We start from the raw sequence: 72089 nt of genomic DNA on the forward strand, positions 1-72089 counted from the left end.
TTACCGCTAACAACACCCCACAAGAGCAGTTGCTGTTGTTGTTCGTCGCTCAGTTATGTCCGACTCTTTGTAAATCCATGGGTTGCAGCTCTCCAGGCTTTCCTGTCCTTCAGAATCTCCCAGAATTTGCTCAGACTCATGTTCATTGAGTCGGTGATGCTATCCAACCATCTCATTCTCTGCCATCCCCTTCTCCTCCTGCCTTCAATCTTTCCCCAGCATGAAGGTCTTTTCCAATGAGTTGACCAAAGTACTTGAGCTTCAGCTTCAGCATCAGTCCTTCCAATGAATATTCAGGGTTGATTTCCTTTAGAATGATTGGTTTGATCTCTTTGCTGGCCAAGGGACTCTCAAGAGTCTTCAGCACCACAGTTCGAAAGCATCAGTTCTTCAGCACTCAGCTTTTTATATTGTCCAGCTCTCACATCCATACATGACTACAGGAAAAACCACAGCTTTGACTATATAGGCTTTTGTCAGCAAAGTATGTCTCTGCTTTTTAATATGTTGTCTGGTTTTGTCATTGCTTTTCCTTCAAGGAGCAAGCATCTTTTAATTTCATGGCTGCAGTCACCATCTGCAGTGACTTTGGAGCCAAAGAAAATAAAGCATAAGAGCACAGAGACCTTTAAAATGAAATCAGAATTGAAAGAGACTCGTGTACCCCAATGTTCATTGCAGCACTGTTTATAATAGCCTGGACATGGAAGCAACCTAGATGTCCCTCAGCAGATGAGTGGATAAGAAAGATGTGGTACATATACACAATGGAGTATTACTCAGCCATTAAAAATACATTTGAATCAGTTCTAATGAGGTAGATGAAACTGGAGCCTATTATACAGAGTGAAGTAAGGCAGAAAGAAAAATACTAATACAGTATACTAAAGTATATATATGGAATTTAGAAAGATGGTAACAATAACCCTGTATACGAGACAGCAAAAGAGACACTGATGTATAGAACAGTCTTTTGGACTCTGTGGGAGAGGGAGAGGGTGGGATGATTTGGGAGAATGGCATTGAGACATGTATAATATCATATATGAAATGAGTCGCCAGTCCAGGTTTGATGCATGATACTGGATGCTTGGTGCTGGTGCACTGGGACCACCCAGAGGAATGGTACGGGGAGGGAGGAGGGAGGAGTGTTTAGGATGGGGAACACATGTATACCTGTGGCAGATTCATGTTGATATATGGCAAAACCAATACAATATTGTAAAGTTAAAAAATAAAAATAAATAAATAAAAACTGCTAAAAAAAGAAAAGAAAAAGAAAGGCCTACAGAAAAGCTCTAAAGGAAATCAACCCTGAATATTTACTGGAATGGCTGATGCTGAAGCTCAAACTCCAATAATTTGGCCACCTGATGCAAAAAGCCAACTCACTGGAAAAGATCCTGATACTGGGAAACTTTGAGGGCAGGATGAGAAAGGGACAACAGAGGATTAGGTGCTTGGATGGCATTATTAACTCAATGGATATGAGTTTGAGCAAACTCAGGGAGATAGGGAAGGACAGGGAAGCCTGGTATGTTGCAATTCATGGGGTCAAAAGGAGTCAGATGAAGTTTAGTCATTGAATAACAACAAAAACAGAAAAGCAACCAAATCACATGATCATTTTTGGAAACATTTCTAAAGGAAACCTAGAGGACAGAGCAGGGCTCTGTACACCCAATTTCTCCTCCCAAATTTATAAGTTAGGCAAGTTTCTTTTGCAGGAGTGCCTGGGTAACAAAGGGGTGGTAAGTAGGATAGTGAAGAGCGAGAAGTATTATATTAATGAATATTATTCATGCAAGGAAACATGAGGAATAGAAAAGAAACATCTCTCCCTAACAAACTAAAGCAATAACATCATTGTTTAAAGGAGTTTTACTATATATATAGGATGAAATATCAAAATTGCATTAAAATAAAATTTAGTCACACTCACAGGAGATAAACAAATGTTCAACAGATCAAGTTAAAAAGGCAGGGTATACTCCATCACTCTCTAATGCTTTTCATTTTGTTTCTTTATAGTCCTTGTCACTAACTGTTTTGCTCTAAGTGTCATTCAAGAAGGATCCACAAGGATATATTTTGGAGTATCTTGTTCACCTGAGACTGTCTAACTGTTGTGCAAGCATAGTCATTAAACAAGAGTAAAAATTGAAGAGACAAAAATAGCCAAGAACTATGTGAAGTCAAGTGGGCCTTAGAAAACATCACTATGAACAAAGCTAGTGGAGGTGATGGAATTCCAGTTGAGCTATTCCAAATCCTGAAAGACGATGCTGTGAAAGTGCTGTAATCAATATGCCAGCAAATTTGGAAAACTCAGCAGTGGCCACAGGACTGGAAAAGGTCAGTTTTCATTCCAATCTCAAAGAAAGGCAATGCCAAAGAATGCTAAAACTACTGCACAATTGCACTCATCTCACACGCTAGTAAAGTAATGCTCAAAATTCTCCAAGCCAGGCTTCAGCAACACATGAACTGTGAACTTCCTGATGTTCAAGCTGGTTTTAGAAAAGGCAGAGGAACCAGAGATCAAATTGCCAACATCTGCTGGATCATGGAAAAAGCAAGAGAGTTCCAGAAAAACATCTATTTCTGCTTTATTGACTATGCCAAAGCCTTTGACTGTGTGGATCACAATAAACTGTGGAAAATTCTGAGAGAGATGAGAATACCAGACCACCTGACCTGCCTCTTGAGAAACCTATATGCAGGTCAGGAAGCAACAGTTAGAACTGGACATGGAACAACAGACTGGTTCCAAATAGGAAAAGGAGTACGTCAAGGCTGTATATTGTCACCCTGCTTATTTAACTTATATGCAGAGTACATCATGAGAAATGCTGAACTGGAAGAAACACAAGCTGGAATCAAGATTGCCGGGAGAAATATCAATCACCTCAGATATGCAGATGACACCACCCTTATGGCAGAAAGTGAAGAGGAACTCAAAAGCCTCCTGATGAAAGTGAAAGTGGAGAGTGAAAAAGTTGGCTTAAAGTTCAACGTTCAGAAAACCAAGATCATGGCATCCAGTCCCACCACTTCATGGGAAATAGATGGGGAAACGGTGGAAACAGTGTCAGACTTTATTTTTCTGGGCTCCAAAATCACTGCAGATGGTGACTGCAGCCATGAAATTAAAAGACGCTTACTCCTTGGAAGGAAAGTTATGTCCAACCTAGATAGCATATTCAAAAGCAGAGACATTACTTTGCCAGCAAAGGTTCGTCTCGTCAAGGCTATGGTTTTTCCTGTGGTCATGTATGGATGTGAGAGTTGGACTGTGAAGAAGGCTGAGCGCCGAAGAATTGATGCTTTTGAAGTGTGGAATTGAACTGTGGTATCCCTTGGAGTGCAAGGAGATCTAGCCAGTCCATTCTGAAGGAGATCAGCCCTGGGATTTCTTTGGAAGGAATGATGCTGAAGCTGAAACTCCAGTACTTTGGCCACCTCATTCGAAGAGCTGACTCATTGGAAAAGACTCTGATGCTGCGAGGGACTGGGGGCAGGAGGAGAAGGGGACGACAGAGGATGAGATGGCTGGATGGCATCACTGACTTGATGGACGTGAGTCTGAGTGAACTCCGGGAGTTGGTGATGGACAGGGAAGCCTGGCGTGCTGCAATTCATGGGGTCGAAAAGAGTCGGGCACGACTGAGTGACTGATCTGATCTGATCTGATCTTTAAGAATAGTGAAGATAAAATTGTAAAGCAAAAGAAATAAAACACAAATGTTCAGATCAAAGGAACCAATGAAGGCTGAACTGGTGGATAAAAGACCTTCACACACAGTCACATGATACTTAGAATATCAAAGACAAATGATCCTAAAAGCTTTTACCAAAACCAAAACAGATTACCTCAGGAGAATAAGGACTGGTTTAACCAAATTTCTAATCAACACCACCACATACTAGACAACAAAGGAGGAACAGCTTTTACATTTTGTTGAATGATGACCTGAACCAAGTCTCCCCAAGGCGCCAAACCCTGTTATAAAAGCCCTAAGTATACAACTTATTTAATCCTGTGTGTTAGATGCCATTAAAACTCCATCTCTCAGATGAGGAATTGGAAGCACAGAGAAGAAAGGTAATTTTATCAAAGTTGCAGACTGTTGGTTCTGGTATTTGACCACGAGACTTCTGGTTCACAGTTCTGGTTTCTAATTTATTTTCTGCTGTGCTGTTGCTGTTCAGTTACTAAAGTCGTGCCCAACTCTTTGTGGACCCAGGGACTGCAGCACTCCGGGTCCTCCTGTCCTTCCCTGTCTCCCAGAGTTTTCTCATACCCGTGTCCACTGAGTCATTGCACTGCATATCAAGTATGAGAGCAAAACAGAGACATCTTCATTATTGAAGAACTCAGACTTTACTTCTTACATACTCATCTTTTGGGAAAAAAGTGAATAGTCGAATCAATTAACCAATCAGCCAGACAGAAACAATAAAAACTCTAAAAATAAAGACATAAGTTCTTGGAAACAGTATGTTCAATTTAAAAGAGTATGAAGAAAAGTTCCATAATTTTAGCTGTGGAAACTGGCTTAGAGATCAAATGGGCTAGATTAGAGCTTGAGAACAAGACTTCAGGAAGGACAATTCAGAAATAAAGCAGATGTAATGAAATGTGTGATACATATAAGAGAAAAAGTAATCGTATATCTATGATAAAGGTATTTGCTATATAAAAAGAAGAAAGAAAAGAAAGGTAAAAACAAACTCCAGGAGAAATAAAGATAACCTAAAAAAATCAGGATACAAATATCAAGCTAAATTATCCTATAATTTAGAATAATTGATAAAAAGACAAATTCATCACTCTTGTAATGTCATTCTTTAAATGACACCAACTAGAAACATAAATTAACATTGCTTTCTATAGGTTCAGTTATAACTCTTTGTTCTTAATGAACCATAGTTTTTAAATTATAGTAGCATAAATACTATTGTTTTAATAATTTGTAATGAATAGATATGCAAATTGAATATTTCAAAGACCTAAAAAATAACAACACTTGAATAAAAGTTTAGGTGATTTCAAAGCAAATTGACTAAATCAACAATTTAACTACTACAAATACTACACACAGTTTTTTTTACAAATACTACAAATTTCCAAATTTGTTAGCATATTGTGTGCAGCACTTTCACAGCATCATCTTTTAGGATTTGAAATAGCTCAACTGGAGTTCCATCACCTCCACTAGCTTTGTTTGTAGTGATGCTTCCTAAGGCCTACTTGACTTCACATTCCAGAATGTCTAGCTCTAGGTGAGTGATCAAATCATCATGATTATCTGGGTCATAAAGATCTTTTTTGTATAGTTCTTCTGTGCATTCTTGCCACCTCTTCTTAATATCTTCTGCTTCTCTTATACTATTGTTTGTAGTATTTGTTAAAAAAAAACTGTGTGTAATATTTGTAGTAGTTAAATTGTTGATTTAGTCAATTTGCTTTAAAATCACCTGAACTTTTATTCAAGTGTTAAGTTATTTTTTAGGTCTTTGAAATATTCAATTTGCATTTCTACTCATTACAAATTATTAAAATATGAGTAGCCTATTTAGGTATTCCTATAAATGGAGAACAGGCATTTAAACTTAAATATCTTTAAGAAGTCTATTTTAACATTATTTTACTAAAAATTCACACTTCAAACAAGCAGCATCTGTAGATTTGACAAGCACTGAGTGCAGAAGCTGACAAATGGATGTAATTCTGGAAAGCAAAGCAATGTGTTACCTGTTATACTGAACTAAAATTAAGCAAAATATGAAGCAACCCTACTGGTTGCTGAATAGCAAAAGAATGTGAATTGGTTATTTCAATGATGCATGGATTCATCTAAGTATAAGAAGTAAGAATATTGGCCATTTTTAAGTGATAGAGATGATTTAGCAAGTGCTTGCAAATTGCTACTAGAATTCACAGTAGAACATTGAATAGCTCCACTTCAGTGACAAATGTGAAATTAATTTAGCCTTGCAAAGAATTGTATAAAACTGTTAAACCATCAAATTTCTTTCCACCATGTATTTGGACTGAATAGACTCATGATTCGGAGGAGGCAATGGCACCCCACTCCAGCACTCTTGCCTGGAAAATCCCACACATGGAGGAGCCTGGTGGGCTGCAGTCCATGTGGTCGCTAAGAGTCGGACACGACTGAGCGACTTCACTTTCACTTTTCACTTTCATGCATTGGAGAAGGAAATAGCAACCCACTCCAGTGTTCTTACCTGGAGAATCCCAGGGACGGGAGCCTGGTGGGCTGCCGTCTATGGGGTCACACAGAGTCGGACACGACTGAAGTGACTTAGCAGCAGACTCATAATTAATTATATCACTGCTTTCTCCTCTTGCTTGCTACATTATCAATAATAATATCTACTTATAACAAATAAACCCTTCTTAGACCACAGCCTTGTTGTGGTGAAGGGGCTTGCATAACTTGATGAAGCTATCGGCCATGAGGAAGACCCTGATTCTCAGAAAGATTGAAGGCAAAAGGACATGAGGGCAGCAGAGAATAAGATGGTTAGATAGTATCACCAACTCAATGGACACGAATTTGAGCAAACTTTGGGAGACAGGGAAGGATAGGGGAGCCTGGTATGCTGTGATCCATGGGGTTGCAAAGAGTCGGACACTACATAACAACTGAACAACAACAAATGACAAAGGCATGGGAAATTCATGAAGAAACAAAGGAAAGATACACAACTTTTTTTATTTTTATTTTTATTTTTTTTAAGATTGCAACATATAGGTTTTATTTAAATAAGCACATCTTATTTTAGTAACTTAAACCTCAAGAAAAAAAAATTTTTAAGTCATTGAATATTTTTTTTTTTAAAGTATCTTTGGGGTATGGTATTTTATTTATTTATTTATTTTTATTTTAAATTAATTTTATTTTATTTTTAAACTTTACATAATTGTATTAGTTTTGCCAAATATCAAAATGAATCTGCCACAGGTATACATGTGTTCCCCATCCTGAACCCTCCTCCCTCCTCCCTCCCCACACCATCCCTCTGGGTCGTCCCAGTGCACCAGCCCCAAGCATCCAGTATCGTGCATCGAACCTGGACTGGCATCTCGTTTCATACATGATATTTTACATGTTTCAATGCCATTCTCCCAAATCTTCCCACCCTCTCCCTCTCCCACAGAGTCCATAAGACTGATCTATACATCAGTGTCTCTTTTGCTGTCTCGTATACAGGGTTATTGTTACCATCTTTCTAAATTCCATATATATGCATTAGTATACTGTATTGGTGTTTTTCCTTCTGGCTTACTTCAATCTGTATAATAGGCTCCAGTTTCATCCACCTCATTAGAACTGATTCAAATGTATTCTTTTTAATGGCTGAGTAATACTCCATTGTGTATATGTACCACAGCTTTCTTATCCATTCATCTGCTGATGGACATCTAGGTTGCTTCCATGTCCTGGCTATTATAAACAGTGCTGTGATGAACATTGGGGTACACGTGTCTCTTTCCCTTCTGGTTTCCTCAGTGACACAACTTTTTTTAAACTTTCACTTTGCACTTGTTTTCTCATTTGTATAATATAATGAAGGATGGGTAACACTGATGTTACCTCTTTTACAGGACTATTTTGTAGATTGAATTAATTTGTATATACCAATCATTTAGAAAAGAGGCTCTCACACAGAGCAAGCACTGTGTAATTGTTAGCATTGAACAATTCATCAAAATCTCTTCTTTTAAACTTTTTAATCATAACAGCCTCTTGACTATTATTTCCAGTAGAAGTTCATAAATAAGTACCAAGATAAAGAAATCAAAGTGTATTGATCTTAAGACATAACGTTGGAGATTATTTTTGTTTTGGCTAAATTTCTAATGCAAGTTTATTATCAAATGATTTCTTCTTTTCCTCACTTGTATTCTACTCCATCACCTTCATCCCATCAATATAAACAAACAAAATTTTATTACTGAAGACTTTGTTGGTGTAGGATATGGTTAATGATGTTTTAGGAGTATTTAGTCCTTCTGATTTTTTCTTCTCTTTTTTCATCATATCATATAAGTCGCTCAGTCGTATCTGACTCTTTGAGACCCCATGAACTGCAGCACGCCAGGCATGCCTGTCCATCACCAACTCCTGGAGTTCACTCAGACTCACGTCCATCGAGTCAGTGATGCCATCCAGCCATCTCATCCTCTGTCGTCCCCTTCTCCTCCTGCCCCCAATCCCTCCCAGCATCAGAGTCCTTTCCAATGAGTCAACTCTTCGCATGAGGTGGCCAAAGTACTGGAGTTTCAGCTTTAGCATCATTCCTTCCAAAGAAATCCCAGGGCTGATCTCCTTCAGAATGGACTGGTTGGATCTCTTTGCAGTCCAAGGGACTCTCAAGAGTCTTCTCCAACACCACAGTTCAAAAGCATCAATTCTTCGGTGCTCAGCTTTCTTCACAGTCCAACTCTCACATCCATACATGACCACAAGAAAAATCATAGCCTTGACTAGAGGGGCCTTTGTTGGCAAAGTAATGTCTCTGCTTTTGAATATGCTATCTAGGTTGGTCATAACTTTCCTTCCAAGGAGCAAGCGTCTTTTAATTTCATGGCTGCAGTCACCATCTGCAGTGATTTTGGAGCCCAGAAAAATAAAGTCTGACACTGTTTCCACTGTTTACCCATCTATTTCCCATGAAGTGATGGGACTGGATGCCATAATCTTCGTTTTCTGAATGTTGAGCTTTAAGCCAACTTTTTTACTCTCCACTTTCACTTTCATCAGGAGGCTTTTGAGTTCCTCTTCACTTTCTGCCATAAGGGTGGTGTCATCTGCATATCTGAGGTGATTGATATTTCTCCCAGCAATCTTGATTCCAGCTTGTGCTTCTTCCAGCCCAGAGTTTCTCATGATGTACTCTGCATAGAAGTTAAATAAGCAGGGTGACAATATACAGCCTTGACGTACTCCTTTTCCTATTTGGAACCAGTCTGTTGTTCCATGTCCAGTTCTAACTGTTGCTTCCTGACCTACATACAAATTTCTCAAGAGGCAGATCAGATGGTCTGGTATTCCCATCTCTTTCAAAATTTTCTACAGTTTATTGTGATCCACACAGTCAAAGGCTTTGGCATAGTCAATAAAGCAGAAATAGATGTTTTTCTGGAACTCTCTTGCTTTTTCCATGATCCAGTGGATGTTGGCAATTTGACCTCTGGTTCCTCTGCCTTTTCTAAAACTAGCTTGAACATCAGGAAGTTCATGGTTCACATAGACCTAGAGGAGCTATCCCACGTTGAAGGTCAGGAAGGGCAGCGGTGAGGAGATACCCCTCATCCAAGGTAAGGAGCAATGGCTGCGCTTTGCTGGAGCAGCCATGAAGAGATACCCCACGCCCAAGGTAAGAGAAACCCAGGTAAGACAGTAGGTGTTGCAAGAGAGCATCAGAGGGCAAACACACTGAAACCATACTCACAGAAAACTAGTAAATCTAATCACACTAAGACCGCAGCCTTTTCTAACTCAATGAAACTAAGCCAGGCCTGTCGGGCAACCCAAGATGGGCGGGTCATGGTGGAGAGGTCTGACAGAATGTTGTCCACTGGAGAAGGGAATGGCAAACCACTTCAGTATTCTTGCCTTGAGAACCCCATGAACAGTATGAAAAGGCAAAATGATAGGATACTGAAAGAGAAACTCCCCAGGTCAGTAGGTGCCCAATATGCTACTAGAGATCAATGGAGAAATAACTCCAGAAAGAATGAAGGGATGGAGCCAAAGCAAAAAGAATACCCAGCTGTGGATGTGACTGGTGATAGAAGCAAGGCCCGATGCTGTAAAGAGCAATATTGCATAGGAACCTGGAATGTCAGGTCCATGAATCAAGGCAATTTGGAAGTGGTCAAACAAGAGATGGCAAGAGTGAATGTCGACATTCTAGGAATCAGCGAACTAAAATGGACTGGAATGGGTGAATTTAACTCAGATGACCATTATATCTACTACTGCAGGCAGGAATCCCTCAGAAGAAATGGGGTAGCCATCATGGTCAACAAAAGAGTCCAAAATGCAGTACTTGGATGCAATCTCAAAAACGACAGAATGACCTCTGTTCATTTCCAAGGCAAACCATTCAATATCACAGTGATCCAAGTCTATGCCCCAACCAGTAATGCTGAAGAAGCTGAAGTTGAATGGTTCTGTGAAGACCTACAAGACCTTTTAAACTAACACACAAAAAAGATGTCCTTTTCATCATAGGGGACTGGAATGCAAAAGTAGGAAGTCAAGAAACACCTGGAGTAACAGGAAAATTTGGCCTTGGAATACGGAATGAAGCAAGGCAAAGACAGAGTTTTGCCAAGAAAATGCACTGGTCATAACAAACACCCTCTTCCAACAACACAAGAGAAGACTCTATACATGGACATCACCAGATGGTCAACACCGAAATCAGATTGATTATATTCTTTGCAGCCAAAGATGGAGAAGCTCTATACAGTCAACAAAAACAAGACCAGGAGCTAACTGTGGCTCAGACCATGAACTCCTTATTGCCAAATTCAGACTGAAATTGAAGAAAGTAGAGAAAAGCACTAGACCATTCAGGTATGACCTAAATCAAATCCCTTATGATTATACAGTGGAAGTGAGAAATAGATTTAAGGGCCTAGATCTGATAGATAGAGTGCCTGATGAACTATGGAATGAGGTTCGTGACATTGTACAGGAGACAGGGCTCAAGACCATCCCCATGGAAAAGAAATGCAAAAAAGCAAAATGGCTGTCTGGGAAGGCCTCACAAATAGCTGTGAAAAAGAAGAGAAGTGAAAAGCAAAAGAGAAAAGGAAAGATATAAACATCTGAATGCAGAGTTATAAAGAATAGCAAGAAGAGATAAGAAAGCCTTCTTCAGCCATCAATGCAAAGAAATAGAGGAAAACAACCGAATGGAAAGGACTAGAGATCTCTTCAAGAAAATCAGAGATACCAAAGGAACATTTCATGCAAAGATGGGCTCGATAAAGGACAGAAATGGTATGGACCTAACAGAAGCAGAAGATATTAAGAAGAGGTGGCAAGAATACACAGAAGAACTGTACAAAAAAGATCTTCACGACCCAGATAATCACGATGGTGTGATCACTGACCTAGAGCCAGACATCCTGGAATGTGAAGTCAAGCGGGCCTTAGAAAGCATCACTATGAACAAAGCTAGTGGAGGTGATAGAATTCCAGTTGAGCTATTCCAAATCCTGAAAGATGATGCTGTGAAAGTGCTGCACTCAATATGCCAGCAAATTTGGAAAACTCAGCAGTGGCCACAGGACTGGAAAAGGTCAGTTTTCATTCCAATCCCAAAGAAAGGCAATGCCAAAGAATGCTCAAACTACCACACAATTGCACTCTCTTTCTTAGCATAGTTTTTTTACTCAACAAGTCTAATAAAACTTTTTTAAAATTTTTTTCTTAAAGTAATCAACTTAACAGATTTTCCCTGGGACAGGATTCATTCAAAAGTAATATGGTTTCTAAAATAATATTATTTGATCTTGCTTCTTACTAAACACAGTATAGTCAGTACAGTCAAGATAGATGTATTAAACACAGTATAGTCAGTACAGTCAAGATAGATGTATTAAGTTGTGCAATATTTTTCATGGAGATTTCTCTCAATCTGAATTCATAGCCTTGTTGTCTGTTCATTTTTGTTAATAATTAAAAATGCCATGTCCTATATTGGAGATTGCAGTTTCAAAACCTTACTAGATAAATTATAATGTGTATGCATAGGTTATTCTCAATTAGGTAACTTCTGGATGCATTCACACAGTCCTTTATGTTTTTATATTATCAAGAGTATCTAGAAGAGTGCTTAGGTGAAAGGTGAAGATAATGTTTCAACTGGATTTTCACATTTTTCCAATCTACCTTAACAATTCATTTTTAAGGCCTAATCCTAGTAACATCTCCATTTCTCAAGTTGTTTCAAAATAGCTATGTGTTATTGACATAATTTTCTGAGTGAGAAAAAAAAATTAATTGGAGATTTTCAACTTTGCTATACAACTCAGATACCTCCAAACTATTCCCAAAGGAGGAGTGTTGATTGAAAGCTCAGTTGCTAGTGAAGTTAAAAAAAATCTCTCTTTTGAAAAAAATTTAATCTTATTTCATTACTTATTTTAAAATAAACCACAAATGATTTATTCTTTTTCATGTGTTTTTAAATTATTTATTTCTACATTGTAAACATAATCTCTATTTTACCTGTATTAATTTTGCATTTGAAAACAAAAAATTCATTTAACTGTAATAGGAATTAATTATTTACAAAGCTTGAATTACTGTAATCCCTAATAGAGATAAGGTCCTTTTCCTAACAACACCTGTAGATCTTTGCACAAAGGCTTTATTTTTTCAAAACACTATGGAATCCCTAGGTATTTTATACCAGAAATATAAGCAAAAGGCTTAAAAGAGAATGTATAGATAAGTTGTGATAAAATGTTTATGCTGATAATATATCATAGGGCTTTATCTTAAAAAGAAAAAAAAATGTATAGGAAGACACTACATTTACAGCTACCACTCATTTTGGACTAAAATCCTGCTGATATGAAGGTGAACACAAATCAGACTACAACAAATGGTATATATGTGATATTTCCATAAAACCAAAGTACTACAAGAATACTTAAAATATTTTATCTGAAACCACTTCCATGCATATTAAAATAAAAACATATTCAAGGCCAAAATTTATATTTATTTTTATATATAACTTTTCATATAAAATGTTCTCAGTTTGAGTTTCTTAACAACAGAGTCTCTGCCACATTCATCTTTGTTCCCTAAGTATGTCTTATGGGGAGAATAAATCATAGCACATCAAAGTAGTCACTGTCTTTTATGGTTAGAAACAGAGTTAGAGATAAAATGTTCATGATCTCTAGTCTCTATTGTCATTTTTAAAAACATTTTTTTCATCTTTTTCTCTTCTTTAGCATAGATAAGCACAGGTCCCTTGCAACTTACTTCTCTAGTATCTGATTGACTTTGAACCTTTGGACTGCTTGTGCCACTGACAAGTTCAAGGAACATGCCATTGAATAAAATATTCAGGAAAGATATGATTTTGAATTACCCTGTCTTTTTTTTTAATCCATTCATGTTAATATTCTCATTTGGGATTTGAGACTGTTTACTCTCAGTTTCTTTTGATCCCCAGATAATCTCTGCAAATACACGTGAACCTAATACATATTCAACAAATAACTGAATCTCCAAACACTTCAGTTTGATAATCTCATAAAACTTTCTTTATCTGGTAAAATTTCTCACCTTTAAAGTAGATAAACAGTTCACGTTAGCATAAAAGTGTACACTTGTTCCCAGAGCATCAATTGCCTGCATGTTATTCTGCCAGGGTGATGCTTGCATTTTCCTTCTATGACATAGGATGGCTTCCTTTGGGAAAATATAGAACTGCAACTGTGATGGAATCAAAGAAGCCTTTCATGTGAGTGACAACACAAGACAACTAAGCACAGAACAAGGCAGCCAAGTCAGTTCCGGAACTGGAGTTGTTCACTTCAGTTCAGTTCAGTTCAGTCGCTCAGTAGTGTCCGACTCTTTGCGAGCCCATGAATCGCAGCACGCCAGGCCTCCCTGTCCATCACAAACTCCCGGAGTTCACTCAGACTCATGTCCATCGAGTCAGTGATGCCATCCAGTCATCTCATCCTCTGTCGTCCCCTTCTCCTCCTGCCCCCAATCCCTCCCAGCATCAGAGTCTTTTCCAATGAGTCAACTCTTGGCATGAGGTGGCCAAAGTACTGGAGTTTCAGCTTTAGCATCATTCCTTCCAAAGAAATCCCAGGGCTGATCTCCTTCAGAATGGACTGGTTGGATCTCTTTGCAGTCCAAGGGACTCTCAAGAGTCTTCTCCAACACCACAGTTCAAAAGCATCAATTCTTCGGCGCTCAGCCTTCTTCACAGTCCAACTCTCACATCCATACATGACCACAGGAAAAACCATAGCCTTGACTAGACGAATCTTTGTTGGCAAAGTAATGTCTCTGCTTTTGAATATGCTATCTAGGTTGGTCATAACTTTCCTTCCAAGGAGTAAGCATCTTTTAATTTCATGGCTGCAGTCACCATCTGCAGTGATTTTGGAGCCCCCAAAAATAAAGTCTGACACTGTTTCCACTCTTTCCCCATCTATTTCCCATGAAGTGATGGGACCGGATGCCATGATCTTCGTTTTCTGAATGTTGAGCTTTAAGCCAACTTTTTCACTTTCCATTTTGTCTTTCATCAAGAGGCTTTTTAGTTCGTCTTCACTTTCTGCCATAAGGGTGGTGTCATCTGAATATCTGAGGTTATTGATATTTCTCCTGGCAATCTTGATTCCAGCTTGTGCTTCTTCCAGCCCAGCGTTTCTCATGATGTACTCTGCATATAAGTTAAATAAGCAGGGTGACAACATACAGCCTTGACATACTCCTTTTCCTATTTGGAACCAGTTGGTTGTTCCATGTCCAGTTCTAACTGTTGCTTCCAGTTGTTCACTTGGGGCAGCACAAACCTGAAACAGAAGCAAGAGAAAACTGAGAAGTGGAATAAAGGTGTAGGATCTAGAAGAGAGAAGTTTCTCCTCTTTCCTTCTATCACCTGCTCATTTTAAGTTTTCTTCTCACAACATTGCTTACATCAGACCTGAGACTTGCAAAAAGCTTCTAGACAATTATGTGACAATAAGGTCAAAGTACTCAGCACAGCATTTTATGATCTTGATATTCTGGCCCTAGCCTGTCTTCCTGCTAGAACATCAAGCACTCAGCAACACCTTGAGTATTATTATTAGATAGCATAAGCTGTTATTTCCCATGTTAACATGGGAAAGGTGCTTTGTTTAGTCATATGGAAGAATCTTTCTATTGTGATCTGTGACTATTCAATGCCCTTCTGAAATACTTCTTGATCATCAATAGTTACTTAACTCAGATTGCTAAAACCAAACAGTAACTTCAGTATAAAAATGCAAATATGTAAATAAGCTTTTAATTTTTAATGAAAAAACAACAAATTTTAAATTTAGAACCTATGGAAATTTTAAAAAGAATTTCTTTAGGATACTAAGAGAATAGGATATTTAGAAAACATTATAATTAATTCTATAAATATTTACTAAACTCTTACTATGTATTAAAGACTAAAGTGTTAGTCGCTCAGTCATGCCTGACTCTGTGCGACCCCATAGACTGTAGCCCATCAGGCTCTTCTGTCCACAGGGATTCTCCAAGTAGGAATACTGGAGTAGGTTGCCATTTCCTTCTCCATCAGATTTTCCTGACCCCGGGATAGAACCTGCATCTCTCATGTCTCCTGCATTGGCAGGTGGGTTCTTTACCGCTAGCACCACCTGGGTAGTCTTATTGTGTATTGAAGACTATGACAAATCAACTAATCCTCATGATCAGTGAATTAGATGACAGCGTAGTGAAAATCACACAAGTGGAATAGAAAAAAAAATTAAATGAAGACAGTTTAAGATACCTATGAAACAATATCCAGTGTACTAACATTTACATTATGTGGGTCCCAGAAGAAGAAAAGGAGAGAAAGGTTCAGAGAAGAAATCTGAATACATAATAGCTGAGAACCTCCCAACCTAAGAAAGGACACAGACATCCAAGTCCAGAATCGCAGAGATTCCCAAATAAGATCATCCCAAAGAGGACCACACAGAGAAACATAATTAAATGGTGAAAATTAAAGATAAAGAGAAACTATTAAAAGCAGCAAGGAAGAAGCAACAAATTACAAGCAGAAGAACTCCTATAAGACTATCAGTTGACTTTTCAGTAGAAACTGTGCAGGCCAGAAGGTCAAATATATTTAAAGTGGTGAAAAGGAAAAAGCTACAACCAAGAATACTTACTCTATCTAGCAAGCCTTTCATTCAGCTTTGAAGGAGTTTTATAGACAAGCAAAATTAAGAGTTCAGCATCTCCAAACTAGCTTTATAAGAAATGTTAAAGGGACTTCTGTAAACAGAAAAAATATCAGAAATGGAAATATGAAAATTATAAAAGCAAACACTTACAAAGCTATTAGGAAGGTTAAAAGAAAAAAGCTGAATTGCCATTAAAACTAGGGGAGCCATCATATTTAGTTAGTGCCTGTTCTGTTAAATGTGAAAAAAGTAACAATTTTTAAAAATGTATTCTCATGAAAACCTTTGAAATGAGCTATAAATCATTTTTCTCATGTAGGAGAAATTTGAAAGAGAAAATGCTAAGTGCTAATCCATAATAGTTTAGTAATGGAACTGGAATTCAAACTGACATTATTGTTCCATTGCATTCCCTCTAAAATTCATAAGCTAAAGTCTTGATCCGAGCATCACAGGATGGAGCTTAATTCGGAAATAGGGTCCTTGCAGATGTAATTAGTTAAGTTGATGTTATACTGGAGCAAAGTGAGTCCCTAATTCAACATGGCTTACATCGTTATAAAAAGAGGAGATTTGAACACAGAACAGAGACCAAAGAAACATGCATGTAGAAGAGATGATGTGAAGAGGCACAGAATGCCATGGAAACATGCCAAGATGCCAGTGATTTCTAGCAAACCATGAGAAGCCAGGAGAGACCTACAGATCAGGATGCCCCTATGAATTTTAGAGACTAATTCTGCCAACTGGGCCCCCCAGGTGGTGCTAGTGGTAAAGAACTCCCCCTGCCAATGCAGGAGACATAGAAGACACAGGTTTGATCCCTGGATCAGAAAGGTGCCCTAGAGGATGACATGGCAATCCACTCCAGTATTCTTGTCTGGGGAATCCCATGGACAGAGGAGCCTGGTGAGCTACAGTCTATAGGGGTTGCAAAAGAGTCATACACAACTGAAGTGATTTAGCACTCATGCACTCAACTCTTCCAGCATCTTGATCTGGGTCTTCTAACCACCAGAACTGTGAGAAAATAAATTTCTGTTATTTAAGCCACCTAAGCTATGATATTCTGTCACAACCGCCCTAGCAAACTACCACAGCCATGTCTCTAAAATGTATATTTTCCACATGTCTAATTATTTTCTCTCAAGCCACTTCCCTTTTAAACTTCATTTATACCACAAATATTTTCACAGAATAGAATTCAATAGACAGTGTGACTGTATCCTAAACATCTCTAGTTTCACAGAAAATGAGCCAATGAATACTTATTATTGAAAGAATTCTAGAAAAGAGACTTTTTAAGCAAAGGTACCTAAAAAGTCCTCATCCTTAATACTAAGGAAGGGTGCGAGCTCATATTTTCTGCACTCTTGGTCATCACTGTCTTTTAAGAGTTGTTCTTTGTACAAAGGGTCTAGAAACCCTGGAGCTAGATTCTCCAGAATTCACCGACACATGATTCTAGTACCAATAACAGGGACTCTCAGATCTGGAAAGTTAAAAGGAAAGCAGGAACTTTCCTGCCATAGAAATTACAGACCACCCTAGATTTTACCAGACCTGGCATGTTGCATTAACTTCTGGGCCCTGCCCCATGAATCTCACCTTTTTTCAGATCTGTATGTCTGTCCAATACTTTGGCCACCTGATGCGAAGAGCTGACTCATTTGAAAAGACCCTGATTCTGGGAAAGACTGAGAGCAGGAGGAGAAGGGGATGGCAGAGGATGAGATGATTGGATGGCATCACCAACTCAATGGACATGGGTTTGGGTGGACTCCGGGAGTTGGTGATGGACAGGGAGGCCTGGCGTGCTGCAGTTCATGGAGTTGCAAAGAGTTGGATACGACTGAGCGACTGAACTGAACTGAACTGATGTCTGTCTGAAATACTCCTACGTGACCTGTTAGGAAGGAGTGACATTTAGATCCTATTACTGTGACTAACAGTTACTGGTGCTCATTCTGACTGTTCAAGTAGACTTTCCAAAGAAGAAAAATGAAATTGTTATTTGCTCAGTCACGTCTGACTCCTTGCAACCCCATAGAGTATAGCCCATCAGGCTCTTCTGTCCATGGAATTCTCCAGTCAAAAATACTGGAGTGGGTAGCCATTCGCTTTCCCAAAGGAGTTCCTGTGATAAATCCACTTAAACATTCGAGAGTGGTTTCCACTTTCTTGACTGAATCCTGTCTGTTAAGGTGACAAGAGACGTGCAGAATAATTTTTTTTTTCCTGGTGAGCTTCCACTTTGAGAACCTTATCACTGTGAAAGCAGAAATAAGATGTAATTTCAAGAGATAGAAATACATATTTTTCTTATACTCAGCAGGCATTTTAACTGAGAAAGACTACACTTTGGCATCTAGAAGTAAGTCTCAAACTCACTTCCTACCTGAGGTATTAAAAAACAGAAAGAAAAAACTCCAACCACAGTGACCTTATAGAAGTACGTGTGTCCAGACAATCCATTCTAGCCTCTGTATCAGTTTCTTACATGTAACACCTGGCTCTTTCCTCTCATGGGAGCAAATATAGGTTGCTTGAATTCACATGACCTTTCTTTAAATTGCCTTGTAAATGAATACACGTGATTTTTAATTAAATTTTCATCTTTTTTCTCTTCCCAATCCCAAATTATCTGTTGTCAATTAACTGTAGACATTTTTCCAATCAATATGATAAAGCATATGTTCCAAGGGGAGGATAAATATTCATTAAACACCCAGCTTAAAAAAAAATCCAAACTTAGTTACTGCCATATTAAAGTAACTTAAATGATTTTTGAGTTTGCCTCTGAGAAAGACACATGTAGTAAGATCGATACATGAACAAAAGAAAAAGGACCTACTTCATCACTAATATTCAAATAGGGCCGCTTTATTTACAAGGGTGTGATCTAGGCAGACCTTTGAAATGAATCATTTCTTCATTATGGATGTTCTAAAATAAAATAGATCATTAATGTTCCTAATAGACAATCTACAGACCTCAGTATTATTTTAAAAGTATAGTGTTTGACATAGCAGTTGTTGTTGCTGTTTTTGAAAGTCATTAGTGTTATTTCCTTGCAGTTACCAATTACTATTCTTTACTTTTAACCTCAAAAAGAGTTTTTGAATGCAATCCCTATCAAGCTACCAACAGTATTCTTCACAGAGCTAGAACAAATAATTTCACAATTTGTATGGAAATACAAAAAACCTTGAATAGCCAAAGCGATCTTGAGAAAGAAGAATGGAACTGGAGGAATCAACCTACCTGACTTCAGGCTCTACTACAAAGCCACAGTTATCAAGACAGTATGGTACTGGCACAAAGACAGAAATATTGATCAATGGAACAAAATAGAAAGCCCAGAGATAAATCCACGCACATATGGACACCTTATCTTTGACAAAGGAAGCAAGAATATACAATGGATTAAAGACAATCTCTTTAACAAGTGGTGCTGGGAAAACTGGTCAACCACTTGTAAAAGAATGAAACTAGAACACTTTCTAACATCATACACAAAAATAAACTCAAAATGGATTAAAGATCTAAACGTAAGACCAGAAACTATAAAACTCCTAGAGGAGAACATAGGCAAAACACTCTCTGACATACATCACAGCAAGATCCTCTATGACCCACCTCCCAGAATATTGGAAATAAAAGCAAAAATAAACAAATCGGACCTAATTAACCTTAAAAGCTTCTGCACATCAAAGGAAACTATCATCAAGGTGAAAAGACAGCCTTCAGAATGGGAGAAAATAATAGCAAATGAAGCAACTGACAAACAACTAATCTCAAAAATATACAAGCAACTCCTACAGCTCAACTCTAGAAAAATAAATGACCTAATCAAAAAATGGGCCAAAGAACTAAATAGACATTACTCCAAAGAAGACATACAGATGGCTAACAAACACATGAAAAGATGCTCAACATCACTCATTATCAGAGAAATGCAAATCAAGACCACTATGAGGTACCATTTCACACCAGTCAGAATGGCTGCAATCCAAAAGTCTACAAATAATAAATGTTGGAGAGGGTGTGGAGAAAAGGGAACCCTCTTACACTGCTGGTGGGAATGCAAACTAGTACAGCCACTCTGGAGAACAGTGTGGAGATTCCTTAAAAACTGGAAATAGAACTGCCTTATGATCCAGCAATCCCACTGCTGGGCATACACACTGAGGAAACCAGAAGGGAAAGAGACATGTGTACCCCAATGTTCATCGCAGCACTGTTTATAATAGCCAAGACATGGAAGCAACCTAGATGTCCATCAGCAGATGAATGGATAAGAAAGCTGTGGTACATATACACAATGGAGTATTACTCAGCCATTAAAAAGAATTCATTTGAATCAGTTCTAATGAGGTGGATGAAACTGGAGCCTATTATACAGAGTGAAGTAAGCCAGAAGGAAAAACACCAATACAGTATACTAACGCATATATATGGAATTTAGAAAGATGGTAACAATAACCCTGTGTGCAAGACAGCAAAAGAGACACTGATGTATGGAACAGTCTTATGGACTCTGTGGGAGAGGGAGAGGGTGGGAAGATTTGGGAGAATGGCATTGAAACATGTAAAATATCATGTATGAAACGAGATGCCAGTCCAGGTTCAATGCACAATACTGGATGCTTGGGGCTAGTGCACTGGGACGACCCAGAGGGATGGTATGGGGGAGGAGGAGGAGGAGGGTTCAGGATAGGGAGCACATGTATACCTGTGATGGATTCATTTTGATATTTGGCAAAACTAATACAATTATGTAAAGTTTAAAAATAAAATAAAATTAAAATAATAATAATAATAAAAAAAGAAAGTCGGTACCAGAAAAAAAAAAAAGAGTTTTTATATTATAATATACTTCATTTTGTGATTTATTGAAATCTAATTCATTAGATCATTTTCTCTCTTTGAAATAATTCATTTAAATGCCTGATTTATTCTCATTTCCCTTCACTTTCTTGAAAAAACAGTCTGGAATTGAGAAAATGAAGTATAATAATATCTATAACTTAAAAAATAAAACCATTTTGTTTAGAAGAATTTTGATAGATTTTTCTCTGTATTCAAATAAATTCAGATAGTTAATGAAACTGATTTAATATGAATAGAGTGGGGGAAATACAGAAATTTTGAAATATTGGTGGTATGGGGGTGAACATCTAAAATTTATTTATCTTCACATAAGGAAATGACAATTAAAAATATTTCCTTTAAGTCTTACAAAAAGGGTTTTGTTATAAGTAGAACAAAGGCATAATCTACTTGATTTTTTTTTTAGATTACAATACTTATGTGACTAGAGCTCATTTTTTTTGTCTAAGTCCAACATAAATACCATCACAGATATAAGGAAATCAGCGAATTTCTCTGATTTAAATTTTATTAAGTTACTAAGTATATTATCTTCTTTAAATATCTTTGTTCACTAGGCTATACACTTTTAAAATGACACAAAAGGTACTCTAAGTCTGGGGCACACTTTTGGCTTGCCAACTTCAATAAGGGAATAACTGAACCAAAACTTCTTCCTTTATCCTGCTTTTTTATTTTACCTGTGGAGTTGAAGTTATAAAAAATTAGATCAGGAATTTGAGTTAATTCCAGGAGATATATAGTAATTATTTTTAAGAAATGCAAATAAAATGATGAAAAGGAAATTTTGTTTAAGAAATACAGAACCAGTTTTCTATTCACAGAAATAAAAATTTAAATTATTTTTCTGACATCACTATGAAAATAAGTACTGATATAATAAATGTGGCCCTTTGCTTTTAGATACCTTAGTATTTTTCTGTTATCTGTTGTACTCATAACTTCCCAAAGAGGAAATTGCTTGTCTAACCACTGCACTGAAGTTTAGTTAAATAAGACCTGATTCGTAGGAAAGATGAGACAAAAAGACATAATTTGACTTGTGAAAATTACTGATTAATTATAACCCTAGACTAAATACAATTCCTTCTAATTCAAAACCTTTAAAGAATATTATTATCCAATTCCTGATTTAGTATTTTTGTACTTGAGAAGGCGTATATTTGCTGATCATTCTGTAACTCTTTTTCTGTTCCATGATCCATCTTTATGCTAATATGTAATGTTAGTTTTTTCATTGTCATTTACTAAAATAAAAAAAAATAAAATAATGGTTAATTAAATATTTAGTCAGATAAGCCTGGTTTTAAATTCTGGTTTCCCCATTTGCTTAACTGTAAAATGTTGGAAAAGTTACTTACTTTCTTTGAGACTTAATTTCTTTGCAATTAAAATGGGATAATTAAATAGATGAGAAGTAAGTTCGAAAAATAAATGAGATAAATGGAAAAGTCTCGGCTTCGGGCTTGGTACTTACAAATGTTCCATAAAGGAAAAGAAAATAAATTGCAGGAAAAGTTGTTGGCTCTATATTCTCTTCAATCTTATTTAAAGTGATGTTTCAAATAATTTAATGTGTATAATTTGCTACGTTTAGCAGCTAAGTATTCTTACCCTTTGTAAACTTGATTTCAAAGTGATTATCCAGAATTCCCTAGTTACATGTATCTTTCTTCTTCCCCTCCTCTTTTCTATCTTTCCTTTCTCCTTTCTTTCTTCCTCTTCTATGCATTTCATATATATATATATATATATATATATATATACACACACACATATGCACACATATATATGTGTGTGTTTGTGTGTGTGTGTATGTATATAATAAGCCACTTGCCTCAGGAGGTATCCCAGCCAGCAGCGGCAAATGACCTTGCCAGAACACTGTAGGTTGCAAACTGAGCTATGACAATGTTTCCCAATCTTGCAACATATTAGGCTTACCTAGAGAAGGCAATGGCACCCAACTCCAGTACTCTTGCCTGGAAACTCCCATGGACCTTAAGAGCCTGGTAGGCTGCAGTCCATGGGGTCGCGACCAGTCGGACACGACTAAGTGACTTCCCTTTCACTTTTCACTTTCATGCATTGGAGAAGGAAATGGCAACCCACTCCAGTGTTCTTGCCTGGAGAATCCCAGGGACGCAGGAGCCTGGTGGGCTACCGTCTCTGGGGTCGCACAGAGTCGGACACAACTGAAGTGACTTAGCAGCAGAAGCAGCAGCAGCAAGAGTGAACTTTAAGTGAAATTCACATAACTTGGCCCAACTTATGTCTAATAAATTCAAATGTTAGTGAATGTAATTCATGAACTGTCATTGTTTTTTAGCTACTGCGGCCAAGAGGAGCTACCCCACATCCGAGGTCAGGGGCAGAAGCTGGGAGGACCCCATGCCCAAGGGCGGAGGCCAAGAGGAGCTACCCCACGTCCGAGGTCAGGGGGGGCAGCTGAGAGGAGGTACCCAGTGTCTGAGTCCAGGGGTGGTGACGAGAGGAGTTACCCCACGTCCGAGATTAGGGGCAACGGCCGGGAGGAGATACCCCATGCTCTTAAGCCCGAGGCCAGGGGAGGAAGGTGGGAGGAGCTACCCCACGCCCAAGGCCAGGGGCGGCTGCCAGGAGGACCAACCCCACACCCTGGCTGCACGGGCACAGGAGGGCCTAGAGGAGCTATCCCACTTTGAAGGTCAGGAAGGGTGGCGGTGAGGAGATACCCCTCATCCAAGATAAGGAGCATTGGATGCGCTTTGCTGGAGCAGCCGTGAAGAGATACCCCACACCCAAGGTAAGAGAAACCCAAGTAAGATGGTAGGTGTGGCAAGAGGGCATCACAGGGCAGACACACTGAAACCATACTCACAGAAAATTAGTCAATCTAATCACACTAGGACCACAGACTTGTCTAACTCAATGAAACTAAGCCATGCCTGTGGGGCAACCCACGATGGGCGGGTCATGGTGGAGAGATCTGACAGAATGTGGTCCACTGGAGAAGGGAATGGCAAACCACTTCAGTATTCTTGCCTTGAAAACCCCATGAACAGTATGAAAAGACAAAATGATAGGATACTGAAAGAGAAACTCCCCAGCTCAGTAGGTGCCCAATATGCTACTAGAGATCAGTGGAGAAATAACTCCAGAAAGAATGAAGGGATGGAGCCAAAGCAAAAAGAATACCCAGCTGTGGATGTGACTGGTGATAGAAGCAAGATCCGATGCTGTAAAGAGCAATATTGCATAGGAACCTGGAATGTCAGGTCCATGAATCAAGGCAAATTGGAAGTGGTCAAACAAGAGATGGCAAGAGTGAATGTCGACATTCTAGGAATCAGCGAACTGAAATGGACTGGAATGGGTGAATTTAACTCAGATGACCATTATATCTACTACTGAGGGCAGGAATCCCTCAGAAGAAATGGAGTAGCCATCACGATCAACAAAAGAGTCCGAAATGCAGTACTTGGATGCAATCTCAAAAACAACAGAATGATCTCTGTTCGTTTCCAAGGCAAACTATTCAATACCACAGTAATCCAAGTCTATGCCCCAACCAGTAACGCTGAAGAAGCTGAAGTTGAAGAAGCTGTAGGTTCTATGAAGACCTACAAGACCTTTTAAACTAACACACAAAAATGATGTCCTTTTCATTATAGGGAACTGGAATGCAAAAGTAGGAAGTCAAGAAACACCTGGAGTAACAGGAAAATTTGGCCTTGGAATACGGAATGAAGCAGGGCAAAGACTAATAGAGTTTTGCCAAGAAAATGCACTGGTCATAACAAACACCCTCTTCCAACAACACAAGAGAAGACTCTATACATGGACATCACCAGATGGTCAACACTGAAATCAGATTGATTATATTCTTTGCAGCCAAAGATGGAGAAGCTCTATACAGTCAGAAAAACAAGACCAGGAGCTGACTGTGGCTCAGATCATGAACTACATATTGCCAAATTCAGACTGAAATTGAAAAAAGTAGGGAAAACCACTAGACCATTCAGGTATGACCTAAATCAAATCCCTTATGATTATAGAGTGGAAGTGAGAAATAGATTCAAGGGCCTAGATCTGACAGATAGAGTGCCTGATGAACTATGGAATGAGGTTCATGACATTGTACAGGAGACAGGGATCCAGACCGTCCCCATGGAAAAGAAATGCAAAAAAGCAAAATGGCTGTCTGGGGAGGCCTTACAAATAGCTGTGAAAAGAAGAGAAGCGAAAAGCAAAGGAGAAAAGGAAAGATATAAACCTCTGAATGCAGAGTTCCAAAGAATAGCAAGAAGAGATAAGAAAGCCTTCTTTAGCAATTACTGCAAAGAAATAGAGGAAAACAACAGAATGGGAAAGACTAGAGATCTCTTCAAGAAAATCAGAGATACCAAAGGAACATTTCATGCAAAGATGGGCTCGATAAAGGACGGAAATGGTATGGACCTAACAGAAGCAGAAGATATTAAGAAGAGGTGGCAAGCATACACAGAAGAACTGTACAAAAAGATTTTCACGACCCAGATAATCACAATGGTATGATCACTGACCTAGAGCCAGACATCCTGGAATGTGAAGTCAAGTGGGCCTTAGAAAGCATCACTATGAACAAAGATAGTGGAGGTGATAGAATTCCAGTTGAGCTATTCCAAATCCTGAAAGATGATGCTGTGAAAGTGCTGCCTCAATATGCCCGCAAATTTGGGAAAACTCAGCAGTGGCCACAGGACTGGAAAAGGTCAGTTTTCATTCCAATCCCAAAGAAAGGCAATGCCAAGAATGCTCAAACTACTGCACAATTGCACTCATCTCACACACTAGTAAAGTAATCCTTAAAATTCTCAAGCCAGGCTTCAGTATTATGTGAACCGTGAACTTCCAGATGTTCAAGCTGGTTTTAGAAAAGGCAGAGCAACCAGAGATCAAATTGCCAACATCCGCTGGATCATGGAAAAAGCAAGAGAGTTCCAGAAAAACATCTATTTCTGCTTTATTGACTATGCCAAAGCCTTTGACTGTGTGGATCACAATAAACTGTAGAAAATTCTGAAAGAGATGGGAATACCAGACCACCTGACCTGCCTCTTGAGAAACCTATATGCAGGTCAGGAAGCAACAGTTAGAACTGGACATGGAACAACAGACTGGTTCCAAATAGGAAAAGGAGTACGTCAAGGCTGTATATTGTCACCCTGTTTATTTAACTTATATGCAGAGTACATCATGAGAAACGCTGGACTGGAAGAAACACACGCTGGAATCAAGATTGCCGGGAGAAATATCAATAACCTCAGATATGCAGATGATACCACCCTTATGGCAGAAAGTGAAGACGAACTAAAAAGCCTCCTGATGAAAGTGAAAGAGGAGAGTAAAAAAGTTGGCTTAAAACTCAACATTCAGAAAACAAACATCATGGCATCCAGTCCCATCACTTCATGGGAAATAGATGGGAAAACAGTGGAAACAGTGTCAGACTTTATATTTTGGGGCTCCAAAATCACTGCAGATGGTGATTGCAGCCATGAAATTAAAAGACACTTACTCCTTGGAAGGAAAGTTATGACCAACCTAGATAGCATATTCAAAAGCAGAGACATTACTTTGCCAACCAAGTTTTGTCTAGTCAAGGCTATGGTTTTTCCAGTGGTCATGTATGGATGTGAGAGTTGGACTGTGAAGAAGGCTGAGCTCCAAAGAATTGATGCTTTTGAACTGTGGTGTTGGAGAAGACTCTTGAGAGTCCCTTGGACTGCAAGGAGATCCAACCAGTCCATTCTAAAGAGATCAGCCCTGGGATTTCTTGGGAAGGAATGATGCTAAAGCTGAAACTCCAGTACTTTGGCCACCTCATGCAAAGAGTTGACTCATTGGAAAGGACTCTGATGCTGGGAGGGATTGGGGGCAGGAGGAGAAGGGGACGACAGAGCATGAGATGTCTGGATCGCATCACTGACTTGATGGACGTGAGTCTGAGTGAACTCCAGGAGTTGGTGATGGACAGGGAGGCCTGGGGTGCTGTTGATTCATGGGGTCGAAAAGAGTCGGACACGACTGAGTGACTGATCTGATCTGATCTGAAGTAGTGTCTAACTTTTTTTGTGACCCCTTGGATTGTAGCCCACCAGGCTCCTCTGTCCATGGGATTTCCCAGTCAAGAAAACTGGCGTTGGTAGCCATTTCCTTCTCCAGGGGATCCAGGGGATCTTCCTGACCCAGGGATCAAATTCATGTTTCCAGTATTGGCATGCGGATTCTTTATCATTGAGCCACCTCAGAAGCCCAAACCATGAATATGGATTGCTGAAAATTCGCCTGTGTGACTTTGGTCTATTTGGTCTGTAATTGGTATTTCAGGACAACTGGTGTAGATAGATTATTTTTATTTACAAATGCTGTATTGCTAAAATTAGTACAGAAAATCAGTTTCTTTGCTCCCATCTGACTTCCTACTGACCAATAAGGCAATTTGGATTCTAGCCCTCAGCCAAAATAAACTCTTTATTTGAGATCAGACTGTAATTACAATTTTATTTGTACACTCAATAAAAATTTATTGAGTATATAATAGGTCCCAGGCACCATTTCTTCAACTCCCTGACCTTTTAGATTAATGGCTCTTCAAATTCTTTCTCACATTCCAGAAAGTCCAAAGTTCTTGTGTACTCAGCCCATAAAAAAACAGAATACCTCAAATGATTCCTTCGACTCCAGGATTTTATTTTCAATGATAAAATACGTATGAGTGAAGAGAAACTCTGGGAGTTAGTGATGGACAGGGAGGCCTGGCGTGCTACAGTCCATGGAGTCGCAAAGAGTTGGACATGACTGAGTGACTGAACTGAATTGAACTGAAGAGGAAAACCTATTGACAAGCTGGAGCCTTGCTGCTCTGGGGGTGTCTGCAAGCCTGACAGATGGCCTGGGTCCTGCCTGAATTACCACACACCACCTCTCCTTCTGGACCGCACAGCATAAGGTAACATGAAGACGGTAGCTACTCTCGTTCCTGGCTCAGTACTGCATCTAGCTCGCTTCACTGTATTTGTGAAAATCATTTTTCTACATTGCTTCAGTTAAGAATGCTCTGAGGAAAATTTAGAAACACATCAAGAGCTCATAAATGCTAAATGGAATGCAAAATATTTGCCAAAAGCAGTGTCATTTCTGAGAGGGACACATTTTAGCCATAACATAACAGATAACTCAGCAAATCAAATAAGTACTTGATTATTCAGTTATCTGTGTCTCAACTGGTTTCGTATAAATTGTTTACAAATGGACTTACTTTGGTTTACAAAGATTTAGTCTCACAGGTGTGTGTGGAGGGTGTATTTATGCTATTGTATCTATCTAAGGGTTCCATCTATTATTTGCTCAGCTAGCAAACAACATGGAAAACAGCAAAGTGAAAGTCACTCAGTTGCGTCCGACTCTTTGTGACCCCATGGACTATACAGTCCATGGAATTCTCCAGGCCAGAATACTGGAGCGAGTAGGCATTCCCTTCTCCAGGGGATTTTCCCAACCCAGGGATTGAACCCAGGTCTCCGCATTGCAGGCAGATTCTTTACCAGGTAAGCCACCAGAGAGGCCCAAGAATACTGGAGTGGGTAGCCTATCCTTTCTCCAGTGGATCTTCCCCACCAGTAATTGAACTGGGGTCTCCTGCATTGCAGGCAGATTCTTTACCAACTGAGCTATGAGCAAACTTGAGTCAAAATATTTTGTTACAGAATTGCTTACCTCAATAATTTTAGAAAGAAGGTTGCTGCTTCCCTAGCACTTTTTTTTTTTTTTTTTGACAACACATGTGATAAAAACCTGTCACCAATGGTAAATAGACTCCAACTCACATGCCAAATCCAATAATTGGTAGCAAGTATTTGGAGCACTTGGGCTTCCCTGGTAGCTCAGTTGGTAAAGAATCCTCCTGCAATGCAGGAGACCCCAGTTTGATTCCTAGGTCAGGAAGATCTGCTGGAGAAGGGATAGATAGGCTACCCTCTCCATTATTCTTGGGTTTTCCTTGTGACTCAGCTAGTAAAGAATCCGCCTGCAATGCAGGAGACCTAGGTTCGAGCCTTGTGTTGGAAAGATGCCCTACAGAAGGGAAAGGCTACCCACTCCAGTGTTCTCACCTGTAGAATTCCATGGACTATAGTCCATGGGGTATATTTGGAGTACAGTTCTGTGAAGGACTGGGAAGTCATGGCCAGACTTTCCAGTAATAAGTGCCCAGACAGGATGGTGATCTGCTGTGAACCAGGAGAGGGCTGGACTTAGGTAAATCTTGCATAGAAGTCAACATTATTTTGCTATATTATGATGATCTGTTTATATGTCTGTCACCCTTATGAACATATACAACTTCAGGAGAGGGATTATATTTTGTTTATTTTTGTACCATCAGTAGCCAGTACACTAGAGTTACTTAACAGCAACTTGATGAATGACTGGGAGGCAAGGAGTCAAGAAGTCATTCCAGTAGATTGCTTGTCTTTCCAAAGGTAAAATCAAGTATCTCTGTATGTGATTACTTGACTATAACTCATACCCTCTCCACTATTTCACTTAATCTAGTCTTCCACCTCAAAGAAACTAGGAACAATTTTGGCTACTCACTCAACCCTATTTTTTTTCAAAATGACATTTTGTGATTTTGATTCAAGTATTTATTATATTTCCAGTCTGTTGATTCCTCATGCTCACTATTATCCTATAAACATTTCTTTCTCTCTCTCTCTCTCTCTTTTAGATTTAACAACCTTCAAGGTCAAGATACCACTAATTTAAAGACAAAAGACATACACATACTCAGAAATATCCTTTTGTTTTTTTTTTAAAGCAAATTAACAAAATATCTCAGTTTTAAAACTAACATTTATTTTCAACATATATATTTATCATATATTTCTAGAATTCAGTAATTTCCAGGTGACTGCCCTTTTAGTAGGTACATTGGCATTATCTTTTCTTGCTTCTCTTAACCGCAGCACATTTTTTTTCACTAATGTCACTAATAAGAAGAAAATAAAGTAGATCCTACTTATTTTCAGTTTGTTAACAATTCGAGAAGAAGGAGTTAAATTGAGTATGATGAAGATGTGAGATTCTTTGGAAGTTTGTTAAAGTCCTGCTTATCACCATGGCTGTGAGTAATCACAACTTGGTATTTTTTAATGAGATTGAAATAATTAGATAGTTACACAAAGGCCATCTGGTCCCTGGACAACCACACAAAACTGAACAAGTTTCTTTCTTTTTTTCCTAAACAATTACTCATTCGTCAAGCATTTACTGATATCTGTTATAAGAGAAGCATTTGAAAGATGTATAAGTCTCTGCTATACCTGGCTTCATAAGGAATTTCCAGTGCATCTGAGGAAAGGGTATTCATTCACACAAAGAAAAGGATATAATATGAAATTATAAAATTCCACTGTCTAATAACCTTGAAGTCCTCTTTGGCATTGTCCTCTCTTTTATGAGTCCTGAGACCAAGTCTTGTTGAGTCTTCCTGCAAAATATTTCTCTAATGCATCCACTTCTGTCCAGGCTGGCTCTCACCAATCTTATTCTAATCAATTATCTCTATCAATTTTTCTTGGGATCCCTTCCTGCTTAGTCTCTGCTCCCTCTAATTCATTTTCACAGCAAGGTTATGTTCTTTCAAAATCCATTTGATCTTTTGTTGGAATCTCATTAATAGCCTTCCATTTCTCTTGAAAAAGAATTTGAAATCCCCTTTCCATCTAGCCCTAACCTCTCTACAAGCCTCAACCTTATAACCCCTGCCTTTGTTCCCTGAGATTCAGTTACCCTGTCTTGGTTGTTTTTATACCTACATTGTTTGGAGGGCAGGGAGATTGTTACTTTTTTCTTATATCCTTCATAGAAATTAAAACAGTATCTAGCATGTGGTGGTTGTTGGAGAAATACTTCCTAATTATTAGAGAAAAAAATCAGAAAGATAGTGGAAGGCTAGAAACCAAAATGACAGAAATGAAGAAATATTTTTGCCCTACTGAATACCAGATATGGACTTCCCTGGTGGCTCAGACGGTAAAGCGTCAGTCTACAATGTGGGATACCTGGGTTCGATCCCTGGGTCGGGAAGATCCCCTGGAGAAGGAAATGGCAATCCACTCCAGTACTATTGCCTGGAAAATCCCATGGACAGAGGAGCCTGGTAGGCTACAGTCAATGGGGTCGCAAAGAGTAGGACACGACTGAGCGACTTCACTTTCACTTTCATACCAGATATGAGCTTCCCAGATGGTGCTAGTGGTAAAGAACCCACCTTCCAATGCAGGAGACATAAGAGATGCGGGTTTGATCCCTGGGTCAGGAAGACCTCCTGGAGGAGGGCATGGCAACCCATTCCAGTACTCTTGCCTGGAGAATCCCATGGGCAGAGGAACCTGGCAGGCTACAAGCCATAGAATCACAGAACTGGACACGACTGAAGCAACTTCGGAGAAGGCAATGGCACCCCACTCCAGTATTCTTGCCTGGAAAATCCCATGGATGGAGGAGCCTGGTAGGCTCCAGTCCATGGGGTCGCTAAAAGTCGGGAACAACTAAGCGACTTCACTTTCACTTTTCACTTTCATGCATTGGAGAAAGAAATGGCAACCCACTCCAGTATTCTTGCCTGGAGAATCCCAGGGAAGGGGGAGCCTGGTGGGCTGCCGTCTATGGGGTCGCACAGAGTTGGACACGACTGAAGCGACTTAGCAGCAGCAGCAGCAGAAGCAACTTAGCGTGCACACGAATCAAATATTATGCATGCATTATCTCAGTTAACTTTACTAATACTTCCTTAGAGACAGGCAATTTTGTTGCTGATGAAACTTCTTTTATAATGTTAAAACGTTTCCATGGTCACAAAATAGTACTAAGTCATAAAACTGGGATTCAAACCCAGGTTTCTATGACTTGCTCTCTGCTAAGACACTTACAGTATCTGAATTATTTTAATTTTAACCCAAAGGAAATTGGGAGCCAGATGTTAGAACTAGAGAATAATATAAGATATATATCATGTATCTATTCTAATGGAGAGAGAGAGAGAATGAATCAGCAAGGTATATATTATTTACTTAGAGATTCAATGCAATGAGACTAATTAAAAGCACAGATCAATCAATGAAGTAATATTGACATGCTGCTGCTGCTAAGTCGCTTCAGTCATGTCTGACTCTGTGCGACCCCATAGATGGCAGACCACTAGGCGCCCCCGTCCCTGGGATTCTCCAGGCAAGAGCACTGGAGTGGGTTGCCATTTCCTTCTCCAATGCATGAAAGTGAAAAGTGAAAGTGAAGTCGCTCAGTCGTGTCCAACTCTTCGCGACTCCAAAGACTGCAGCCTACCAGGCTCCTCCGTCCATGGGATTTTCCAGGCACGTGTACTGGAGTGGGGTTCCATCGCCTTCTCTGAATATTCACATAAACATGCCTAAGATAGAATCAAAAGACAGGGAATTTTTTCAAGGTACAATTTCTGTCATAAATTAATCTTTAAAAAAAAATTAATTAATCTTTAATGTATAGTATTAATATATTTATGAGAAGCTGCTGTTTCTTTCTTCTTTTCCCAGGAAAAAAGAAGAAAGTATGTCTTAAAGTAATCACATTGTGTAAAACAAGGACCAGAGTCAAATCCTAAAATATTTTTAAGTGTAGAGTGCTGTTGGCCAGTAATGTAGGAAAAGTGATACGAAGGCAAGCTAATCTCTAACAATATCGTGGCTCTTCTGCTTCCTCCTCAAGTAACCCATCAAGGTAACTGTGGTGAAAATAACTTATAAGTTCTTAATAATTTTAGCATCAGAGAAAAAGTACCACAAAACTAAAAGGAAATGGAAGTCTAAAAATCAAGATGTATGATTCTGTAGGCAGGACATTTAGTGAATAGAAAAATTTGGAAATGCAGAGTAAAACACTGATGGAATCAGTTGTTATAAGATTTGGGTGGAAAAAAGCAAGTTAAGTTTTAAAATTCTGAGCCAAAGGTTTCACATGTCTGAACAGCTTTATAAGAAGCAAATCATCCTCTTTTGAGTTCAAAGATATTTTAAAAAAGAAAGCACTCATTAATAGGCTACTGTGATAGTGTCAATGGTCTTAATAAGAATTCGACAAAATTGCTAAAAAAGAGATAATGCAATCTGACAACTGTAACTAAAACTAAAAAAAAAAGCCAGAAAGAGAGAGCATGGTTACCAATATATTCAAGAGTCTGTGAAAGACTAGAAAAAAGAAAATATCTTCTGGCAAATTATCTTATTGGAAAATTCAAGCAAATATTATAATTTGCTATTATGATTTTGACTTACACATCTTTAAAATACAATCATAGTTTGATTTTGATCAGGTACCGAAGTCACTTATTTAAATAAAGTCTTTGAGTTTTAAAATTTTATTACTAATATCAGAGAAATGTTCATGATAACATTAATCTTATGGGACAAAAATGACATACATTTACATACAAAATGAGAAAACTATATGTTGATAATCCACTGAAAGATTAGCTCTGGTAGCAGAAATTTAAGATACCTGAAAGTCCAAAATTAAATGAATACCTAAATATAATACATTCCTTGCTAGAAATTTAAGATAGATAATAAAAAATAAATTAAGAAATAAATCTAATGAGAAGACCTAGAAGAAATAAAATGGAGTAAAATATAACTTGTTTTTAGTGGAATAGTGTACTTTTTCCTCTTTTTGAAAAATTAACATAATTACTCTGTGGTTGTTATAATTTAAGTGCTTTGTAATATGATTTAGAAAACAAGACAGGGGTAAAATAATGATAGGAATTCTTTATGTGTCTTCATTTAATAAAAGCTTTTAGTTGTTCAAATATTCTTCTTTTACTTTTAGTCACTTTTGCTTGTGTCAACTTTCCTTATTTACAGGGAGCTATTGCAGGCTAGTATTATATCTAATGCAGTTCTGTATCAGATACCTGACAGTTGCTAGAGATGGAGGGTTTGTGGCGTCTGAAGCCACAGAGGGTAGCTATGAGTGGTGCCGGCCTGCTTAAATTTAAACCCTGCTTTGCCACTTACTGGCTACAACATTAATTTCTGAATTCCTTGGCTTCCTAATCTGCTGGAGGGTATAATAGTATAGTATGTACGTTATAAAGGTCTTGTGTCCAAGGTAGAGACAGTATTTAATAAAGTTTCAGGGCAACTTCATACAAGGTTCTGCATCATAAACCTCATTGTACACCCATCCCCAGAACATACTCAGTGTTTGCCTATTGGATAAATGAATCAAGGAAATAGAGAGTGAAATTGTGTGGCTGAGTTAGAAAGCAAAATATGCATATTTTATGTATTATACATAAAGTCAAGTCCTGTGATAAATGAGACTACAAGGAGAACAACTCAGGAGTTTCTCTGCTCAAGGATGTAAGAAGCTATTCAGGAAAGTGGACAAATAAATGGCACATGAAAATTCAGTAAGATGAGTTCTCTGATAAAATAAGGCACCAGAGTCTATGGAAGCTCAGCGCAGGGGAAGTAATTCAGCTTACAGAGGCATGGTCAGAAATTATTTCTGACCTGAATTTTAAGGCTCAAGTGGGTAGAAATGTTCCCATTTGGAGAAAGAAAAAATACAGGTAGGGGGAAAAATGTTTTGGAACTCAGGAGAGCTAGTGGGTTCAAAACGAGTGTCAAGGGTCACAGGAGCATCCATGTGAAGGTAATAGAAACAGTTGGATATGTAATGCTACCTGGGATAGAAAAAAGGTTTTGCAGCATCTGAAGCTCTTATGAACTGAGAAGACGCCTTAGGAAAATATAATAATAATAAAAAGTAGGTCCAAGAGTGAATGCTTTAGGACTTATACAGAATTTAAAAGAAAAAATGGCATACATTGCTTTTTAAAGTTGACAAATGACATAAATATCACAGAAGCTGAAAGTAATGTAAACCCTTTGATTATTAATATGCTATGTAACACATCTCTGTAATATATTTTTTCTGACACTTTTTGGCTCCTTTCATGAGAACCATAAAGACACTGTGAGCATTTTCTCTGCTTTTACCATATTCTAGGATTTATGGAATGAGCAGAGGAGGCAGAGAGGACCTGGCTAGACTGAAGAGGGGGCCAGGTTAGATGTGAAGTTGGAATTTCCCTAGGGCTTGTCCCTGGACAAGAAGCAACTTCTGAATAAGAAACTTACTGCAAAGAAATTTACATCAGCCAGTTACCAATAGCAAGTAACCAATGGCAAGTTACCAATAGACAAGTGTACAATTGTGTACACCTCAATTGTCTCAAAACAGAACAGCAATTTCATAGTTTTTTATTATAGAGAAAACAAAAATAACTCCGTTTTTCCACAAACATATTTGATTGAAATTTATTTTTATTGTAATCTTTTAGAACAGTGTCTTAATCTCCAACTCTTTATTGGTAACTTGCCTATGTAAATTTCTCTGCAGTAAGTTTCTTATTCAGAAGTTGCTTCTTGCCCAGGGACAAGCCCTAGAGAAATTCCAATTTCATATCTAACCTGGCCCTCTGTCAGTTCAGCCAGGTCCTGTCTGCCCCCTCTCCTCACTCCATAAATCCTGGAATATGATGAGAGCAGAGAAAATGCTCATAGTGTCTTTATGGTTCTCATCAAAGGAGTTCAGAATTACGTTTATTGAGCCTGCTGTTTAGATTCAATGTAGGGTTTGAAAGTCTGATGAGATCTACCAATAGCAGATGGTCACTGAAGATTAAAGGGAGGCAGAGGTTTTATTATATATATATAATATATTTTCATGTTGGGGCTTCCGTCATAGTTCAGTTGGTAAAGAATCTGCCTGCAATACGGGAGACACAGGTTTCATTCCTGGGTCATGAAGAGCCTCTGGAGAAGGAAATGGCAACCGACTCCAGTATTCTTGCCTGGAGAATCCCATGGACAGAGGGGCCTGGCAGGCTACAGTCCATGGGGTCACCAGAGTTGGACACCACTTAGTGATTAAACCGCCACCACCACACATATATATATTCTTTTCTCAGAGTTTTTTTCCATATAGTTTATTACAAGCTATTACACGATACTGAATATAGTTCATATGCTATACAGCAGGACCCTGTTTATCTATTTTATATGTAGCAGTTTGTTTCTGCTAATTCCAAATTTCTAATTATCCCTCACCCTTTTCCTCTTTGGTAGCCATAGGTTTGTTTTCCATGTCTGTGAGTCTGTTTCTGTTTTGTAAATAACTTCATTTGTATCATTATTATTTTTTTTTAGATTCCAGACACAAGTGGGATCATATATCTGTCTTTCTCTCCATCACTTCATTTAGTGTAATAATATAAAGGTCCATTCATGTTGCTATCAATGGCATTATTTTATTCTTTTTATGGCTGAGTAATATTCCACTGCATGTATGTGTATGTATATATGTATATCTCCCATCATCTTTATCCATTAATCTGTTTATGGACATTTAGGTTGCTTTCATGTATTAACTACTATAAATAGTGGGCAGAAGGGTTTTGAAGGGTCCCTCATAAGTTTTACCCACAGCCAGAGAATCAGCAACAGGATAAATTGTGACCCTGGCTGGAGCAGCGCTCCATGATTCTAACATTCTAACCTATAACTGAAGGTATGTGATCCTTCCTATACCTGGAAGCGAACATGTGGAGACTGGCAAGGGGCTCCACCAAGAAAGGGACTCTACAGCTAGTTTCATTATCTGTATTTCTAGGTTCTGAAGCATAGATGATGGGACTAAGGCCAGTACAAAAAGTGTAAGATAATTTTTGTCACAGAGGAGCTGATATTCTTATCCACCTTGTACACTTGCGTATATAATAGCCAGATGTGGTCTTGTCCAGACAGCCATTCATAAATGTTAGATAAATGTCACAAACAATCAATGCCGTAGAGAGGAAGGGATGATAAATTTACCTTGGGTGGTCAGAGAAGGCTTTGTAAGGAAGATGAGTCTTTAATGCCTTGAACCACAAATAGAATTTATGTAAACATTAGGCGAGTGAAAAATCATTAGAATTATGAAAAATAATGTGAATATGTAAAAGAAGAAATCCAAAGTACCATTCCAAGGATCCACACAGAAGCCATTAAGAAAAATGGCTATGTGGATGTTGTATTTGTGAAAAAATAATCTTATATTCTACAATAATACATGAAAGAGATTTTGCTAAAATATCATCTTTAGGACAACTAAAAACACAAAGAGAATGACTTCCTCTCTTCAGTAGTCAATTGGAAAGACTCTGTGATCTATATAAGCAGAAGAAAGAAATACAAAGGTAAGCATTCTTGTAACCAAAACATCAGGATATTTAGCCCTAAAATTTTATCAGTCTTTTCTTTTGGGTGGGAATTTTGCCTCAATTTACTGGAGCATCTTGCAAAAGAGAGAAACTCTGCACTTCCCTTGTGTGACTGAAATAATAATGAAATTGAAAAGAATAATAAGTCTTGTCTCCTGGAAGCCTAACTGGCTTGCAAAATAAGATCCTGGTGCTGCATTAACCCCGTTATCTCTCTTTTCAAGCTGTTCATAAACAGCGGACTGGATGACATGGATTTGCATATTCAGTGCAATTGTATTGAAACAGGAATAATAGCATTTCAAATGTGTATTGATTTCAAATGTATATTGTATATTTTAAAATGTAATTTTACAATAGAAAACAAGGGAATGTAAGAAGATTTTTGGAAAATAAATAGTAGAGTTAATGCCAATACAAACTTTGTTCTCCAAACACTCCAAAATTCTAGTATTCAAAGTTCATCACATCATCCAGGACTTCATTAGCAAGATTCATTTCCTTTCTTCATTCATTACATTTAAATATGTGAAATCCAGAGTATAAAATGTGTTCCATCTCAAAAGGAAATCATGTTGTGTTTGTCTTATTAAAATCCTAAAACATTTCCTTGAAATATAAAACTTCCAAGATAGGAGTGTGTTTCAGGCCCATTTAATACACTTCTGTGCATTAAACACTGGTTATTATTTTGATTTTCTACCTCACTGCACCCACTGTGACTTGACTAGACTCAAAGAAAAGAGGTCTGTACATATTACTAAAATATCCCATTAACAACTCACTTTTGAGTCCAAATGTCAATGTCAGTACTTGATATTACATATTGACTTTTCTGATAGGCACTTTCTCTTAAATACACATCTGTTTGAAAAAAGAATGAAAACTGTTGCATATACACTTTCTTCTCATAAGAATAATAGTTAATATTTATTGTTTACTATGTCAGATCCCTTGCTAAATGTTTCACATACAAAGTGAATTCACATAATATTCAAAATAACCTTACAAGCTAGACATCATTACTATTTGTTTTGTAGGTAATTTAAGATGCAAAGAGGTTGAAGAGCAAACTTTGTCAATGTGCTTATAAAGGATTGTGTACTTAATACTTAGACTACTGCTTTCCATAACAATGCTTAAAGGAAGGGCACTTCATGGACGAATGACTCTCAATTAAATTGAAATTCTAAAATGACTAAGGACTTCTTTACTCCAAAGACTCCATTTTTAATGGAAAATAAGAAACAAATTTTATTTTATAATTCTAACCAGTCTCTTCTCCCCAGTTCACTTCTCCAAGAACAGTTAAGATTTATCTTATCTAAATATACTTCCTAAATAACTAATGTCTGCAAATTGTCTGGTATTAGGGAACTATGGATCCCATGATTGATGGAATTAAGAGGTACCATGAAGAAATTCTGAGCAAGACAAGACCTCCCTGAAATGACTTGCAAAAGTTTGAGCATATGAAGATGCATGAGCTTTTCTGAAACTGGAGTTCATGACTTTCATCAACTTTTCTGTGGCTCCATGATAGCCTGAAGAGTTGACCATTACTATTCTGGAGGAAATAGATCAAAGAAGTCTACTTTTCAACTAGCCACTTAGGATTCCCGGGTTAGGCAAGTCCTCTGTTCACATACATTCCAAAGAACTCAATACAGTATACTAACGCATATATATGGAATTTAGAAAGATGGTAACAATAACCCTGTGTACGAGACAGCAAAAGAGACACTGATGTATAGAACAGTCTTATGGACTCTGTGGGAGAGGGAGAGGGTGGGAAGATTTAGGAGAATGGCATTGAAACATGTAAAATATCATGTATGAAACGAGATGCCAGTCCAGGTTCGATGCACGATACTGGATGCTTGGGGCTGGTGCACTGGGACGACCCAGAGGGATGGTATGGGGAGGGAGGAGGGTTCAGGATGGGGAACACATGTATACCTGTGGCGGATTCATTTTGATATTTGGCAAAACTAATACAATTATGTAAAGTTTAAAAATAAAATAAAATTTAAAAATTAAAAAAAAAAAAAAACTTAGAGCTCCCAAGTGGATGGGAAGTTCAAACTCTATCATATTAAAAAGTTCAAGTTTTCTTAGAGTCCAAGCTACATAGATGAGAAAGCCAGTATTTGGGTCCAGTCATTCTTATAACTCTTTCCAAGATGACCTTGTATTAATAGACCCAACTAACTCAGAATCCACATTTTAAGGGATGCTAGGACTGACAGAGGGCTTCCCAGGTGACGCTTGTGGTAAAGAACCTGCCTACCAAAGCAGGAGACATGAGAGATGAGGTTGGATCCCTGGGTTGGGAAGATACCCTGCAGGAGGGCGTGGCAACCCACTCCACTATTCTTATCTGGAGAATTCCATGGACAGAGGAGCCTGGCAGGTTCATAGTCCATAGGGTTGCACAGAATCAGACATGACTGCGGCAACTTCTTCAGTGACAGGAGAACCTATGATATCAGCAGAGACTGCTTTAAAAACAAACAAGCAAACAAAAAACCTCAATTTTAGAGATTCAGGATCAAATCATTTCTTGCTTTCAAGATCAATGTTAAAGAAAGCTTGAAAATATTAGCCTGTAATGTATGTTCTTTAAAATGAGAATTTTTTTTTCAATCTTTAGGGACAGACATAACAGACATATTTTCAACATCGGAATTATTCTTTCAAGACTTCCCGGGTGGCCCAATGGTTAAGAATCCACCTGCCAAGGCAGGGGCCACAGGTTCAGTCCCTGGTTGGGGAAGATCCTACATACCACTCAGCAAATAAGCCCAGGCACCACAACTACTTAAACCTGGACCCTAGAACCTGTGCTCTGCAACAAAAGAAGCCACTGCGTGAGAAGCCTACCCACTCCAGTGTTCTTGCCTGGAGAATCCCAGGGACGGGGGCCTGGTGGGCTGCCGTCTATGGGGTTGCACAGAGTCGGACATGACTGAAGCAACTTAGCAGCAGCAGCAATAAAAATCCAGCATAGCCAGAAATAAATGAATAAAAATTTTAAGAAAATAGTTATTCTTTCATTCACCATTATTTTTATATTTATTTAGAACATTATTCATTATGAAGGTAGTAATTTTTCAGAGATGAATTGCTTGGGGAGTGGCACATAGTCTCAACATAAGTCTTTAAAGAATGGATGAAGGACAATGGGTGATGTTATTTTAAACCAGGTTGGCTAGATTCCACCTTCAGATCTACAGCCATTAAGTTCTTTGCCTTTCTCCTTCCTCCTGCCTCTCCATGTCAAAGGAAACAGAGAATGTCAGAAGCAGCAGTATGAACTTGCCATAGAAATGTGCAAATCTCTTTTGAAGTACATCTATTACTCTTACTGTGAGGGTGTCTTAAATCAGCAGCTTGGAATCATTGTTCTGGGTACTCGAAATAAGCAAAGCATTACACATGAAAAATGGTCATAGCCACATTTTTAGTAGCTTGCCAATTCTGGTTATATCTATGAAGCACTTTAACAAATGAGATCTTTTGGAGAGATTTGATGTTATAGAATATTACTTCTTCTTGAGAGGAAAAGTATTTCTATCTATTTCTTCCCCAAATTTATAGCTATGTAAAAATCAAAACTGCATATAAAAATCTACTGTTTAAAAGTCTTTGATGGCTTTCTTTAGTCAGCGTGAAGGTGCCCAGACTGTAAAATTAGCATATAAGATTTATGCTTTAGAAGTTTCCATCATGGCCCTACCATGAGCACTCAATTACACAGGGAAAGAGGAGACTGTGGCTCATGGGAGGGAGCAATTCGGCATCCTTCTTGATCATTCTCAGAATTCTTGGATTCATCTAGTTTTTTGGCCAAATGACACTGTAATGTCTTCCAAGACCTACAATGGCCTTTTCCCAAGCTCCCTTCTCTCTAGACTGAACTGTGTCACTGAAAAGTACATCTTGAGTCCCGATTAATGTCCAAGATATTTCAGTTTGCAGGGCTGTGGCACAGTTGTGGACTGGGGTCTCCAGATGCGTGAGCATCAGGCCCACTCTGAGGTAAGATGGAACCAGGTGTGGAAAAAAAAGAACCATAATCTATGCACCAACTCTCTTCTTGTTGGATCATTCTCTTGAAATTTGCTAAATCCCACATTTCTCGATTAGAGCCTGATCTTCCAGGACAGTATGAAATTATATGTGACATGTCAGAAGCTATATGGTTCATTTAGCGGTTAGCTTGTCTTAGAATTTCCAACACTTGAGACACATGATATCTGGGCCTCTGTGTGTACTCTTTACTTGGGCCCCATTTAATAGCAGGCCTAATTCCTGATCAAATTCTGACTTTCAACCCAATGTCATTTCCTTTCAATATTGTCACTTCTATTAGAATGTGAACTTGAAACATACTTAAGTACAGATAACTTCTCCAGAGTAATATTCTGCTTTCATATGTTCCACTTGTGTATTTGCCTGGGTGAGTAGTGTTCATTGTCTTTCCCATGACCCCAAACTCTAGTCTACCCTGTCAAATAGGAGTGTACAGTAAGTCCCCTACATACGAACCTTCAAGTTGCAAAATTCCCAAGATGCAAACATGCATTGCATCAATGTCAGGCTTGAGTGAAATTGCAGCTTGCCCTCCATCTCGCATTGCTGATGATCCTTCAGCTCTACCATCTCCCACCTCCTCTCCCTCCTCTGGTCAGTAACCCTTCTTGCCTCTTCACTCAATGCCAGCCCCTATATACCAGCTGTTATACTGCACTACTGTTTTTTCAAGGTACAGTACTACAAAATTAAAGATGCTGTCTTTATTTTTTGTGTTTGTTTTTTATGTATTATTTGTGTAAATAGCATTACAAAGCTAATACAATACAATACTATATAGCCGACGGTGTTAGTTGGGTATCTAGGCTAACTTTGTTGGACTTATGAACAAATTGGATTTATGAATGTGGTCTCAGAATGGAATTTGTTTGTATGTAGAGGACTTACTGTACTTCTTTTAAGAGCAGATCTAATATACCTCCTTGATGAATCTTTTGCTTGTGTCCCAACACTCCTGATTTTAGTCTCTGAGAGGTACTTAGGTACTTCTTCCTCAGTATTACTAACTGTTTAATAGCTTCATCTGCTGGATTCAATTGTAGTTGTTAGTTGTTGAAGACAGCTACATGTTTTGAGATATTCTCCTAATACCAAAATCTATATAAAATATCTGCTCATTGAATGAATCCATAAAAGGGGCCAGAAAAAAATAAGTTTCCCCAAAGGCAAATATTCACTGAGGATGAGAGTGTCAGGGTCTCTATGGAGACGTTGCTGATAGCCCATCACCCTAAATCACAGATAGTAATTCAATAAGGTGAAACACAAGTAAAATATGTATGATATATCTTGTGTGCTTTTGCATCCTAAATATATCCATTCTCTTATTTTTATGTTTCTAGGGTTATGAGCATTTAGACTTTATATATCAAACATAATTCATACTAATCAGTAAATTTTACTACAGACAAAATAACATTACTCACACCAGGAGAGGAGACAAAGGCAGTACTGAATCAAGGTGAGATATATCCATATATTAATATCTTTCTATCTTTCTCCTTCATTTTTTCCATCTTAACACACAAAATTGATTTTTATTTTATAAAGTTATTAATTTCAGAAGACTTTATTGATAAGACTTGCAGAGTGACCTTGAGAAAATTCTTATTGAAATGTTGGTGTACTTAGTGGCTTTATGAAATAGGAGAGGCTCTGTCTTGTTGCCTTTCTTCACATTCTATCAATTTATGTACTACAGATGAGAAAATCAATGATTGAATAAATTAGGTGACCTGCTTCAGCCCCAACTTTAGGAAATGTAAACCAGGTTTTGAACCCTAGGCAGCTGATTCCAAAACTTTCACTTTGAACCTCAGTTTCCACATGGCCTTCTTCCCTGTGTCTCACTCCATGTCCTCTCTTCTAACGAAGATGACAGTTGTTGGATTTAGTCATCCTTAAACCTGGATGATTCTACTCTAAATTCTTCAATTACATCTGCAAACACCTTATTTCCCAATAAGATCAATTCTGAGGTTCCAGGCAGAAGCTTCTATTTCAGACAAAGTATTTGGGAAGAGATCAAAGTTCAGCATCAGTAAACATTATAGCTCACTAGTTTGAGTGAACTCCGGCAGTTGGTGATGGACAGGGAGGCCTGGCGTGCTGCAATTCATGGGGTCGAAAAGAGTCGGACATGACTGAGCGACTGAACTGAACTGAACTGAGGTCCCTTGACTTCCTCATCTATGCTGCTGCTAAGTCGCTTCAGTCATGTCTGACTCTGTGCGACCCCATAGACGGCAGCCGACCAGGCTCCCCCGTCCCTGGGATTCTCCAGGCAAGAGCACTGGAGTGGGTTGCCATTTCCTTCTCCAATGCATGAAAGGGAAAAGTGAAAGTGAAGTTGCTCTGTCATGTCCGACTCTTCTCAACCCCATGGTCTGCAGCCTACCAGGCTTCTCAGTCCATGGGATTTTCCAGGCAAGAGTACTGGAGTGGGGTGCCATTGCCTTCTCCATCCTCATCTATAAAATGGGGATAAAAACTGTACATCCCCATGGGGTTACTGTGAGGACAAAATCATTAATTCATTAATTAGCAATTCATACATAGAGTCTATTGCATCACAAACAATACCTAACGTTAATCTTTTTTAAACTGTGATGGCTAAATTGGTATCTTCCCAACACAGGGATCAAACGGGCAGCTCTTAAGTCTCCTGCTTGGGGAGGCAAGTTCTTTACCACTAGTGTCACTTGGGAAGTCCCATGCATGACCCGGAATTATTTCTAAATCATCTCACTGAACAGCCAATAATCACCAGGAGTGGTGCTTTTAGCTCAGTATGCTACAGTCACATCTCTGATTCTTGTCATTTGTTAAATTGAATTATAGTAAATCTTAAATTATAACTCCAAAACTAAAGGAAAAAAAGGAAAAATAGAAAGCTGTAACAGTAACCTATATCAGATATGTTTCATTTTTACAATAGTGGCTTTCTTCTGCTACTTGGAGTCTGAAAAACTGAGGGTTGGCTGCCAAAAACACTTCTACCTGAAAAAGATAGACGCTTATGCTATCACTACTTACAAGAAAGGTTCTCAAGCATTCATCACAATTTTACCACATTTTAATTTTTCATTTAAATGCAGAGATGATAGTTATGATACAAAGTCTTTTTAAATTACTGATTTTCTTTTAACCTCCGTAGAAGAACTTTTCTTTATCAAAATCAAATATTTTTCATCTTCTTTCTAATTATTAGTTCCTTTTCTTAAAGGCAAATCATGGTAAATATAAATTATTAGCTTCCTGATATACTCAGATCTTTTTTAAAACTTTAAAAGTAAATCTTATATGATAAAGGACAAATGAATACCAAATATATGCCTCTCAAAATCTTTACTACTGTTTATACATGTGTAAAAATATAAAACAATGAAAGTGTTATGCAGAAGCTCCATCAAAGCCATATTTCAATGGAAAATGCAATCTCAAAGAGGTTATTCTCATTTCCTTTTGAAATCTGATTTAGCAGAAGTGGCTTATTCCTTAAATGGTTAGTTCTCCCCTTTTGCTTGAAGATGATGTTAAGGTTACAATTCTGCCAAAAAGCTTATGTCTTAACTTTTCTCTAACCCATTAGAACAAAAATTTATGTGAGAACATAACCCAGCCAGGGAAATACTGGAGTCTGATGGCGGGGGAGGGGAAAGGGACTAGAGTCTCATCAGAGTTGCATTACTTAGTATGTGCCTGCCAGAGCAGGAGAGCAACTGTATTAGAACTTGATTCTGAGGGTGTAAGATCAAAGGGAGTGAAATATTAAACCGACTATGAGAAGTCTATTTGGAGAGCACTCTCCTAGTATATAGGAACTTCCCTGATGGCTCAGCTGGTAAAGAATTTGCCTTCAACACAGGAGACTTGGCTTCGATCCCTGGGTTGGGAAGATCCCCCGGAAAAAAGAATGACAACCCACTCCAGCATTCTTGCCCGCAGAATTCCATGGACAGAAGAGTCTGGTGGGCTGTATACTCCATGGGGTAACAAAGAGTAGGACATGACTGACTCGTAGTGTATAGTATTTACATACTGGCAAGACCAGGAAGGGCTACTAGGAAGGTGCCAAGAAAGAACAAGACTGATGGGCCATACTTTATTTTGTGAAACAGAAATTCCAGGACTGTGATGACAGATTGTAGAAGAAGGGATTAAAGCCTCAGAAAAGTGGGTGCACTACGGTGAATCTATGAAGCAACTGTTACATCACCACTAGTTCTAGTGTCTTTCAGATGATCCCCATTGTGTTCCTGTAACACAGGTGCAGACTCCCATCACTCTGCACCATCACTTGTCAAAATGTGCTGTTACTGTTGGTTTATTTTTAAAAATGAAATCATTGATTTATCCACTGAGGTTAAGAAATCTGCTTCATGCTCATCTAACTTCAATCCTACATGAAGATTGAAGGCAAGAGGAGAAGGGGACGGCAGAGGACAAGATGGTTGGATGGCATCACTGACTCAATGGACAAGAGTTTGAGCAAGCTCCAGGAGATGGTGAAGGACAAGGAGGCCTTGTGTGTCTCAGTTCATGGGGTCGCAATGAGTCAGACATGAATGAGCGACTGAACAACAAGCCAGGCAGTGGACTCTGTCAACACTTTGATCTTGGACTTCCCAGCCTCTGGAACTGCAAGAAATAGTTTTTGTTTAATCATTCAGTCTAACGTGTATTTGTTATAGCAGCCCAAACTAAGACACTAACCATTGGGCTAAATACTGAAAGACAATATCGTTTAGTCTTTAAATCCCTGGATTATGTTATCTCTAACTTACAGATGAAGCAATTGAGGCTTAAAGGGGCAAATCCATCTGTCCATGGTTACATTGCCTACTCTAATGCCAAATAGGTAGTTGAAGTCCTGCAACATGATTTCAAACAGAGATGTGCTGCCTTCTCAGTTAATAGATACTCAATCTCTCTTCAGTGAAACAAGTGTTTGACATAAATCATTAAATATTAAACATGGAAATAAAATTCCATGAGCAAAATGAGAATCTCTTCATTGGAAGAGGATAACCATCTCCATGCAATCTATAGACCCATAATTTTTTAAAATGAACATATTGCAGTTTATATTTAAATAATTTAAAACTAAGATACACTGGTTAAAAGAAAGGACTTGTGGTTATACAATTATAATATATATGTTATAAATATTATAAGTTAACCAAAAGATTCTGAGAAAGAAACAAGAGAGATAGATACACAGACAAACCCTAAAACACCAAAAAGAAACAGACATAGATTTATTGGGGAAAAAAAAAGTCTGTTTCATGATGAGTGGATTTAGTATTAATATATTGGGTTTCCCTGGTGGCTCAGATGGTTAAGAATCTGCCTGCAATGCAGGAGACCTGGGTTTGATCCCCGTGTCTCCCCTGGAGAAGGAAATGGCAACTCACTCCAGTATTCTTTTTTTTTTAATTAATTTTATTTTAATTGGAGGCTAATTACAGTATTGTGGTGTTTTTTGCCATAAAGTGACACGAATCAGCCACAGGTGTACTTGTGTCCCCATGTCCTGAACTACCACCCCCATCCCATCCCCCTGGCTTGCCCCAGTGCACTCGGCTTAAGTGCCCTGTTTCATCCATCGAACTTGGACCAGTCATCTATTTCACATACAGTAATACACATGTTTCAGTGCTATTCTCTCAAATCATCCTGCCGTTGTCTTCTCCCACAGAGTCCAAAAGTCTGTTCTTTACATCTGTGTCTCTTTTGCGGTCTTGCATATAGAATCGTCATTACCATTTTTCTAACTTCCATATATATACGTGTGTTTATATACTGTATTGGTGTAAATCAAAAAGAAAAACACCACTCCAGTATTCTTGCCTGGAGAATTCCATGGACAGAAGAGCCTGGTGGTCTAAAGTCCATGGGGTTGCAAAGAGTTGGACATGACTGAGCGACTAACACTTTCACTTTTCACTTTCATTATACTGAGCCATATAGTAGGTCTAGGGCTTCTTGGGTAGTTCAGCTGGTAAAGAATCCACCTGCAATGCAGGAGACCCCAGTTTGATTCTTGGGTCAGGAAGTTCCCTCAGAGAAGGGATAAGCTACTCACTCCAGTGTCCTTGGGCTTCCCTGGTGGCTCAGACAGTAAAGAATCCACCTGCAATGCAGGATACCTGGGTTCTATCCCTGGGTTGGGAAGATCCCCTGGAGGAGGGCATGGCAACCCACTCCAATATTCTTGCCTGGAGAATCCCCATGGACAGAGGAGCCTGGTGGGCTACAGTCCATGACGTCACAAAGAGTCAGACATGACTGAGCAACTAAGCACAGAACAGTAGGTCTAAGTGCTTGACACCATTATATTTCATTCTTAAAATATATTTTGAGATAATTTTTTTACTCCAAATGTGTAAATGAGAATAGTGATACTTAGCATACTTTCTATGCCTGATAAAAATGAAATGCCACATTTTTTTCTAAATTTCATTGTATTCAGAAATACCATGTAACATCTGAAATCTGAGTTATTTCAAATTCTGAGATAGCTAAAATGTTTAAATTTAAAAGTATACATTTATGCATTTAATGAATTTAGCTGAAAGGTTAACCTTTTATAAAATATCAGATTAAGGTTCAAGTCAACAGAAAATTGAAACAAACTCTCTGCCTCAAGTTTATCTTCATCACTGTTAAACTTCATCTTTATATGCTCTATGTTCACCCTTTGATTAGTGTCTACCAAAAAAAGCTGGATTGCATAGAAAATCTATGAATGTCTTCTAGGTTGAGTACATTAGTTGGCAGGAAGACTATCAAACTATGAATAATTAAAACTACTTTATGTTTAAAGGTAAATTCATATTTATATATATATGTAAAATTGATATGTTAAAATAACCTTACTAATAATTTACATGGTGGAACCATTTGAACATGTCATGGTTCTGTAAATTCCGTTTCAAAATGAAGCTTCCCACTCCCCCTTCAGAATAGCTATAAATGATTGTATTACATTTTATCTCTCTCCAGTGAATTATGAATGAATTTTAATCTTAGAGTGTCAGTATCTAAATAGCATATTTTGAAGACTATGCACAGCTTTATAGATCATTTTGTGAATGTGCCCACTCATTTTAGTATAAATGAGCAATTAAAGAAACTCCAACAGCCATCTTCGATTATCTAGATTGAAGGATCACATCTACTGTTATTTGGCTGTGAATATTGTTAAAAACTTTCCCTCTTTTTTAAAAAGTAAATATTAGAGAAAAATGTCATTTCTAATATTTATTTATGAAGGAATTTCCAAAAATAATACAGTGAATCTGTATTTTATCATTTTCACCTCTGTACATTTTTTGAAGGTAAAATTAATTCAGCATGTATTGGTCATCCTGGGTAGAAGATTGTTTAAGAGAAAATGACTTAAACTCATAGTTGACTGATACGTTATCAGTCCCTGATGCTGGGAAAGATTGAGGGCAGAAGGAGAAGAGGGCGTCAGAGGATGAGATGGCTAGATGGCATTACCAGTGCAATGGACATGATCTTGGGCAAACTTCAGGAGATGGTGAGGGACAGAGACCTGGCATGCTGCAGTCCATGGGGTCACAGAGAGTAAGACGTGACTGGGCGACTGAACAACAGCAACATCAATCTTACTAGTCCCAGTGTTAACTACAAAGTAATTGTGTAGCACAAGAGCTTTCCAGGGGGCTCAGTGGCAAAGAATCCACTTGCCAAAGCAGCATATGCAGGTTCAATCCCTGATCCAGGAAGATCCCCTGGGAAAGGAAAGTACAACCCACTCCAGAAATTTCATGAACAATGGAGCCTAGTGGGCTAGAATCTCAGGAGTTGGACATGACTTAGAGACTAAACAACAACACTTTTGTACCAATAGGGCCTATAAGAACATTTATCAACTAAATGAATGGGTTAATTTACAATAGTAAATATGAGGTGAAATTCCCCATTTCTCAAATTAATGATCATGAAAAACTATTTATTAAAATGGGAATATTTATACCCTCAAACTTTCAAAGCCAAGATGAACACATACAACATCACTGACAGTCAAAGAAAAAAAAATATATATATGTATATTAAAGAACAATAAAAATGCAAAAGGCTCTAATTTGTAATCTTATGTTGTGCATGTTTAGAGCTGTATTTTATTTACTTCTTTATATATGTATTGTTATTTAACAATCTGCTGTACTTATTTTGTGCCAAGCATTGGAATAACAATTTTGTGCACATTATCTTACTGATTTTTTCAAGTTCGTATGATGAAGATGGAATCAAGATTGCCCAGAGAAATATCAATAACCTCAGATATGCTGATGACACCACTCTAATGGCAGAAAGCAAAGAGGAGGTAAAGAGCCTCTAGATGAAGGTGAAATAAGGAGTGAAAAAGCTGGCTTAAAACTCAGCATTCAAAAAACTAAGGTCATGGCATCCAGTCCCATCACTTCCTGGGAAATAGATGGGGAAACAATGGAAACAGTGACATTTTCTTTTCTTGGGCTCCAAAATTACTGCAGAAGGTGATGCAGCCAAAAATAAAAGATACTCACTCCTTGGAAGGAAAGCTATGGCAAACCTCAACAGCATATTAAAAATCAGATATATCTCTTTGCTAACAAGGGTCTGTATAGTCAAAGCTATGATTTTTCTGGTAGTCATATGTGATGTGAGAGTTGGACCATGAAGAAGGTTGAGCACTGAAGAGTTGACGCTTTCTAACAATTGATGCTTTCTAACTGTGGTGCTGGAGAAGACTCTTGAGAGTCCCTTGGACTGCAAGGAGATCAAACCAGTCAATCCTAAAGGAAATCAAGTCTGAATATTTACTGGAAGGACTGATGCTGAAGTTGAAGCTTCAATACTTTGGCCACCTGATGCCAAGAGCCAACTCATTATAAAAGACCCTAATGCTGAGGGCAGGAGGAGAAGGGGGCAATGGAGGATGAGATGGTTGGATGGCATCATTGACTCATTGAACATGAGTTTGAGCAAACGCTGAGATACTGAAGGACAGAGAGGCTTGGCGTGCTGTAGTCTATAGGATCACAAGGAGTCAGACACAGCTTAGCGACTGAATAATGAATGAAGATATTATTAAAATTTTCATTTTACAACTAAGAGAACTATTGTAGTTCTTTAACAATCGAGTATTTCCTGTGTGCCAGGATCTTTTCTAAGCACTTCCTAAATATAAACACACTTAACTCTCAAAGCAATCCTTTGAATTAGAGATCATTATCTCCCACATTTGCAGATGAGGAAACTGAAAGAGTGCACACTATTCCCAAAATTTCACAGCTGTTAAGTGACGAAGCTGATATTCAAACTCCAGCACTTTGGCTCTAAGTTAAAGAACACACAACTAACACTTGAGGAGAAAAAAAGATTTAAATGTAAGTCTACCTACAATTGGGCTTTCCAGGTGGTACTAGTGTAAAGAACCCACCCACCAAGGCAGGAGACACAAGAGACGTGGTTTCAATCTCTGGGTTGGGAAGATCCCCTGGAGGAGGGCATGGCAACCCACTCCAGTATTCTTGCCTGGAAAATCTCATGGACCTGGTGGACTACTGTCCATAGGGTCACACAGAGTCAGAAGTCAGACATAGCTGAAGCGACTCAGCGTGCATGCACTACCCACAGTACCAGTTAGGAGCTAGGCAAGCGTGGCCCCTGATCTGGGGCTTACACTTCAGAAGAACTCTGCCTCTTCCTGACTCGCACTGCTCCGTAGGGCACGAGGTCCACAAGACTGAGACATGAGAACACTGAGGACCTCATCTCAGCTCCCCCTCAAATGTGTACACACTTCCAGTGGGGGCAGTCCCAAACCTGAAGAGTGAACAAGAGCAATTTTGCAGGAAAGTGACCCAAGCTGGGGTGTGCAAGCTGAGACAGTTACTCAGAGCTCCCTATTACAGAATAGAGAAGAAACTTAGGCAAGAAGGCAATGGACCACAGCCTGGAGGCCAAGATCTAGAGGCCAGTAGCCGAGCCTCTCTGTGATGCCCTATTTTCATGCAGAACTCTACACTGACTGAACACTTTAGATAAAAACCTGAGCTTCCAGGTCATCATGAAGGCACATTTTTCAGAATAGAAGCAATGGAAACATTGTACTGAATAATTTGAAACCCAGGAGAGTTTTATAATTCATAATTTTCAAATATCTAATTATGGTATTAGTATCTCCATTGGTCCTACTTATCTAGAACCCTACAAAGTTTAGGGGTAGAATTGCAGGTAATTCCAAAAATATGCATTCCTGATCCTTATCCTACCTGACTTTTTTTTTTTTTTTGAAGAGATGAAAAAATGTGCTGTCCAAAGGGACAGAGCATACAATTGTAATGTTCACAAAGAAAAAGTATTTCCTGTCAAGTGCAGTTAGTTTGATTTCCATTTAGCAGATCTTTATGAATCACAGTTGCAAAAGAGATGTTTATAGAATTGATGAAATGCAGAAGAATCCCTAAAATTAAAAACGGGGTCCAAGAATTGTATACAAAGAAGAACCAGGCAATTATGATATCAATTTCTCGCAGTGCATCTAGAAGTGATAACTTAGGAATTTATACTTCAGCTTGTATAATCTCTCTTCTGCTACTATCCCCTTTTTTAAACATTTGTTACTAAATGCAAAGAAACTTCATAAAACACAACTGGCACTGAATTTCAAGCTACTTGACTGATTTTAAGGTATTGATGTAAAATTTTGACAGCTAAATGGCCCTTCCTACTCATTTTTCTGTTCCTACAGTGGTCTAATGACAGGGATCATCAGTTTTCCTAGATATTCTATCACTTTAACAGTTCATCTCATTCAATGTTTCAGTTAAAAATTAGTACATCATTTGATCTGAAAAATACTTCCAATTTCTAGCAAAACACAACTTCAGGAAAAAAATCAATATTACATTAACTTTGAGGTTGATGGGAACATATAAGGAATAGAAGACAAACATGGCAAGAATAGCCAGAAAGAACAAGGAAGAAAAACAGTCTTACAAGGGCAACATTTCTTGCCAAAATAGAACTCCCAAACCAGAAAGAATTAATCTTTTCATTAAATGTTAATATATCTCTGTTTTGAAAAATGAGCTTTGAAAAGCCTAGTCACACATGACTAAGAATGATGAACTGTTGTGCATAGCCAAACGAGTAGAGGAAAGCACGAAATTTTGGGACCGAAAAAGCTAACATGTAAGACGTCCAGCTTTTCATATCTCATTGAAATTTTTCTCTTTCATCATTTTTAATAGCTTTTGTACTAGACACATATTATTTTACAAAGATGAAGTAGAAATATTGAACATATCTTGCTCTCTTAAAACTTTCTCAGTTCTACATAGGGAGAGGCCAACTGGAATATTTGATCTGATTTCAGTATTTCTTTTCCCTAATATCTATTTTATCAGCATGCCAATATTACATGCAAGGTTCAACTATCTAGTTAGACCCATTTTTATGGAAAGGAAGCATACTAATCTTTCTAAGTTTCAGGGTTTTGCACTTCACACTTCTGTGAGAGATAGAGATTTTTTTTTTTTTTTAAGAAAAATTGACCATGTATCTTTGTTGCCATTTAGCACAGAAACCCAAGAGGAGAAGATAATCAACAAAGCTGCCCATATAATAACAAAAGACCTGTCTGCTTTGTCAAGGAGAAAATGCAGTCTAGCAGTTGAATGGGCTTCTATACTATCTCCAGAATCTTGGTGTTTAGATAAATACTACATAGTCTGCATTTTCAGACAAATATTATGTAAATATAGACCAAATCCAGAAGAAAACCACAGGTGTATACAATAAAAAAACTACACTCTGGTACTCTGACATTTAGGGAAACAGATGGTGGTAAAATTGCAGCATAGATCCCTAAAAGAACTATTTTCTTACTGTAGTATGATGTAATCTCTGATTTTAAACTGTTAGGTAAAAAATAAAAATTGCTGTAACTCTAAAACAAGTTAGCTAACATTTTTCCTATTGAATCAACAGATTTCACAACTATCTAGTATTAACACAATTGATAGAAGTTACTATCAAAAGTCTATTTGAGAAAACTTGTGTTTCAACCCAAACTTATCAATAATCACATTCAATATATGTAGTTTATCCAGTCCAGGTAAGTCAATGATTGACAAACTAAATGCAAAAAACTCAAGACTTGATGCAATGATGTCTATGAGAAACCTCTTTTAAATACAAAAGTTCAGATAGGCTAACGAAAAAGTATGGGGAAAAGTATGCAATGGAATTATAATTCATATAACAGTGACAGTGGGTAAAAAAAAATATAACCATAGGATTTTTAAAAGTTTATTGTGAAGATGTTAGCACTATTTCTATGCATGGGTGAAAACTCTTTTTAACTTAAATATGATCTTAAAAAATACAATTTAAGAGTATTAAAAAGAATATTAAGTGGCCAAATAAGGGATTATAAATAGCTGTATATCATTTAAGGGTATTTTTTCCTCCAAAATGGATTAGTTTCAGTCAGCTAGCCTTTAATTCTGCCAAAAATTTCTATGGGTTTTAAAGTTATGCAATTAAAATCATGCCTCAAAATTATCCACCTGAATATGAGAAAGCCACATATCCAGTGCTTTTCAACCTTAATTGGTCAAGTATTGAAGCAAGAGATGCTAATTCTTTCCATTTCAAGTTCCTCATGATTGTGCAGAAGCCAGTAAATATCAGAGAAACTCAGAAGTAAAAATTCATGGTATATCTGAGATGAGGCTACGGGGTTATCCCTATGCTAAGCTGTTTGTCAAGTCAGTGCTTGAAGAAAAAGAAAGGCCAAGAGGATATGAGATGGGGCTCTGTGCGTGCTAAGTCACTTCAATCATGTCTGACTCTGTGTGACCCCATGGACTGCAGCCCACCAGGGTCCTCTGTCCATGGGACTCTCCAGGCAAGAACACTTTGAGTGGGTTGCCATGACCTCCTCCAGGGAATCTTCCCAATCCAGAGATCAAACACATTTCTAATGTCTCCTGCATTGGCAGGCTAGAGCTGTGCAAATTAAATCTCTAATAGGGATCTCAAACTTAACGTGTCTACAATCTATCCTATTTTTCCCACATCCACACAAATTTTTCCTACAGTTCTAACTTTATAAAGAGTAACAGTTGCTCAAGCCAAATTGGCAATAACTTTAACTGAAGTAGGCATATTACGGAGCCGGAGAGCTGAAGTGGGAAAACTGAGGAAATGTGATAACATTGCATATAAACCAGGTCATATTTCTACCCATGTTAAAATAATTCTTGCTGAGAAACTATGACAACAAGCACAATTATTTTCTATCCCTCCACATGCTGAGGTTATATTCATTCTTTAGTATTTAGAGATCACTGGAGACTATCTCTTTCAGGAATTACTACAGTTGGAGAATGAACTAGAAAAAATAAATAGTAGTTAAACACTCATATTGTAACTACCGCACAATTGCACTCATCTCACATAGCTAGTAAAGTAATGCTCAAAATTCTCCAATCCAGGCTTCAGCAATGTGTGAACCATGAACTTCCTGATGTTCAATCTGGTTTTGGAAAAGGCAGAGAAACCAGAGATCAAATTGCCAACATCCACTGGATCATCGAAAAAGCAAGAGAGTTCCTGAAAAACATCTATTTCAGCTTTATTGACTATGCCAAAGCCTTTGACTGTGTGGATCACAATAAACTGTGGAAAATTCTGAAAGAGATGGGAATACCAGACCCCCTTACCTGCCTCTTGAGAAATCTATATGCAGGTCAGGAAGCAACAGTTAGAACTGGACATAGAACAATAGACTGGTTTTGAATAGGAAAAGGAGTATGTCAAGGCTGTATATTGTCACCCTGCTTATTTAACTTCTATGCAGAGTACATCATGAGAAATGCTGGACTGGAAGAAGGACAAGTTGGAATCAAGATTGCTGGGAGAAATATCAATAACCTCAGATATGCAGATGACACCACCCTTATGGCAGAAAGTGAAGAGGAACTCAAAAGTCTCTTCATGAAAGTGAAAGTGGAGAGTGAAAAAGTAGGCTTAAAGCTCAACATGCAGAAAACAAAGATCATGGCATCCGGTCCCATCACTTCATGGGAAATAGATGGGGAAAGAGTGGAAATAGTGTCAGACTTTATTTTTTGGGGCTCCAAGATCACTGCAGATGGTGACTTCAGCCATGAAATTAAAAGACACTTACTCCTTGGAAGGAAAGTTATGACCAACCTCAGTCAGTTCAGTTCAGTCACTCAGTCGTGTCCCATTCTTTGCGACCCCATGAATCGCAGCACGCCAGGCCTCCCTGTCCATCACCAACTCCCGGAGTTCACTCAGACTCACATCCATCAAGTCAGTGATGCCATCCAGCCATCTCATCCTCTGTCATCCCCTTCTCCTCCTGCCCCTAATCCCTCCCAGCATCAGAGTCTTTTCCAATGAGTCAAGTCTTCCCATGAGGTGGCCAAAGTACTGGAGTTTCAGTTTTAGCGTCATTCCTTCAAAAGAAATCCCAGGGCTGATCTCCTTCAGAATGGACTGGTTGGATCTCCTTGCAGTCCAAGGGACTCTCAAGAGCCTTCTCCAACACCACAGTTCAAAAGCATCAATTCTTCGGCGCTCAGCCTTCTTCACAGTCCAACTCTCACATCCATACATGACCACTGGAAAAACCATAGCCTTGACTAGAGGGACCTTTGTTGGCAAAGAATTGTCTCTGCTTTTCAATATGCTATCTAGGTTGGTCATAACTTTTTTTCCAAGGAGTAAGTGACTTTTAATTTCATGGCTGCAGTCACCATCTGCAGTGATTTTGGAGCCCCAAAATATAAAGTCTGACACTATTTCCACTCTTTCCCCATCTATTTCCCATGAAGTGATGGGACCAGATGCCATGATCTTCATTTTCTGAATGTTGAATTTTAAGCCAACTTTTTCACTCTCCACTTTCACTTTCATCAAGAGGCTTTTGAGTTCCTCTTCACTTTCTGCCATAAGGGTGGTGTCATCAGCATATCTGAGGTTATTGATATTTCTCCCAGCAATCTTGATTTCAGCTTGTGCTGCTTCCAGCCCAGTGTTTCTCATGGTGTACTCTGCATAGAAGTTAAATGAGCAGAGTGACAATATACAGCCTTGACATACTCCTTTTCCTATTCAAAACCAGTCTATTGTTCCATGTCCAGATCTAACTGTTGCTTCCTGACCTGCAAATAGGTTTCTCAAGAGGCAGGTAAGGGGGTCTGGTATTCCCATCTCTTTCAGAATTTTCCACAGTTTATTGTGATCCACACAGTCAAAGGCTTTGGCATAGTCAATAAAGCAGAAATAGATGTTTTTCTGGAACTCTCTTGCTTTTCCGATGATCCAGTGGATGCTGGCAATTTGATCTCTGGTTCCTCTGCCTTTTCTAAAACCAGCTTGAATATCTGGAATTTCAATGTTCATGTATTGCTGTAGCCTGGCTTGGAGAATTTTGAACATTACTTTACTAGAGTGTGAGATGAGTGCAGTTGTGCAGTAGTCTGAGCATTCTTTGGCATTGTCTTTCTTTGGTATTGGAATGAAAAAGGATCTTTTCCAGTCCTGTGGCCACTGCTGAATTTTCCAAATTTGCTGGATATTGAGTGCAGCACTTTCACAGCATCATCTTTCAGGATTTGAAATAGCTCAACTGGAATTCCATCATCTCCACTAGCTTTGTTCATAGTGATGCTTTCTAAGGCCAACCCAGATAGCATATTCAAAAGCAGAGACATTACTTTGCCAACAAATGTCCATCTAGTCAAGGCTATGGATTTTCCAGTAGTCATGTATGGATGTGAGAGTTGGATGTGAAGAAAGCTGAGCACCGAAGAATTGATGCTTTTGAACTGTGGTGTTGGAGAATACTCTTGAGAGTCCCTTGTACTGCAAGGAGATCCAACCAGTCCATTCTAAAGAAAAAAAAAAATTTTAGAATACTTTTAAACCTACAGAAAACTTGCAGGAGTTTCAGAGAGTTCCTGTCAATCCCACATCCAGCTTTCCCTGTTGTTCACACCACTGTGTTACTCTTGTTTGTAAGCCTTACTTTTAAAGTTTCTAATGTAAAAACAATGGGTTTATTTATTACTTTCCAAATTAAAATCATAATACTGAAAAAAAATAAAATAAAAAAATAAAAGAGATCAATCCTGGGTGTTCTTTGGAGAATGATGCTAAAGCTGAAACTCCAGTACTTTGGCCACCTCATGTGAAGAGCTGACTCACTGGAAAAGACTCTGATGCTGGGAGGGATTGGGGGCAGGAGGAGAAGGAGATGACAGAGGATGAGATGGCTGAATGGCATCACCGACTCAAGGGAGGTGAGTTTGGGTAAACTCTGGGAGTTGGTGATGGACAGGGAGGCCTGGCGTGCTGCAGTTCATGGGGTCGCAAAGAGTCAGACATGATGAGTGACTGAACTGAACTGAACTTAACTGAAAGACTCATAGAAATTCTGGCGGTAGACGTTTAGAGACAATGTCAAAGTAAGAAAGATAATGAGTAATCTAAAAGCAAATATATAAACTGGAAATAATTTTCAAAGCATGCTGCTGCTGGCTGCTAAGTCACTTCAGTCATGTCCGACTCTGTGTGACCCCATAGACGGCAGCCCACCAGGCTCCCCCGTCCCTGAGATTCTCCAAGCAAGAACACTGGAGTGGGTTGCCATTTCCTTCTCCAATGCATGAAAGTGAAAAGTGAAAGTGTTTCAAAGCATAGATTTTTTTTATCATTTCCTGAAAATTATGTGAAAATATAATTTTTGATGATAAATATAAAAGTTTAAAATAATATTTACTAATGAAATTGTGTGTTTCTTGTATCTCAGGCCATTTAGTATCATTTGATTCAAAGCCTGTTAAAAGTGATCTCAAGTTTCTCCTACTTACAATCAAACCTCATTTCTTTTCCAGAGTTTACACCACTGAACTACACAATTGCAACTTAATATGGGTGAGTGATACATTATTCAATGATTTCAGGACAAATCCTTTATTAATATATATGTCTGATTCTCAACAATGGCCACCTCTTAAGTTATTGGGCTTTTTAAAATGTATGTTTCCAAAGTCTTATGGGATGCATTAGTAAATTAAAAGGCAAACTACATATTTATATAATTAATATTTAATTTCAAATTTAAAAAGTAGAACATTTATCTAATTGGCTTAGTTACTTGTCATATTAAATAAATTTATAAAGTAAAATTATCCTCAACATTTGACATTCAATGTTTATTTTGTGGCCAATGTAAAACATTTATACCTTGTTTCTTGCACATCACACCTAAACCTGCAAATATACAGATTTAATAGAAATATGAAATAACATTGCAAAATGTTCCTTATATAGTCAAGAGCAAGTGTTCAGAACATAACATAAACATGCATAACTCTGGTAACACCAACTGAAGGATAGAATGAGTTAAGAAAGTGGGTGCTCCACAGTTCTTGCAAATAGTTTTTAATTATGCAAGAACTGATTGCATTCACGCCACTTGAAAGAACAGATATGACAAGTTAATTTTTCTTTTCTCTCAGAATTACTGTCTCTCAAATACTCCTTGTATTCCTTTTAGCAGTGGCACTTCCCAGAAATCTTCACCATGTTCACGTATAATCATCCTTTGTTTTGAAGACATCAGACAAGTGTTTCCCTGGGGCCTGATCAAAGGAGACATTTAGGGTTATAACTGGGAGATAGGGACTGAAATACATTCACTACCATATAGACAATAGATAACTAATGAGAACCGACTCTTAACACAGGGGACTCTACCCAGTGCTCTGTGGTGACCTAAATGGGAAGGAAACCTAAAAAAAGAGGGGATATATGTATAGCTAATTTACTGTGCTGTACAGCAAAAATGCATTCGACATTGTAAACTAATTTTAATGCAATTAAAAAATAAATTAAAAAGAAGTAGTATAGATCCAAATTAAGAAAGACCCCTCTAAATTCTTAAACTTCTCTTTCATGATATGCGAGCAGGACTCCTGTTCAGTTCTTAGGATGTTTTCATGGTAGGCACTGAAGATTTTTGTAGACATGGGAGAGTTCTTATACAGAACTTTCCTTTGCATTTTAGCCTTCTAGAATTTCCAGAATATCTGCTCAATCTGGTGACACCTACCAATCTCTGTGCGAGGCAGATAGCCTTCTACACACTTCCTAAACGTCTCCTGCAGCGTGATATTTCTTCCATTGTTCTACACTGCCCCACAGTCAGACAAGTGAGTGGTGAGAACTGACACAATTTAAGAGGAGGCAGGTCTGACTTCACTTGTACCTATAGGCTTGTGAGATCGAGCAGCATTTGATTTCATAGCCCAAATGTGAGATGCAATAAGCAGAATATTTGGACAACCAAGTTCTGCAGCATAGCCTCATAGGCTTGATTTTTTTTTAACTTAGTAATCATTTCTCCACAGAATTACAAACTGTAAATGGCTCATTCACCTTTCTTCATACTCCTGCAGCAGCCGATCTACATTGACCGATAGGAAAGATTAGCATAAAAGCATCTATCTCCTGGAATGTGTCAAGTATCTGCCTTCCCCATTCCGGTGACATATGAGACAAATCACTCAATTAAAAAGGGATTTCAGTATTTTAGCATTTCACTCATTTCAGCATTTTTTTCCTCAGAAGAAGATGGGTCTTTGTCCTTCTCAACCACGCAACAAGTTGAGCTGACTTAGCTCATAAGATATGGTAATATTTAGAAAAATTTGACTTAAAAATTTTTGCTTATAATGGCATGCAGCCAATAGTATGACAGCAAAACAAACTACACCATAAAATATTAGCTAAAGATATAAAAAAAATCCTTGCTACTTTTATCCACTCTGTCGCAGCATTCTATAAACTGAGAGAAATATTAAGCAATCATCTTTCCACAGAACTTTGTGAAGCAGCTCTTATCTATGCAAAAGTGGAATGTGATGTTCAGAAATCACTCAAGCTGTGTGAAATAAAAATATTAAAGTTCAGAGAAGGAGAAAATGCAATTAAATATTTGTACAATTGCATGAAGAGAGAATCTGAGAGCTCAATAAAAGCTCAAAATCCTCTCTAAATCTCTAGTTATACTCAATCATTTTCTCCCCCTTGCTGTTTCTGCAGTTGCTGAAGAAACAGCTTGCCATCATGGTGCTAGTAACTATATCTTAATCATTTGCATCAAATCAAGTCATACAAACAGAGAAATTCTGGAGTTCTCAAAGAAAGTAGGTCACAAATGGAGACAGAGCTATAGTCTAGGTCACATAGCCTAAAGCCTCAAATTAGATAAGGAATACAAAGGAAGATACATATTGTTCTCCATTTTCCATTTATGTCAGGTTTAACTCCGTTACAAAATAGAATGGAAATAATTATTGAGCATTCACTAGAGTCCTGAATTTCTATCTCATTGTTCTTTCATTTCATAGACAGAAAACTGAGCTCAATTATTTAACATGTCAAGGTTGCTTTTGCTTTGAATAGATAGGGTTGCCTATCTCCTTCCTAATTATGTTTCTCTTTGCTTCCTCTTCCTTCTTTTTATCACCTTTAACTTAACAATGCAAGGATAAGAGTATATAAAACCAATCAAATTTATAGACTACCAATTAATATTTAGTTATTATGAGGCCCAATATCCACATGTGAATCTCCTGCATCCCTGAGATTTAGTGGACAAGTCTAAAAAGGTAGTGTCTCCTAATACTTTATTAGCAAACAATAGGTACCAACGGCATGAGATATAGGATACATGTTGCAACGTGTTCTTTCTGTGACAAAGTATATTCTAACTGTGCAATATAGTTATGTACACATTATGAAGCAAAGTAAAGGCATAAAATATTCTTAAATTACAAGGACCATTTGTCTCTCCCTATATCTATTTGTTCAAAGGAGATGGACATGGTAGCTGAGTCTACAATACATCCCAGCTGCATATATTATATATAGTATTTAAATGTCTACATCAACTATCTTTGAGGTTGAGACGCTAAAAAGTGTTGTTATGTGCAAATATTTTCTAGGAAGTACAATGTGTGCATAATTAAAGCTAATTTGAGCTAATACCTTAGCTTGAGTGAGTGAGTGAGTGAGTGAAGTCACTCAGTCGTGTCCGACTCTTTGTGACTGCGTGGACTGTAGCCTACCAGGCTTCTCCGTCCATGGGATTCGCCAGGCAAGAATACTGGAGTGGGTTACCATTTCCTTCTTCAGGGGATCTTCCCGATCCGGGGATCGAATGCAGGTCTCCCACATTGGAGGCAGATGCTTTAACCTCTGAGCCACAGGGAAGCCCCTACCTTAGCTTAAAGGTAAACAAAATTTAAGCTTTCTTTGCTTAAATGAATCAAATGTGTTACAGTCAACCAGATAATTAATGATGACAACAAGGAATACAAGCATTCTAAGGAGAAAAACAAAGGAAACATCACTATCTGAAATATACATCACCGACAATAGGGTTTGCCTAAGAAGGTTGTGCTCATGGTTATCACTTGCTATAGCAGAAAGGCTCCAGGAACAAAGAAAAGAACACCACCCAGAAGAAATAATAAAGGTCAGAATGATCAAGGAAGATGACACTTGCAATTTCTACATAGGAATAGGTTAAAGCACCTTTAAACTTGTAAGAAAAATTGTGGTAAAGACAGTTCCCCAACTATCAGTGTATTGTAGGCTCTTGAGACCCTTTTGTTTACCATGAAGTTTGTGTCAAGCATGGAGTTTAAGGACTCTGCATGAGTCTGAGTCCAAAAGACATTTCCAGTGGTGTGTTGTTTGTTTTCAGTATTGGGCATCATTAAACTTGTAAGGACCTTGAGTCAGAAATCAGTTTATAATTTCTAGTCCTCTGAAGATCGTGCAGACACATATGGTCCTGCTTTTCCTCTTTAAATATAGTTGTAAACCATGCAAATAATAAGAGAAAACCAAAGGAGAAATCTGAAAAGGATAAGAAACTGAACTGGATGAGAATCCAGGAGTGAACATCTCAGTGTTCACTCTGTACAGCAGAAGACCCACATCAGTGTTTCCTGATACCCAAACTAGCAGTCAAATGAAACGTAAGTTGATTCATTTCTCCTTAAAACAAACAAAAATGGAAACCATCAATAAAAAGCAGCCTGGATAAGTGTTCACTTATACTGGACCTGAGAAACTCCACACCCATCAAAAGCTACAGGAGGAAAGAGTAGAATCAAACAGAGAGAATCAGTCAGAGCAAAGAAATACTAAAGACTTTTTCAATAACAACCTATTGTTAAGGATTGATTGAAGAAATTTTAAGTAGAAAAGAAACTGACTTAAAAATAAGAATACTGAAGCATCAGGAAGCAGGAAGAAATAACAGAGCAAGCATAGGAGTAGAAGCAATGCATCATGCTTTCCCTTTCTGAGTTTTATAAATCATGTTTCATAGTCAAAACAGAAATTAATACTCAAGACAATGGCATTAAAAAGTAGAGGAAGATAAAAAACTCCAAATCAAAGTGATTTCACATTTTACTTATGTAACAAAAGGTTGTCATCAGTACACTGTTTTAAGTCACAAATATATGTATATACTGTAATAGCTAAAGCAACCACTGTGAAAAGAATACAAAGAAATATACTCAAAAACATTGTAACTAAAGACGGAATTTTTAAAAAGTTCAAGTAGCCCACAGAATTATAAGAAAAGAAATGGAATAAAAGAGCTGAAGAAACAAAGAGAGCACACAAGAAACTAAATGGCAGAATTAATAACTACCGTGGCATGTCAGTAACTATCTTAAATGCAAATGCACCAATCAAAAGACAAAAAGTGATACTTCCCATGTGACCCAGTGGTTAAGACTTCACCTTCCAATACAGGGGGTATGGGTTCGACCCCTGGTCAGAGCGCTAAAATTCTACGTTCCTCGGGGCCAAAAAACCAAAATGTAAAACTGAAGCAATATTGTAATGAATTAAATAAAGACTTTAAAAAATGGTCCCTATCAAAAACTCTTTTAAAAAAAGACAAAAATTGCAGGGGGGATAAATCACATACCAACACACATACATACACACAGACAACCTATGTTACTCAGAAAAAACTCAATTGCAGCAGAACAACAGGTAAGTTGAAATAATAGGATGAAAAATACTGTGCAAAGATGAATTAAAATTTAAAAACTGGACATATTAGTAGTATATAAAGAAGATGTCAGAGCAAAGGAAGTTACAAGATAGAGAGTTTAAATGATGATAAAATCATCAATCTATCAGAAAGACATAATAGTTCTAAATATATACACATCAAAGAGCAGAGCCTCAAAATTATACACACAAGGCAAAAACTGACAGGACTTGTGGTACCTCTATAATTGCCCCACCCAAAATATCCATGCCCCAATCCCAGAACCTGTTAGTATATCGCTTAACATGGTAAAAGTGAGTTTACAAATGTAATTAAATTAAAGATATAAGCTAGGCCCTAGGGAGATTATCACAGATCACTCATGAGAGCTCAAGGTAAAATTTTTCCTTATAAAGAAAGGAATGAAATGGTGGAAGACTCAGTGGTCTTTGCCTAGTAATTAGAATAAAACAAGAGTATCTATTTCTATTACTCTTATTCAACATAGTAAATGTTCCTTAAAATGAATGAATGAATTCAGGTGATGTGAATTTATGGCTGTATGTTCAGTTCTTATCGAATTAAATAGACTGAAATCATACTGAGTCTTACTATATGTTAGAGCTCTGTGCAAGAAAATTAGAGATACCAGTGGAATATTTCATAAAAGGATGGGCACAAGAGAGGACAGAAATGGTATGGACCTAACAGAAGCAGAAGATATCAAGAAAAGGTGTCAAGAATACACAGAAGAACTATACAAAAAGATCTTAATGACCCAGATAACCACGATGGTGTGATCACTCACTTAGAGCCAGATATCCTGGAGTAAGAAGTCGAGGGGGCCTTGGGAAGCATCACTACGAACAAAGCTAGTGGAGGTGATGTAATTCCAGCTGAACTGTTTCAAATCCTAAAAGATGATGTTGTGAAAGAGCTGCACTCAATATGCCAGCAAATTTGGAAAACTCGGCAGTGTCCACAGAACTGGAAAAGGTCAGTTTTTCATTCAAATCCCAAAGAAAGGCAATGGCAAAGAATGTTCAAACTACCACACAATTGCACTCATCTTACACGCTAGAAAAGAAATGCTCAAAATTCTCCAGGTGAGGCTTCAACAGTATGTGTACCAATAATTTCCAGCTGTTCAAGCTGGATTTATAAAAGGCAATGGAACCAGAGATCAAATTGCAACATCTGTTGCATCATAGAAAAAACAACAAAATTCCAGAAAAACATCTACTTCTACATCTTTGACTACACTAAAGCCTTTGAGTGTGGATCACAGCAAAACATGGAAAATTCTTCAAGAGATGGGACTACCAACCCACCTGACCTGCCTCTGGAGAGATCTGTATGCAGATCAAGAAGCAACAGTTAAAACCGGACGTGGAACAATGGGCTGGTTCCAAACTGGGAAAGGAGTACGTCAAGGCTGTATATTGTCACTCTGCTTATTTAATTTCTATGCAGAGTACATCATGCAAAATGCTGGGCTGGATGAAGCACAAGCTGGAATCAAGATTGCCAGGAGAAATATCAATCACCTCAGATATGCAGATGACATCACCTTTATGGCAGAAAGTGAAGAACTAAAGAGCATCTTGATGAAAGTGAAAGTGGAGAGTGAAAAAGCTGGTTTAAAACTTAACATTCAAAAAACTAAGATCATAGCACCCGGTCCCATCACTTCATGGCAAATAGATGGGGAAACAATGGTAACAGTGGGAGACTTTATTTTCTTGGGCTCCAAAATCACTGCAGATGGTGACTGAAGTCATGAAATTAAAAGACATTTGCTCCTTGGGAGAAAAGCTATGACCAACCTAGACAACAAAAAGCAGAGACATTACTTTGCTAACAAAGGTCCATCCAGTCAAAGCTAAGATTTTTCCAATAGTCATGTATGGATATGAGAGTTGGACCAGTATACTAACGCATATATATGGAATTTAGAAAGATGGTAACAATAACCCCGTGTACGAGACAGCAAAAGAGACACTGATGTATAGAACAGTCTTATGGACTCTGTGGGAGAGGGAGAGGGTGGGAAGATTTGGGAGAATGACATTGAAACATGTAAAATATCATGTAAGAAACGAGTTGCCAGTCCAGGTTCGATGCACGATACTGGATGCTTGGGGCTAGAGCACTGGGACTACCCAGAGGGATGGTATGGGGAGGGAGGAGGGAGGAGGGTTCAGGATGGGGAACACATGTACACCTGTGGCAGATTCATTTTGATATTTGGCAAAACTAATACAATTATGTAAAGTTTAAAAATAAAATAAAATTTTAAAAAAATTAAAAATTAAAAAAAAGAGAGAGTTGGACCATAAAGAAAGCTAAGCACCAAAGAATTGATGCTTTCAAACTGCCATGTTGGAGAAGACTCTTGAGAGTCCCTTGGACTTCAAGGAGATCAAACCAGTCCATCCTAAAGGAAATAAGTACTGAATATTCATTGCAAGGACTGATGCTGAAGCTGATGCTCCAATCCTTCGGCCACCTAATGTGAAGAACTGACTCATTTGAAAAGACCCTGATGCTGGGAAAGATTGAAGGTAGGAGGAGAAGGGGACAACAGAGGATGAGAAGGTTGGATGTCATCACCGACTCAATGAACATGAGTTTGAGCAAGCTCTGAAGTTGGTAATAGACAGGAAAGCCTAGCAGGCTGCAGTCTATGGGGTAGCAAAGAGTTGGACACTGTTTAGCAACTGAACTGACTGACTGAGGCATGGTACTAAATGCTTTGTAGGACCATTTCACTGCACAATAAAACCTGGAAGAGTCTCTCCTGCCCAGACGCTCGAATGTTCTCTTTCTTCAGAGACCATCTTACTGGATCCCTACAATTCTATAAATTTTTAAAGCATTTTAGTTCCTCTCCTCTTCCATCCTTGTGTTTTGCAGATGCAGAAATTGAGGGTTAGAGGGTCAAGTGATACTTTCCTCAAACCATCTATGTAGAGTCAGGATCCTAGTCCTTTATTCAGCATGATATTTGTATGGATGTCAGATACCTCTCTCAGAGAAGTGTGTATATAGATAGGAAGCAGTGCCAGGGACATTGTTGTTAAACAGCATCTGTAGTTTACTGATCTAAGAGCATCTGTTAAGATTAGGTGTTTTTTTTTTTCTTTGCCTGACAGGAGGCTACTGGATTATCCGAGGGCTGCGAAGTGGTTGTCAAGTTATTACCATGTCTATCACTTGTTAGCTTGTGATTTTTACTGAAATGCATGTCTGTATGAAAGCAGGTTTTTTCTTGATCTTATTATCTTCTTTCTAAGCAGCAGGTCTAAACTTGTGCTACATAGCCTGTCTTGCAGCATTTTGCCCTGGGTCCTTACAACACAGCAGTCGGTTTCTGACCTCAGCTGAGGAAGAGGAAATGCCACACTTAAATCAGCAGAATCTGCTGATCACTGCACAATAAAACCTGGAAGAGTCTCTCCTGCCCAGACGCTCGAATGTTCTCTTTCTTCAGAGACCATCTATCTCCTGGTAGCTGACTTCCACATACTCTCAGAGGAGAGACCTGATGGATAAACCTAGACTCCACAATTTTATATATGTAATGTGAAATATACCTTTTTTTACTAAATGGGCATATCTTAGTCCCTAAACCAGGATACCTCTTCCCAAGAGGAAAATAACTGGATAAGTGGGGTTTTCTTCAGAAGATTCCTTGGTTAACCCAGAATCAGAATGGATTGGGGTAATACTTCCCCAAATTCACAAACACCCTCTAGACTGTCACAAACAATACCACTCCACCATCACTCTAGAGAAGGTTTTTGGATTTTGTTTTGTTGTCTTTTTTTTCCCCAGAGTATTCTCCCCTTTGCAGTACTAAACACACTTGTTGACAAAATTTCTTCTCCATACTTTGTTTTTCTAAGTCAACTCCCTTCTATTCACCAGCTCCTTCTTAAAGCAGGAAATTCCATGATAATGCTAGACTATTTTCGGAGAAGGCAATGGCACCCCACTCCAGTACTTTTGCCTGAAAAATCCCATGGATGGAGGAGCCTGGTAGGCTGCAGTCCATGGGGTCGCGAAGAGTCAGACACAACTGAAGTGACTTAGCAGCAGCAGCTAGACTATTTTAGAGTGGACTTCGCATTACTTTTCAAATCATTTTTTGACCATGGCTGACAGTGAGACATCATTTTATATCATGACCGACCTTCATATATCTGTGTCCATGTATATGTGTGTGTATCTTTATATAAATATACATCTTTATGTATAGATGCTGATGTGCTGTGCTGTGCTCAGTTCTATCCAACTCTTTTGCAACCCCGTGGATTGTAGCCCAGCAGCCTCCTCTGTCCGTGGAATTCTCCAGGCAAGAATATTGGACTGGATTGCCATGTCCTACTCCAGGGGATCTTCCTGACCCAAGGACTGAACCTGCATCTCTTGCACCTCCTGCTTTGGCAGACAGATTATTTAGCACTGTGAGACCTCTGGGAAGCCCACATCTTTACCTATATGTGTATAAATTGATTTCATGATCTATGATATGTCATGACCGTCAGTTTGAAAACATCTCTCTAGAGGAAAAACTTTGGATTACCTGTCAATGTGCTAACTTTATAGGTTTTTTTAATTTTAAGGATGCCCTCTTGTGGTAAATCAAGAAAGAGCCATCAGCCTACTGCTGCTGAATTCCAAAATAAAACTGAAGGATAATGGCAGTAGAAAGAGCCGGCAACCTTAAAACATTCTCCCCACTGTTGACCAAAAGTAAAAAAATGCTTAGTGTAAAAGCTGTGAGTTGAGTTTTATTTAGCGTTTTACTCAAGAGTGTAGCCTGGAAGACAGTCTTTCAGATAGCCCTGAGGAGCTACTCTGAAGAGGCAGGTGAAGAGGTGAGTGTGTGTGTGTGATTCTGGCTAGGGAATCTGTGCAGCCAAGTGGACTTCTCAGTAAAATGCTATCCCTAGTCATAAGGATTAGACATCTCAGTTAATGATTTTACCCCTTTCTATGAATGGGAAGATGCAAGAATCTGGGTCCATTAAAAATTTCCTGAAATATATCCAACTATCTAAGGGCCTGTTTTGCCTTTTTTCTCAAAACACTGAGCGCCTCCTCCTGTCCTTTGTGCTGAATTCTTTTCAGGGTGAACTGTAGGTCAGTGACTTCAGTGGCTAATGACTTGGTCCTTGTAGAGCCTGAATGGCAGGCAACAATTAAATTTTTTTTTTTTCACCATGTCCCTTAGAAAGAAAAAAATGGTCTTTGGGTGCAGTCAGATATGGGCTCAAATCCCTTATTTTGCTACAATACTCAGCAAGTTACATAGCTGATTCAAACCTTCATCATCTCTAAAGCATATACTTTGGTTAGTACTTTATATATCTAAGGCAGGTTTTCTCAAAATTGGCATTTGGGACTGGATAAGAAATTCTTTTCTGTGGAGGACTGATGTGTATTGTAGGGTGTTCAACTGCATATCTGGTTTATAACAACTGTGCTGTGTAACAACTGTTTATAACAATGTAAGTAGTGGCTCACTCTTTGTGATCCTGTACGCTGTAGCCCTCCAGCCTTCTCTGGCCATGGGGATTCTCCAGGCAAGAATACTGGAGTGGGTTGCTAAGCCCTCCTCCAGGGGATCTTCCCAACCCAGGGATCAAACCTAGGTCTTCCCCATTACAGGTGGATTCTTTACTGTCTGAGCCACCAGGGAAGCCCATGTCAGTAATAACTCCCCACCTGCTACCAAACTGTTTACCAAAAATGTCTCTAGACATTGCTAAAAGTCTTGCAGTAAATACCCTTTGCCATGTTGCAAGCCTAGAGATTTCTAGAATTTCTCTATCCCTTTTATTTGTGTTTCCTAACAAGTTAATCCTTCCCCGAGTTCATCGTTTTCTTGTAGTATTTTGCCATTTGCAACTAACAGCACGCTCTGTACTGTTTTCCAATATATTCACTAGAGCTATAAGTTCATCAGAAATGCAGCCTAATTTCTGCTCTGAATCTTAGGCAACACACACACACACACACACACACACACACACACACACCAGAGTGTGTTTTCAGAGAGGAAATTCTTTAAAAAACTGTAAACAGGAGTTTACGCTAGATGTATAATGCTCCTCTTCGTTCACCTGGGCACTGTACCCCTGTCCAATCCAGAGTTGCCACAACTAAATAGGTGAAAAGAAATGCCTGATTCAGATAGGAAACAGGCACAAAGAAAGAATGAGAGAGAATGAAGCAAAGAGAGAGGGAATAGAGTGAGTGTGTAATGGGGATCAAATACTAGAAATAGAATAGCTCATACAATACGTCAGCCCAAAGGACATCATGGCAGATGTGGGCTGAATTCCCCTCAAAAATGACTTAGTGTGGCACAAAGTGGTTGGTAAATTCATATATATATACATATATATATATTCTGTATATCACTACTAAATTTTACATCTTTTTGTTGACTGGATCCTTGAAAACCTGATGCAGGTGAATTTTCACAATCTTAATTCCTCCTGATATGATAAATCTGATATTTTGAATTTATTGTGTCTCCCTTCCTTCCATGCTGCCTACCTGAGCCCCCCTCGCTATCGGTATTGATGTCTCTTGGGTACAACTCAGGCATTCTCTGTCTTTTACCTGGCTCCTTTTAACATGTTTTAAAGGTGAATTGTGGCCTTACCTGTCTACTTTCCTTGATCCTTTTGTACAGTCCAGCATGGTTCCCTGGCTTTTCTTCTAAATAGGTTTGAGTATGCAATCAATAATTTTACATGAATTCAAACAACCAACCTGAGCTTTGAGTGGTAATTTTCAGACTGGCATATGTCTTTAGATGAGGTTGCTTTCTACCTGAATTTAGTGAGAATACATGACAGAAAGTAGGACTCCTATATATCTCTGCTCCATAAAATCAGGGCAAAAAGAGCATTTGGGGATTTCATCACCATCTTCAACAACTAATTTGAAAAGAAAAGCTGCTACTTATCAAGTGTTCCACTACAAAGAATAAAAAGGAAAAATCAATAAAAGAAGGGTACACTCTTAAATAAATTCAATGAAATGGCATCAATCATCTTTGTATAATGAAAACTTTGTGACTATGAATTAGATGGTACTTTAAGATGCCTTTGTAAACAAGAATGACTACTTTCCCCCCTAAGCCAAGAAATAATAACATACCATTTTCAGTAGCAAGTTACAAAATAGAAATTGGCAAGTGCACAGATAAGACAGACTTCAGAATAGATTCCCCATCCGCCTTACATCAGGAAGGGCCCAGTTTATTTATTTCTGCTGTTTTCATCAATGTCAAATTATACTAAGCTTTGCTCTTTATGTTCCATGATAATTAACTTTAGCTTCTGAAGCAACACACTTCCTTGTCCATATCCTGAGAGACTACAAGAATCTCATCTACAATATAGTCGTTGAACAGAAATCTCTGGCTTCCCCTTGTTGGGGCCCAGAGAAGGCCCCAGTACCTCAATGGCATGCTGATTATTTTGAATTAAATTACTTAAGAAACAGCAGACGCAAAGGAGATACTTTGACCCTCCTCTCTGTTTTCCTTAAAGCAAGAAATAAATCTTCCTTGTGAAAGTTGCTCTCGCTGTACCAGCAGGTAGAAAGACATTTTTACCATCAGAGACGGAACTCAGAGCTAAGACACCTAGAGAAACAAATTGTACTGCTTCTTTGCTAATTTACTATTCAAGCTCAAACTCTGCTCAAATTCTTTACTAATTAAGCACCCAAAGTTAAACTTCTTCGTACTGCTAATTCTTCTCAAATATATTGTCTGTTTGTCTGAAAATATGTAAAAGTTGCTTTCTTTGGCCATTTCTTAGGTCCCATTTCTATGGGAACTCTGGCCTCAAAAATTAAATGTGTTTCTTTTCCTCCCATTCATCTGTTTTTTGTAGACTTCATGATTTGTCCAGCCACAAGAATTCAAGAGAGGTGGAGAGGGAAGTTTCCTCCCCTCCCTGACAACCTGATTGTTAGATCTGAGTGGCCACTCCTGAGTCTAGGACTGTGGCTGGTGATTGCCATGCACTGGTTTACATAAGCCTAGGCTGTTAAGGTTTCTCTGAAACACTATTACAGCAAGGCAGGAGGGACCTTGCTAATTGGATAGGTTCATCAGGGCCCAATCCCATGGTCTACAGGCAAAATAGGCCTACTTACTGTTGGATTTGGGCTTCTCAGATAGTTCAGTGGTAAAGAATTTGCCTGCAATGCAGAAGACATGGGTTTGATCCTTGGGTTAGGAAGATCCCCTGGAGAAGGAAATGGCGATTACACAATGACTTATTGTGGTGAGTATTGGAGGAGACAATGTATCAAATAAGCCTCCCCAAACACTACAAACTTTTTAAACTGTGTGCATGTGTGTGCAGATATATATATGTATGTGTGTGTGTGTGTATATATATATATATATGTATATGTATATGTATATGCTGCTGCTGCTAAGTCACTCCAGTCGTATCCAACTCTGTGGGACCCCATAGACTGCAGACCACCAGGCTCCCCCATCCCTGGGATTCTCCATGCAAGAACACTGGAGTGGGTTGCCATTTCCTTCTCCAATGCATGAAAGTGAAAAGCGAAAGTGAAGTTGCTCAGTCGTGTCTGAC

At 38.3% G+C, this 72089-nt stretch overlaps 1 long non-coding RNA gene across 1 annotated transcript; it reads left to right on the forward strand.

Moving 5' to 3' along the window:
- Window positions 1-27557: 27557 nt before the first annotated feature.
- Window positions 27558-38972, forward strand: LOC138986241 (uncharacterized). Its single transcript, XR_011463100.1, has 3 exons — window positions 27558-27845; window positions 32470-32653; window positions 38579-38972. It is a non-coding gene; the product is annotated as an uncharacterized lncRNA (long non-coding RNA).
- The last annotated feature ends 33117 nt before the right edge of the window (window positions 38973-72089 follow it).

The sequence above is a fragment of the Bos mutus genome, chromosome 29 (genome assembly GCF_027580195.1).
Source record: "Bos mutus isolate GX-2022 chromosome 29, NWIPB_WYAK_1.1, whole genome shotgun sequence".
Classification (NCBI taxonomy): Eukaryota; Metazoa; Chordata; class Mammalia; order Artiodactyla; family Bovidae; genus Bos; species Bos mutus.